This window comes from Cloeon dipterum, chromosome 2, assembly GCF_949628265.1.
Source record: "Cloeon dipterum chromosome 2, ieCloDipt1.1, whole genome shotgun sequence".
Taxonomy (NCBI): Eukaryota; Metazoa; Arthropoda; class Insecta; order Ephemeroptera; family Baetidae; genus Cloeon; species Cloeon dipterum.
The window spans coordinates 5656813-5718990 of NC_088787.1; the positions used below are offsets into that span (position 1 = coordinate 5656813).

The following is a 62178-nucleotide window of genomic DNA, read 5'->3' on the forward strand; positions in this document are numbered from 1 at the left end:
CACATACCCATCACACCTTAGTTCCTATACTTCATCCCCCACGAAAAGAGTAAAACATTTTAAAAATCTGGAATTTTGAATTGATTTGCATATAATTTTAAAACATTTTTATTTTTTAGTTTAAAAGAAGAGATGGGATGGTTATTTAGATTGATTTTTGGATAGTTTAAAATATTTTTAATCCCTGAGGTAACATGGTAAAATTGTTGATATCAAAATTGGAGCAATGGGGTTGAAAGGGGATGTGAATAAGCGCCCCCTTAACACTTTGGTTAGTTAGTGGAGGCCAAAACGAGTCTAACGGTGGATAGTTGTTGCAATTCTGATGATTAGAACCAAAGATTTGGAGGCGCAAAGAACCAAAAAATAGAAAAATTTCATGTTTATTTTAAAACTTTGAAGTGGTATTCCACGAAAATTAAAATTAACAACACTCTGAAAATGAAGAAATTTTAACCTTCGTTTTTGCTTCGGGCCATAATTATTTTTATTATTAAAAAATTAAAAACCGGAATTTGTTTTGATAAATAGAAATCTTGTCCGGTCCTGTTCCGGATAAAATATTTCCGGTTCCGTGTGAAAAACCGGAACAGGACAAGATTCCGGTTTCCGGTTACGGTTTCTTGTCTTGGAATACGCTCTAATCGCTATGCCGCAAAGAGCTACGCCAAATCCTGCGCCACCGGCGCGCGCTTTACAAATTCGTATGCCAAAAATTCTGAAAATCGGTGCACAGAAGCGCGTTGGTCGTCCGCCGCGTGTCGGGCGGTACCGGTGGCAAAAATAATATCGGTTCGTAAAAATCGCTAATTTTCGATTTCCCTAATAATTTTTAAGGGGAAAGTTTATAAATCTTCAAAGTGAAGCCGAAAAAATTGGCTGTATTTCGAAAAATGGTCCTTTTTTTAAAAACTGCGGACTAATTTCGAAATATATCGGACCCGTGCACCGTTTTATAATTACAAGGAAAGTAAGCAAAATAAAAGGGAATATTTCTGCAGTTTTCAACGCTTGGAAGCTGAGGAAAACTAGCCTATATCTTCTAAAGTTTTCGGATTTTGTCGTGGGCAAAGAAATGACGAGCAAAAAACAAATAGAACATGATAAGAAAACCTACCAGGTTGTTTTGAGTTGGAGTTTTTAGACAGTCACACAGAGGACAGGAGAGATAGATGTTTGCTGCTGCTGCTCTATCGATCGTGAGACTGAACGGACGCACATATTTCAGAGCGAGCATGAGAAAAAAAGCCTCACTCTCACTCCTCCACGCAGCCCCCTCCCTTCCTGTCCCTGGTCCCTGCAAACAAAATGCACTGGTCGAATTCAAAGCACAAAAGTGGAAAACCAATTTACTAAATTTTAGGAATGAATAACACAGTAAAAATAGCTTGTCATATATAGTTCAATTGCGTTTGTTTTGCTTCAAATCCCACAGTTAAAATCACTTTTATTTTCCTTAAAAATGAGTCAAAATAAATCCCCGAAAAAACGTCTGGGCGCGGTGATGGATAATTTTATTAAGTTTGTAGATATTGGCAAGAATAAACAACAATAATATTGAAAATCTTTTGCTGCCTTGTTTTCCACGAATTCCTTTACTGCGCGGTTGGAAAAAATACAATTCAGCGGCAGACAGAGGCAGCATCGCGACAAATAACAAAAAGATGCTTTTGTGCGGCGTGGGAGAGAGCGCGTCGCTGCATGCTTCCCTGCTACAAACTGTACAGGGGCAAATTGAGCAGCCTCTCTGTGTACTGTACGTACTCTCCTCTTTATTCTCCTCACATCTGCACAAAGTGCACGCAAGTGAAGTTGGCGATATCGCCAGCCCATTTTTCAAAAATTTTAAAAGTAGTGAACTTGAAAATAACTTAAAACGTTAAAAATATAAAATGAAATAAAATGTTTCAAATTCGAAGTGTATACGTTGATTAACACCGGAGTTACGAATTTTTAGATTTTGAAGGAAAAATCTGTGTCTGCTCTTGAGTGAGAGCACCGCGGCTTGCACGAGAGCGTTGATTTTATTCAAAATATCAATTTTGCCCAATTTCCTCGTTCTCTATCACATTGATTTAGGTGATATTTTCACACAAGATTTGTATCAAAATTCTCTATCAAAAAGTTCCCATCGATTTTATCGAAAAAAGTTCAAACCTTTTAATTATTTTGAATTTAATTTTTTGAAGTGAAGTTATTAGCTGTTTTGGTAGATTCCATAAAGCATAAAAAATTTTGCGAACAGCACGAATATGTGGGAAATAAATTCAAGGGTTGTTTTCCCAATCCTTAAGCTACTCAACTAAAAATTAATTAAAAACACAAAAATATCGGGACGAACATGAAAAGCTGTCGGACAATAAGCTATTGGATTAACACCATTTTAGTCAAATTGAGTTTCAATTCGAATTTGGAAACGACTAATAATAATTTTATCCACCTCCGAGGTCAAGGTCAGCCGCTGCCCTTTTGACAAATTCTATGCCCTTATTTTTTTAATATTTGGGCATTTTATATCGAAACAGTTCTACTAGTCATATTTAAATTGAATTTTAATTAACCACTCTGGAAATAGTTGATTTTGAGATAAAATTTAACTCGAATAGAGAAGGGAAGATGCACTTTGTCACTTCGTGCGGCTCTTGGCTCGCTCGCCTGCATCGCAGCGGGTGAAAGCCGAGAGCGGAACAAAAGGCTGTGTTTCGTTGCGCATCTGGCGCATTGTGATCGCAGGCAAATCGGCCTAAAAGCGGGCACTCGGGTGTTTGAGGCAATAATAATTTTGTCAGGGATGTACCGGCCGGCGGGATGCAACAACAACCATTCAAGTCAGTTGCTTTCGTCGAGTTGCACGAAGCAAGATGTGTGCATCGAAGCCGGCCTCCCCTGCCCAAAGAGAGCAGGCCCAACGGGATGTGATTATTGTCCGGCACTCACCCACGCTCTGCCCGCCTGCACGCGCGATTTAGCTGAAATATTTAATCGGCGCTAAAATCTCTGTCGGAAGGTTGCTGGCTATTGATATGCGCACAAAACCGATGTTTGATAAAAGGGGTTGTACCAGCAATCAGCCAAAGTTGCCCGATAAGCCGCCAAAGTCTGGCCAAAGTGAAAACTCAATTAAGCATTTGATGCAACTTTACTAGAAAATTCATAATTCAATCAGGTTTTTGTTTTATAAAATAATGATAAATAAAGGCACTACACCATTAGAATATTTTTTGTATAAAAATTATTTTTACGTATCTTGTAATTAATTTATAAAATTATTTTGATATTATTTGTGTCCATGATTTATATTCCTCTGTTACTTACAGGTTGCTATACTCATTGACGTAAAGGAGTACAGCCCTGAGAAAACGTTCCAACTTACTTTTTCAACAACCTGCCCAAACGACTCAAAAACTATAAAAGTAGGTGAGCTTTTTCCCTTGTGAAGAATTTCGCAAGAAAATAAATTAATGCACGTTTAATTTTTGTACTAATATTTTGACGATAAATTGTTAATTATATTGCGTTAACCTCTCTTGAAAGCAGAATAAGTTTTAATTTTTAATTTATGGAAATTTATCTCTAGCGGAACTTTATATTAAAATGCAATTTTTTTTTCAGCGTTTGCGATAGGCTGCAGCTGATTGAATTGCAAACCTGACAACATCAACGCAATAACCATCAATATGAAAAAGGAATCTCGCTACAAATGAGAGAAAATATTAGAACGACCCAAAATCAAAAGGAAATTTCTACAAGAAGGTAATTAAAAGAATTGCATTGATCGATAACATTGCTAATAATACTAAAATATTCATAGAGCGCCAGTGTTGTGACACTTCTTCGGCCTAATCATAGCCCCAACGTGCCTGTCTACAGACCCAAGAGCCGCAATTTATCGAAGAGCAAGCAAGACAACCGATAGTTCCCTAATCTAGTATTGTGGCAATAATTACTCTAGTTTGAGTGGGCCCCGCCCCGTCGAGTCTTCAGAATGTGCTGGATCTCTCGACGCTGTTCTTTTCTCATCTTCGTGGGCGACCGTTGACGGTGCAGGCTCGCCTGTGCGCCGCGCACGCAGGAGATGCGTGTCTGCTTTCTCATTGTCAGTAGCAGAGCAAAGGGCGAGCTGACACCGTCAACGAGCAAGCAGAGCAGCACGACGCAAAACCACTGATGGGCACCGAACCTGGCCAGGAGCAGAGCCCAGCGGCCTCTTCTCCATCTGAAAAAGACGCTGCGTACAGGCAACATGCGGTCGCCCACGAAGAAGAGAAAAGAACAGCGTCGAGAGATCTACTGAAGACTCAGCACTTGGGGTGGAGTCCACTCTGACTAGAGTAATTGTAACTTCAATAGTTAATTAGGGAAAAATGAATTGCAGAGAGCAGCAACAGCCTACACAAAATTTGAAGCAACTCAACGATCGCGTAAGCAATTCGCACGTCGTGAAAATTGAACAGTATATTTAAGTTAATTGAAATAAATAATAATCCAATCAATACGTCGGCTATCATTTTGATAAAGAACCTTTTCTAGTGAGCAATAAAAAATAAAAAGTATGCAACCCGCTATAAAATAAAAGGGCCATGCAACCGGCAGAACCGATCAAAGGAAGCTAAATCCAACTTGTTAAAAAATGCTGCATTTTTGCGCCGCATTGCAAACTTGGCAAACCCCGAGTTTATATTATAATACATACAAAACAGTCGCATATTAAAAATTGTTAATTTTGATTCTCAAGATTTGCGGTTTTTTGTGGTTTCACCGTAACCACAAAATTAAATTCTTTCCCGATACAAAATTAACTTTTGTGTTAAATTTCCAACTTTAAAACTTTGAATTGTACCGGCTGGTATATTTAGTATTCTTTAATGCAATAAAAGACAAATTATGTAAATGCCCGTCCTATTTCAAATAATTACATGCAAGCCAGTTCAATCAAAATTATATTAGACTCTAAAGGGAGATTGTTTTGATTTTTGACCAGATATCTGTTTTAAAATATTCTTATCTATATTTAATGTCAATATTTCTTCAACAACTTATATGCTAACCATTTATATGACATCAGATGTTTGACTGAAGCTTTTGGTATGGCGCACTTCAATGCATACAGTAAATCGATATGTTCTGAATATGGTGGAGCACTCAAATCGTAGAAATCAAATTTTTTCAGATTCTGCAGAATGTCTCGTTTCTCAATTCTATCCAACAAGTCGTCATTCTGGCCTATCTCAAGTTGGTAGTCTTCGATTTCCACTTCTTCCAACAGTGGCGCCGACAAAATGCTCGATATTTGAAATCCTCGCGTTTCACTGCAAAATAGAGTTAAATGATTAAATTTGTAGTTGTGAGGATAATTAAAATTTCGCACCTATTGCATGACCAAGTGAATTTTCGCAGTCTTGTCAAGGCAGTGGGTGGCACAACGAAGCTGGTCAATTTCAAACAACGCAACTCAACAATGCTCAAATTCCTACACCAGTTGAAAACCTGGTCCAGCGGCACGTTTAATGTGATTGTCGATGGATCCTCTCTGCCATTAAAACTTGGTTCAACCCTCAGCTTGTCTAAATTGTGTCCGTTTTCTTTCAAGAAGCTTATCAAAGTTGGCGATGAGTAAGGGTGACAAAGGAATTTCACGCATTTGATCTTGGACATATCCAGGTCAACTTTTCCTGGCACTTCATCTCTCATAACGTTAGTCTGAAAACGAAATATTTGTTGAAATTTTACAATCAAACCTGGAAAATTTAAACTTACATTTGAGTGACGAGTCAGGGCATCTTTCAGATAAATGACAGATTTATCATCGACCAGATGAGCCGACCAGCAAAAATAGGGGCCACTCAGATTTTGTGGCAATATTTTGGATAATGTGATCCTATTTATGTGGCCACAAACATATGTGTCAGAGATGGGATCAAAAAAACGATCGGTTACATCAATGGCTTGATACGGAAAATTTTGTTCGCTGATGAATGCAACGTCTTCTTCAAAGCAATAATATGCATTGATGGATTGTAGGTTTTTGCATTCTCGCACGATTGTCGTCAAATCATCTATTTTTATCTTTACAGCCATGAGTGGAATATCGAAAGAAAGATGGGTCAAGTGTTTCATTTTGCAAATCATTGAGACTTCACTTGGTCCAAGATGATAAAACCTCGACTTTGGACTGGAAATTTTCAGCTCTGTTAGGCCTGGAGCATAAATGGCAATCATTTCCAATGCCTAAAATGGACAAAATAGATGAATCAGAATTGAATGTATGATAATGTATTATTAGAAATGCTTTACCAGCGTCAAGTTTTGGTCGTTTGGGTTGCTATCAATGTTGGAGACAATGTTTGTCAGCGATATCGTGTCGATTGACTTCGTTGCTGAGCTGAACAAACGGTGCAGGTTGGGCCATACATGCGCAAATTTCTTGCCACCACAGGCTTCGGAGTGCGAAAGTATTTTATCCAGGACCATGTCGCGACCGGGTGGAGCTGAAACACGCAAAAAATTTATTGAAGTACACTGATCTGTGGAAGTAAATGGAATAGACAACAAAAAAGCTTCGATCAACATTCATAAAAATAAGCTGTATCCATTTATTCAAGTCGAAGTTGTGAATTATTATATGCAAGGCTCACATAATTGTTTGGATATCTCATCGCCGTATCTATTGAGGTTCATTATGATCGTCTCAGCCGAAAGGTCACTCAAACTCATTGGTCTCCTTGACATTTTAAGTCCTCAATTAATCTGAAACAAAGGAAAACATATGTTATTAAGAGCTCAAGGGACAACAAGAGTTTGGAAGTTGCAAAGGTTACGCTTATAGGGTATTATATATATAGGCGGACGCCCACGCGCCCACCCTAGGGTTACCACTCTCCCTTCAGACGCCTAACACTTAAGTTTTCCACGCCAGACACCATCGGGACGGTTGCGCACTCTAGGGTTGCAAGACACCACACGACCGGACCCAACTTAAGTCGGCCGCGCTCGCAAGGGTTGCCGCACGCCACGGGGACGGCCCGAACTCGAGGCGGCCGCGCAGTCTAGGGTGGCCGGACACCATCGGGACGGCCCAAACTAAAAGTGGCAGGGACTCTAGGGTCGCCGGACGTCATAGACGTTGCCAAATCTCAACGCCCACCCTAGGGTTGCCGCACGCCGTAGAGACCGCCCGAACTCTCGAGGCGGCCGACCGCTCTAGGGTTGCCGCGCGCCGCGGAGACGGCCGCGACTCCGCGCGGGAGGGCGACCCCGACCCGGGGGCGACGCCTCGGTCGAGCGAATAAGTCGAAGCGAGAAGGGGGGTGAAATTACCATATTCTAGTTATATATATATATATCATATTTTCAATATTATTTTCAATAAAAATACAATATAAATATACTGTATTTATTCAATAAAAATACGCAAAATCGAGAAAAAAAACAGTCTTTGCAATGTATTGAGTATTTCCAGTAAAATTTTGGCTTTTTGTTTTTGCGAACCCTAGGTGGAGGGGGGTGGGCCGCTACGGTCTCTTGGGCCGCAAAAATCAAGAATACCAGGGTGAGTTTTTCGATACCAGTCCGGTAGTGCTCTTGTTCTGCGAGCATGTAATTTTACGGGTCGGCGACTTGGCGGGCGCAGTGTCATTTCATTTTCCGTCGGAAATATAATTTCCAGCGTGAAATTAACACAAAAATATGAGTAAATAATTGACAGGCGCTCTGCAAACACTCACTCGGGAAACAACTCGAAGACAAGACAACAAAAACATGAGTCTATCTTTCGCGCTCAAATTTTGGTAATAAAAGCAAAAATAATTCCCCTGGTGTGATTCAGGAACTTTGGGAGGTTTAATTAATTATACAGTACTACTTACAAGCCAAAAAGAGTTGAAATAGATCCGAAATAGCGTTGATCCGTAATCAAATGCCGGTCTGGAGCCAACGAACACTTGAACAAGAAGGATGAGCGTTGCTTCGCAGCAAAAAGAGAGATCGGGGAGGGAAGCTGAAGGCCAAGCTCAGGGTGCAACCCTCATAGTTAGTCGCCGCTCATGTAAAATAAATAAAAACTGAATCATAGCACAGCTTTGATATTAAATTAAAAATAATAAACCTTTTGTGTGACTCGAGGGATTATTTTGGAATCGAATTGCCGTATGGGACGATTAATTCATCAATGAGTTAAATTTCTAGAGGGTTGGTATGACGGACGATCTTATTTCTTGATTTTAGGGGTGTGGGTAGTTTAAGCGAGGGAGCATCAGGTAAAAATTCCAACGCGAGCCCTATTCATTGTGTTGTTCAGCTGCACCTGCACAAGGGAAGAAAAGATTCTCCCCTCGCTTCTAGTACAATACATGGAGTTTGGGATTTTGAATTTATATTTAATGTTAAATATATTTTGTATTGATTATAACAACTGATGTATCACAATATACTGTAAATTCTGACAGTATATAAATAATGTGAACTGAATTGACCAGTTGGATGAACCCTTGGTGTCCGTAGCTGCCAACAGGTGGCGCAACCGTATACTTTCTTAAAAAATAGTTTTAGTTGGGCACTTCTGCTGTAGAGTCCTTGTATTAGAGAGTTGTGCAGAAGGGATATACTAACGCGCATACGCCTCGCGCATCTCGGCCGTCCTATCTTGCCCCATATTAAAATGAGTTTGCGCCGGAGGCTCTGTGGCAGGTTTATTGAATGCCGCCCACCGTGAAATTGGTATCAAACGGAAGAGCACGAGTTAAACTACGTTTAGAATCGGAACCAAGCTTGCAAACCCAATGGTGTTCGAGAAATCCGCTTCGCAAAAACGCTATTTTGGTTGCACGCTCGAGGTGCGAGAGCTGCCCGCCAGCGCCCAGCGCCACGACGGTGCCGCCGGCGAACGGAAGTAATGACGTCTCCACTGCCACCAGACACCAGCGCGACGATTTCGCGCGATCTCATTGGTTGGCTGCCTCCCACTTAAAGAGGAATGATAGTGGATTTCCCCGCAAAATCCTTTAACACACATACAGATTGGGCCCTAAAAATCATGTAAATTAAAAAAAAATACATATGGGCAGCACTGTAAATTTTCGAGAAAATCGGCCTCAAACTTAGCATTGTTTTAAATGGAGAATTTTCACGGAATTGTGTAATCACGATTTTTTCTGAAATTCCGCATTTCCCCAAAAATAGACTCTGGCTGTCCGATAGATCTCGATGAGAGGATTCCAAATCATGTTAGAAAACATAGTGTAGCACTGTAAATTTCGGAGAAAATTGGCAAAAACAATCTGATTGGTCAGCGCCCAGCGCTGCTGGCCAAGAGAAGGAAGCGTTTCACGCCGTCGCTTCTGGTTGCATTACAGAAGGTGGCCGGCGCGCAACTCAATTATCATTTTAATTACGTTTTCATTATCAGAAAAATTTGAAATTTTCGCACATGGGAACCAATGAATCTGTCCTTGAAAATCAATAAAAAATGTATTTATATTATACGCAGTCTCTGATAGCCATAAGGGTCCGAGTTTGCCTCTGAAAATCATTGAAATTATTAAATTGAAAAAAATATTTTTTTTAGATGATTCTTGAATAAATTAACTTAATTTTGGGTATTTTGATTTTTCCCAAAAAAATTTGTAACGTTCTTTAACGGCCAGCTGAAATTTTCAGACGATTTTTTTTTTCGAAAATGGTGAATTTGAGAAAATTTTGCTGAGTGGGGAAATGACGCGAAGATTTGGGAGATTTTCAGCGCAGTACGTGATGAGGGCATTCAAGGCACTCTCTTGTCCCGTTGTGTCAAACAGAAAAACTTTCAATTTTGGCATTGCGCTCTTCAGCTTTTCAGAAAATTCCAGCTCATTGAAGTCAATCTGGTCTATGTCTTTACCAATGTTAAAATGAAGGTATTCCAGGTCGGGAAGATTTTGGCAAAGCTTGATCAAGTCAGTCAAGCTGATTTGGCAAATTTCTTCAATTCTTAGCACTTTTAGGCGTTTTAATTTTCCCAACGCCCGCAAAAGTTCATCAAAATCTTCATCGTCAACGGTAACACATAATCTGTTGTTATACTTTTCAGTGCGGACCAGAGACAGTTCCTCAATGTCAGCAGCCATTTCAGACATTTTTTCCACCGACTATAACAGCAAATGAGAAAATTAAAAAATTGCTTGTTATTTTACCATATTTTATTACCATTTTGAAATATTGATATTTGAGTCGCTTTGGACAGAATGATAGAAGAGCCGTCAAATCGACCTTTCTGGGTCTCATGGCGAGATAGAGTTGAAGGGCAGGGAACATTAACACCTTCATGTCCTCCTCTTCTCGCCTTAGTGTAGTACACTTTGTTGCTATCAATTTAACCACAATCTTCTTGACCAATTCTAAGGCTGGAATATAATTAAAATTTAAAAAAATGTAAAATATTAAATTGTTGAGGAAATCGAGGAACCTTTGACAGTTAATAGTTCGTTTTTTATTTTTGAATTAATAGTTGAGCGATTTTGGGTTCATTGGCGCTAAGTCGTCACAGAAAGTGATTAAAAAATTCGTTCTATATTATGAAAAGGTTACATAAACTGTCAAAAATAAATAATGACTGTACAATACGTACACATTCAAAGAGATGATTAAGTTTGAAATCATCTGGAAGCTTCTCACCAAATTCAGCGGCAATGGCCCGGATTCGATTCACTGCATTTAAATTTGCTCTTTCCTGCGTAATTTTCGCCAAATTAATACCGGTTGTTTCTGCCATGGTAGCCCTAAAGCAGTAGCTTAGATATATCTGCTTAAAACGGCCTTTTCCACAACCACAAAGCACGCGGGATTTGGGCCAAATTTATGAAAAAGTTCGAAGGATATTGCACCGCACGAGTGATTTCGCGTTTTCTTCTGTCGTTGACGCAGCTGTGGAAGGAGAGTGAAAGATCTCTCCCTGCACCCTCAGGTGGTGGCAGTACTCGTCAGGGAGAAATTTAAGGGCTGCAGTGGCGGCAAACGTGCATGAAATGTATTTACATATTTTTAATTTAAGGAAATCCTCTTTGATTTAGACTTTGGCCTACCGTCACATAAAAATTCAAAATGAATGGATAAATTTTTCTTTGTTTTTTAAGAATTATTTTTTCTATTAATTTGGCTCTTGTTAATAGCCCAAACACATCGGAATTAGATTTCAATCAAAGGTTTTAAAAACAGCGAATTAGGAGTTAGTGCATAGCATATTAAAAATAAAGCGAGAACAAATAAGAGCCAATTATTTTCTAATCAATATTTTATTATCTTTTAGAACCGACACCGCTCTGATAAGTATTGCTGCCATTAGTTTCCTGCTCGAAAGGGAACCGAGCGCAGCGATTCATATTAAATATTTTAATTAATCCATAGCGCTTTTGTCTTGGAAATCTTCCCCAGACTGTAAATCTCGGCCGCTCATGCTAATGAAAGCAGTGTCGGAGCCGAGCGAGCGAGCGATGCGAGTGGCGATGGCCGTTTTGCCGGCACCGAGCTGCCCGCCTGCCCGGCCAGCAGATGGCCCGCCCTCGCAGATCATCTCCGCGACGACGCCGGCCGTCTTGCGCGCCTTCTGCTGGCCAACCATCCCCTCGGACACGTTCTTCCTGTCGCATTTGCCCAAACGGAGGATTTCTTTATTTAACGTCTAAATAAAGCATACAGAAAAACCGTAAATAAATAAAAAGGGTCAGCGGCGTCATTGAATTCTTTACTGTGACAACAAGAAGAGCAGTCACTCAATTTTTTCTCTCGTCTTTTTCCCCCATTCAATTCTTTTCTGAATACCTGGCGCGCGCACCCTCAGTGTGGAATTTTCTTTGTTCATTTCGGCTGCGCAGCTGCCGCAGGTGATCAGATCTTTAAAAAGTGAAACGTTTTGGCCGTGATAGTCCTCTCTTCTGTTCGCTGCTGTTGCAGCGCTGTTTTTCTCACAGCCTCAGCTCTGCCGCTCACTGCAATAATTATTCCTCGCCTGTATCAGCATCAGTTTACTCACAATTTTCTTACTTAATGCTGTATTTTTAATTTATATCTTTCACAATTTGGTCTGTAAAACTATTTTTAATAAATACATTTTTTAAATTAAAAATTTCCGATTGAATTTCTGTGCTGAGACGCATTTTTTCTAAAAGCATCGCCCTGTAATATCTGTGACACCTTTTACTGCAAGAATAATTATTCTCTGAGCTGAAGTTTGATATTATAGCACTTGAAAATTTTATTACTTCTAAAAGCAGTTATAATTTCGTCCCTCTTTCCATGCGATTTTATGCGCGTTGGTAATATTTCTGCTCAGATACCTCAAATTGCTTTGACACTCCTGAGAGTACCTTAACAATGCGAGCCAACGGACTGGTTGGAAAATATCGATTTTTCCAAATTCGACCCTTAAGAATCGAATGGTGTGCTTTGAAACTTGGTCAAAGACGGTCTTTAAATGTTCACTTATCAGATTTTCTTACAAAGGGCAGACAAAGTGTTGAACGGTTGTATTGGAAATGTTTGATTTATTTAAATTTGATTTTCTTGGAGCTTTGATCAAATGTAAAAATTGTTTTTTTTTATTCAAAAAATGTCCACACCTAATATCGCTCTATTTTTTTTATTTTGAAGGGCAGAAACAAAATTCTTGAGACAGTCCGATAATTTTGCAATCCGGAAATGCGAGCGGTGTGGAGAGTGGACAACAAAGTGTCCGCGACAATTCATATTAATTAGCGCAAACGCGATGCAGAGCAGCGAGAGAGAGCGAGAGAGAGCGAGAGAGTCGGCATCGCGGCGCTCCTGCTCCTCCGACCAATCCCTGATGTCCTTCGCCACACAATAGGTCGGGGCTTGCCAGATATTAACATGCTTTTAAATTATTGCCGTTGGGTGTCAGTTTAAATGTCTTGCGGCATGGCTTTTGGACAGGTGAGCAGAATATTTAGCGGAGGTAACCATGCGGGGTGTCCTTTTCTTCACAAGCTGGATGTTTGAATAGGCGGGTCGGGAAATAAATCAACGAACGCCTGAACACACTGGAATTAATTTAATTTTTTTTCTTAATAAATAATAAACTACGCTCCCCGCCACCACCAAGCTACCGCAAAGCCCTCGCCATTTTTCATGCGAAAATAAATAGTGCACAACTAGAACAAAGCTCCGGCACCACCGCTGTGAAAACACCAGAAGAAGAGTCAATCAGCAGCCGACAGAGATGTCAACCAGAATTCCCACTGAAGCGCGGCCCTCATTTTTAAGAAAACTTAAATAGACTGATCTGATGAATGAACAGAAAATAGCCGCGGCTGTGCATGAAAGGCATTTTTTAATATATTCCATTAATAAATCCGGCAAATGTATTACGAGGAAAACAAAGAGTCAACAGATTTTAATCTAATTTCTTTTTTTTTAATTGTACGAATAAAGTTGGCGATGCTGCCTTCTCCGATCCACTCCTGAAAAGTTTCACCCATGTCGACAATTTGGTATTATCTCATCAAAAGTACTCAACTCCATGTGATCTGTATTGAATTTAAAGTCAACCAAGGCGGGGAGAAATGCTGCAGCAATTGCGATTAGGTCTCTGACAGCCCGCAACAATGGATCTTCAAAAATATCTTCATTCTCGTGTGAGATTAGTAATTTAATTGTAGTGAAGCGTGTCTAAAATCATATTTTGAGCAATATTCGATGTCACTTTCTTAAGTTCGTTGACAACTATTGCGCGTGCGACAGCTTCTGCGGTGATTTCTTCAAGCGGGATGACTCGAACTGGCGGCCTTGGTCCGTAATGACGGCTCCCGTCGCGCGCCACAGCCAGCCGTTTTCATGGCTATATTTATATTGCATCAAATTTCTGGAAACGAAAAGAGTAGTTGAAAAAGCAATTTTAAAATCATTTTCGATTGAAATTTTCTTAATTAAATTAAAGACTGGATCTAGAATTGTCTTTGTGTCTTGAGACCTGCTGAAACCTATTTGTTTTCCAGAACAATAATTCAAACCTACTAAGGTTCCTACTCGAATTCTCTTACAATTCACCAGCTGCATAAACCCTAAGTGTTCGAAGCCGCCAACAGATGGCGCCACCGCAGACTTTCGATTTTAAGGCACTTTCCGCTGCGATTTCAGACTCAATCTAGCTACTGTGCATTCTTCAATTAATTTGCTTTTTTGACGTGCTGAAAACCAAAATCGGTTCAGCCAATCGCCGTAGAGTCGTGAAAAACTATTTTTTGAAATAATAAATATATTTTTGTCAGGGCTTTACCTGACGATATTACGATCGCATTAATAATTGTTCCGCACTGATATGTATTTACGTTAACTTTCGGGCGCCCGCAGGGGAGAGCGGAGGGAGAGACTCAGGTATCAATAAAAGCAACGCAAGCGCCTCCCCCTCGCGAGCACACGACCCGCTCGCACCCAGGCATTCGCTCTCCTGACGGCACACGAGCAAGAAGGTAACTCTCTCGCTCCCCCGCTCGTCCCTCTGGGTAGCCACGCTGTGTACTGTCGACGCCATCAACAATAAACTGGTATGGTATAGTAACTGGGCATTTTCCCTTCTTGTCCACCCTGCACCCTTTAAAGTTTACCATGGCCACAGAAGAAAAGACTCTGACCTCGTGATAGGGAGAAGGCGCGCCGGCAGGGCCGACGACTGCACCCATTCGGCGGCCCTGCCCTGCGTCACTGACAATTTTCCAACGTTTCTACGGCGAATGGCTGAACCAATTTTGGTTTTCAGCAAGTCAAAAAAACGCTAATTAATTAAAAAAGCAAAATAGCTAGATAGTCTTAAATCGCAGCGGAAATGCCTTAAAACCGCTTAAAACAAAATTTTTAAGAAAGTCTGGTTGCGCCATCTGTTGGCGGCTTCAATAACTAAGGGTTTATGCAACTGGTCAATTAGCGGTGCAAAAATATCTATTGGCTCCTTGTCGTCAGATATGTCAACGCCCCATAATTATTGCATCTGTGAATCTTTTATTTATTGTACCAATACAGGATTTCATTCGAAATTGCTTAACGCTCTCATTGTAAAAATTTTTCATTGCACATACGTAATGTTTTTGAGTAACAAAAGTAAAGCCCAAACATTTAAATCCTCGACCATCTGTATTTCATTTCGTAAGGATGTTTGATTAATTTACTCAATGTAAATTGTGGTGAAACTATTGCTCACTCACATACCCTCCGGCCATGTTTTCCTTCGGGCGGAGCACCAGCTTGTCTCTATATATAACCGTGGAAAAAATATCCCTCGGATCACTTGAGAGTTTTTTTTCCACACGTTACAACGGGCAAGTGTGGGAGACGTCCGCAGACATAAAATCACGAGTGGTGAGACTATTTTTCACTGAGCTTAATTTCAATTATTCTTTTCTTGTCAAGTAATTATAATTCCGAAGAAAAGTCCAATTCAATTTGCTTACTCTGTTCCTATTTGTATTTTAATTAATTCAACAGTGTTCGCAAAAGAGTCAATGAGAAAATTTTGAGGGAAACATTTCATTTTAATTATACACACAATAAAATTTCTGCTGTATCGTTTAAGTTCTTGTTTGCAATATAATTTAGTTTGTTAAATATACAAACCAGCCTCTTTAATTGCTTTTACCCTAGTAATTAAAGAAACTATACGATCTTAAGCCGCTCGTCTTAAATTTATATTTTATCTCAATTTAATTTTATTTTCTAAATTAATAAATTAAATATTAATAATAATTAAATTCATTTTCTGTTCTGAGAAGTAATTCTTTTGACGTAAATTTAAAATCTTCCATTTCAAACTTTGGGAACTAATTAAAGTTGGTGGTGTCAGAAATAATCCTGAAAGGGCACGGTACTACTTGGAAGTTCTGTCCTGCGGTACGCGAAGGTTGCAACGTAATTCTAGATAAAAGGCAAATTTTTGAATAATTAATCAGTTAGATTTAACTCTTGACTAAGTTGCAATTCACACATCTTTTGGAAATCTATTATTATTTTAAATTAATAAGAGGCGCTTGAAAATAAATTTAAAAAATAAACAAGATAATTATAACCATATAATAATTAAAAATTTTCGCCCTTCTGTGAAGGTTCATCAGTCCTATAATTCGTCTTTGCAACAATGCTGCTCACGAGGTTCCAAGTTCTGGTGACCCTGGCCTGCGTGGTCTCCTTCGTGGCCATCTGTGCGGAAAAATCTGCTATCTGCATGCCGGAAAATGCAGAATTGGCCGATTTATTGGATTTCCAGAAAATGAAGCTCCACGCTGATAATATGATGCATTGCTTCCTCCAGGTCGCGAGGAGAGCAAAGGTTATTTATAAATATTTTTATACTCTACTGTGATTTGTGACTTGCTATACATATTCTATATTTTTCCAGAACGAATTTATTTCATCATTTGAAGAGCACTGCAGAAGCCGCGATTTTTCATCAATTTTTAAATATTTCAAGCAACATATTAAATCGATCCTTGGACTCAAAAGCAGAAATTCCGAAAAGATTTTACGTTCAATTAAAATTATATTTAATGACATCTTGCCGGAGTTGTTCAAAGAAATTTATAATCTGTTACTCCTAATGGTAAAAACAATGTTGAATATCGAAACAAATTTAGAATAACCCTTGGCTTTAATTTTTCTCAAAATTCCAAAATCGAATGAGCCAATGAAAATAATATGTTTGTATGGCAAGTTGGATTTTAAATAAATTAAATCAGTAAAAAAACACTACAATTTTTTAGAAACATTTAAAATATAATGATTTATTTAAAATTCCCAATTTGAATTAATGAAAGTGCAAAATCCTTTAACACACATTCAGATTAGGTTCTAAGGATCACGTACAGTTAAAAAAATACATAGGTAGCGGTGTAAATTTTCGAGAAAATCAGGCACTAAGTTAACATTGTTTTAAATGGAGAATTCTCAAAGCAAATTTGCGATAGCGATTTTCAATGAATTTCTGCATTTTCCCACAGAAAGACTCACACTATCAGATATATCTCGATGAGACAAATCCTAATTATTTAAGAATATCTGGAAATTTCGGAGAAAACTGGCAAAAACATCTGATTAGTCAACAGAGGGGGGCGTGGCGCTCACGCACTTTCCCGCTGTCGCTTTCTCGCTTTGTTACACACAAAGCGGCCATTTTCAATAGGAAAAACACTGGAAATTTAATCAGCTTTCTGAATTTAGGCAGTTTTTGACGCTACTATCAACTGGTGAATTTTAATCAGGACAAACTGAGACCCCTTTAAAAATCTGCAATTTTTAAGAAATTAACAAAAAAACTTTCAAGGCTCAAAAGTGTTATTTTTTATATTCTCTCACTATAAAATTTTCATAATTTTTCTCAACCGAGACGCAATAAATTAATTTCCTTTGCTCAAAAAGAGGGCGTAACCGGTAAAATTCGAAAAATTGGATTTTGGTCAGAAGCATTATGGTCAGTAAGTTTTTAAAATAAAGAAGTTACTATAATTTCATTTTGAGCAAAAGAGCATTTTTTATTTTAACGATATTTTATCAAATTATTTCAGTTTTGAAAATATTACGTGACCACAGGACAAACCACTGATTTTATTTTTTCGGTATGAAATTAGCCTGTTGATTTATTTTTATCCAGATTTTTCCTTCATTTTTAGCTTCATCGCCATTGACACGCGCTGACGAGTATAAATAATAAAATTAACACTTTAATATCTAGCGAACTAATTCAAATAACGCTTGTACAATTTTCCAACCAAAATATTTCTGGCTCTTTCAAAATGTTTTTAATTTTTTCGCTTATTTTCGCGATTTATGCAACAGAGTGCGAATTATGAGATTAAAACGAGATTTTTAATAAGGGAATTAGAGATTAGAAATCAAACTTTCCTAATTTTTAGACATTTTTCAAATCCTCGTGGGGTTTTGGTTTGAATTGAAAGTCATTCGTGGTTTTGGTGTTTTAAGTCAAAAAACTTTATTCGTTTGTTTGTTCCATTGCCACTGGCAGAGTCGTTCTGCCGGAGAATTACATATCCGAGGGAATGGGAATGAGAGTGCAGCTGATTTCCATTCCTGATTTTTCGTCTGAGCGTGGTAGTTGTGTGTGAGTGCTTAATATTGTGTATTGGATTCTTTTTATTTTCATTTTGCATCGGTTGGCTGGCAGAGAGCGCGTGTGGGGGGCAGCAGGCCGGGGGGCGGCGGCGGCGGCACGGGAGGCGCGCCGAGCACGAGCCTCTCGCGTGCAGAGCAGAACGACTGCCGCGAGAGAACAACAAGAAGAAAGAAAGATAGATAGAAGGTCGCGAGGGGCTCGCGGGGCGCGTGTCCCAATGCCGACGATCCGCGAAAAAAAATGTTCGGCGCTGCGTGCGCGTGCGCATGCGCGCGGTGCTCCGTCGGTCGACACGGCAGCAGCAGCAGCAGCAGCATTCTTTGTTAGTACAGCATTGTTAAGTCACAACTATGTCCCTAGAAAATGTGTAGGAAAAGAAAAAAGAAAGCGCTAATTCTCAACAGATGGTCTCTGCACAAATAAATTATATTTACATACGAGATTAAAGTATAATAATTAATTATCGAGAGTGTCCGAATTCGGGTTTAGAACTTTCGTCTCTGATTTTTGCTACAGTGTGTATTTTTATTATTTTTTGGGAATAATTCGACGGCGGGGACGCTCGTCGGCCTGCTTAGTGGGCCATCTTGTCGACGACCTTGTCAGGAACTGAAATCCAAAGCGACAGAGCAGCGCATTAGCCACGTGTGGGTGTGTCCGCCGCGCACAGAAAGCAACACTGGGGGGTGAAAACGCATGCGACATTCATTTACAACTTAATCGTAACTTAGGGGGCTGACTTTTGTGTCTTTATTCGGCGTCTGTGTGTATTTAAATATAATAATTATTCTCTATTTTAATTTTAAGTAATGCAAAAAGCCTGCGTATATTTGTCTACACTTGCGGTGAGTGCCTTTTTACTCTTCCGAATCAGGTTCGATAAAAAATTGTCAGGGGGCGACGAGTCAGGGTCCAGGAGTCCAGCGGGGCACTGCGCGCGCGGCCTCTCGTGCGCTCTTGTCTCTCTAGTCGGACTTTTTTACCAGCTCGGGCACTGTTGGAAAACAAGAATGACGACCAATTAGCTCGTTTTTCGCAGCTCCACCTCCATCGGCACAGACAGCGAGCGAGCGAGCGAGCGGCAGTTGCAGCGGCGCGAAGAATTCAGGCGCCGCGCCGAAAGCAGCACAGAAAGCGAGCGCACAGACGAGGAAAGCTTCACGTTGGTTCATCGCGGCCTCGCGGCTCTTTCAGAGAGGCCCGATTGCGTGTACGTATATATGGACAGGCACGACACATTTCTGCTGTCGCTTCTACGACAGTTTTTTTACGTATTTTTTTTCTCTAAAGGCACATGAAAAGCGAAACCAATTGAAGCAAAGCGGTTCTGAACAAAGACGGGCTCGAAGACTAATTTTTGGAGCGAAAGGATAGTAAAATGAATTTATTTTCAATTAAATTCTATTTAATTTGATGTATTAGAGAGCAAAATCTGTCCAGCCAATCACGGTAGAAGCAACAGTAAATTTTTTCTTTTTTTAAAAAATTGTTTTTAAATTTCTACCGCGAATGGCAGAATTAAATTTAAATATTTTTACTCAAAAATGCCTAAAAATCGCAATGTTTCTCTTAATTCACGTTAATTCACCAGTTGCATAAACCCTAAGTGTTCGAAGCCGCCAACAGATGGCGCCACCGTAGACTTTCGATTTTAAGGCACTTCCGCTGCGATTTCAGACTCAATCTAGCTACTGTGCATTCTTCAATTAATTTGCTATTTTTTGACGTGCTGGAAACCAAAATCGGTTCAGCCATTCGCCGTAGAATCGTGAAAAACTATTTTTTGAAATAAAAAATCTTTTACAACGTTTCTACGGCGAATGGCTGAACCGATTTTGGTTTTCAGCACGTCAAAAAAAAGCAAATTAATTAAAAAAAAGCAAAATAGCTAGATTGAGTCTGAAATCGCAGCGGAAATGCCTTGAAATCGAAAGTCTACGGTGGCGCCATCTGTTGGCGGCTTCAATAACTAAGGGTTTATGCAACTGTTTCATTCGGCACTTACCCTGACTCCCCTCCCCTCCCCTTACAAACCAATCAAGCTTCCCTCCCTTTAAAAAAATCCTTTCCGCTCCAAAACATCACCTTAGAAAATCCAGATTAGGCAACCTGCTCGACTCAGGTGCTGCACAGGTTGCCTAACCTCGTCTCATTCAGGTAAATAAACAAATTTGTCAAGTATATTTTTTTTGCAGGTTTTTTGCATGTTGTATAATGTACTATATATATTTACAAAGTAGGGGAAAAAATGCAGCTTACCTTTCGAGATCAGCTCTGTCCGGCAAAATGCAAGCAACAAGCAGTCTCAAAACTCAACTCCAAACGGAAGATGCACACACTACTTTTGAGATCCAGTTCAAAACAAGAGAGGAGAAAATTCAAGGTGGAGAGAGGGAAATAAAAAGTCGAGTTAGTGGATTTGAGAGTAGTTTGATTACATGTTAGTATAATAGTAGGTGTAGGCCACATTATTTCTCCAATATGCGTAAGAATACATCATGATTTTTTGTTTCATTCTTTCTTGCTTGGTTGCGAAAACGGCCGGAGCGTCGTCACTCGACTCCTGTGTCTGTCTGTCTGTATAGTGATTAGTCCTTCAAATTGGCACGGCAGCACTGAACTGGTCTCCAATTCGTCTTGGTTCTCTCGACATGCGGTTAATTTTCATTTTTCATGTTTGTTTCTCAGGTAAAACAGGCCGTTCGCGGGGTTTTCGGATCTACTTTCGCTCGGCGGAGGATCGAGCTCGCTCTGATTGGCCGGCGGCGGTATACGCTTTTCTGCCGGCCAGTAAGAACGCGCTCATTCCTCCGCCGTGCGAAGTAGATCCACCACGCAAACGGCGGATTGGCGCTTAATTTTTAATGCTGAATCCACACTGGTGTACTTACATTGCTTGCACAAAATATCACCTGGCCTTAATATCCGTAAATCGAAAACTACAAACAATCAAATCTACGGCAGAGTAACAATTTTTTTCTGTTTTTTCAATTCGCCATCGCACAATTTGGTTTGTTTGCTGCACCAACGCCGAGAGTGAGTGTGAATGTGAGAGTACAGCAAAATCACAGACGCTTGCTTGCTCCGGATTTTGGGCGAGGAGGAAAAATAACGCACACTCGGTTACAACCAAACAGCAAAATTTTCCATTTTTTGTTTTTTTAATACAAATCAATCAATTTCTTTCGGAAAAATCAACAACAATAACAACAACCATGCTGTAAGTATCCAAAAAATTGTGTGTTTGTGTGTATTTGTCGGACACGGTAAAAAGAATGATGATTTCCGAGATAGAATTGCACCCGTTACCTCGTATTTTAATTTAATTTAATCTAAGAGGGGAGTGTGTGGCCCGGCGAAAAAGGCCGGGCGTCTCGTAAGGCAAACTAGCAACTCGTCACCCAGAGAAACGAGAAACGAACGCGCGCGCACTCACTAAAATTATAGATTTACGACCCATACACAACGCAGTTCACGCATCAGAAACAATTAATTAAAAAATAGTAAATTCTCAAACGTAATAGCGTACAGTTTGGCAGAGATGAGAGTAAAGAGGAGGATGAAAAAAGAAGGAGAGAAATAAATTCAAAAACAAAAATGGCGTCCAATCAAAATAAATTATTACCTCCAGGCGTGCCGTTAAAAAACCGGTCGCCATTTTCAAAAAAATGGCGCCGCCCTTCCCACCCGATCAGGCCCGACTAATTTCTTTCTTTCTCTCTCAAGCTACGAAATCAAAATGCAAGCAGCCGCAAAAGCCAATAAATTATGATACATCTCGAACACTAACAGAAAAAAAATTATAAATTGACCAGAGGCGGACAGCCGCGGCATCGAAGGAAGAGAGAGTGTGTGTGTTTGTGTGTGTGTTAGAAATAAATGAAAGAGGCGTTCGGATGCTTTTCGAGTAGAGTGTGTGTGTTTCTTTGGATGAAGTGTATTGATATATAATGCGAGAAGTAGAGGAGCAGCAGCTACATTCATTCATCTCGTTTGTTTGTTTGTTTGTTTGGTTTTGACACACGTGCCGGCTGAGGAAGCTGAAGTAAAATCGTCCTCGTGGTTGGTTTTAAAATAATTGCTTGTTACTTTTGGTCACAAGACACTCGTGTTAGATGGGTCCGTACACGATGAGCACGGCATACACGCCCCACATCACACCCATCCAATGCAAATCTCTCGGGTAATAACCACGCTCACCGTCAGTGATCTTGCGGGCGCAGAACTTGAGGGACTCGTCCAGCAGGATCACAGGGATGGAGAACTTCATCACGGTTAACCATTCTTCTCCGTTCAGTGGAGTGACCTGGAACACACCCTGCACACACGAACGGTCAGTAACTGGCAGTCAAAATTTATCCAAGTTAACAAAATTAAAATTAGACAGGAAATATTGTAAAAAATTCTGAAAATCATGTAAAAAAAAATGCCAAAAACAGGAATTTTGGCACCAAACCCGGCCCATCGACGCCTTTCGGTGCCAAATGAAGCGTTATAAAGTTTAAATCAGCCAAGGGCCCATACGTGAATTTAAAAAAAAAATCAGAAAAAACAGATTTTTGGGCCTTTTGGGCCGGAGGGGCGCACGGGGCCGCTTTTGGGTCCATTCGACGCAGAATATTACCAGGAGTCCAACAAACATTGGTTAGCTAATCTACGACCCATAGGAGCCGAAGTATTGAATTTTAAAGGCCGAAAAACGTGAATTGGACATTTCAAAATTCTGGTTTTTGGGGCCAAGCAGGGGCCTTTTGGGCCAGGGGGCGGTGATTCCGGCACCAATCGATGCCCCTAGGTTGGGCACGTCTCCTCATGTGCGGTTTTACAAAATCCGACCGTTTTTCAAAATACCGCGATTTTTTAAAGATCCAATAAAAAAACAAATGGAAAAACACAAATTGTACAAAAATTAAAAAAATTCTTCAAAGCCCGATTTTTATTCTTGTTCAAAACGGGGACCCAAAATGAGTTTCAAACCGTTCCATTGCATTTGTAAGTCTAACTCTGGTCTGAATACACATTTTAAGCTTTCTCGCGGCCATAAAAAAATAAGAAATAAATGAAATTGTTTTCAAAATCACGCGAAAATTGTTTTTCTGTTAAAATTTGACGGATAGATAAGACCTTAAAAGAAAGGTCTCGCCGGGCCCTACCACCTGATCCACCCTGACAACCTTTAGCAGGGTACCCTACCCTGATATCGCTAAAAAACAATGAAATTTGAACCAAAAATATTTCTGAGCTCCGGAATTCGCTCCGAGCAGAAAAAATTCTTACTGAGAGGATTTCGACGTAGAGGATGACGAAGTGAAGCGAGAAAGAGAGAGCCATGGCTCCGCACAGCCACAAGTTGCACCAGGGAGGCATCACAAGCAGAGACTGGTTCTCAGACAAGCTGTCGAACGAGAAGTAAAATTTAAGTTAAAAATATTTACAGCAATTAAAAAAAAGAAATAACCTGTTCATGGCGTTCAACATTTCAATGGTGACGAGCACAGACAAGGCCATGGTCATTGGGTGAGGGTCGTGGAAGATCTTGCAGTCAACACCCTTGAAGTCGGGGTTTTCGGCGAAGCAGGACAGGTGGTGAGTCTGTAAATTAATCAGTAGTAAGAAAATAAACTCCTTTGGATCATTTATAAACGGACCAGCTGCCAGTAAGTGAGCCCAGGTCCCTCAGGGCTGTACATGAACCACCAGGTGGCAGCACCAACAGTGGCGGCGCCGACGTAGCTGCCGACAGCCATGTAACGGAAGAAGAGCCAGCCGGAGATGAGAGACTCGTTGGCGCGGCGGGGAGGCTTGTCCATGATGTCCAGATCGGGGGGGTTGAAGCCGAGGGCGGTGGCGGGCAGACCGTCAGTCACAAGGTTGACCCACAGCAGCTGCACGGGGATCAAAGCCTCGGGCAGGCCGAGGGCGGCGGTCAGGAAGATGGACACGACCTCGCCGACGTTGGAGGAGATCAGGTAACGGATGAACTGCTTCATGTTGTTGTAAATAGCGCGGCCCTCCTCGACGGCGGCCACGATGGAAGAGAAGTTGTCGTCGGCCAACACCATCTCGGAGGCGGACTTGGCGACGGCGGTGCCGGAGCCCATGGCAATACCAATTTCAGCCTTCTTCAGGGCGGGGGCGTCATTCACACCATCACCAGTCTGGAATTAAATTCATTTTTTCATTTTAATTTTACTCTTTTAAAGCAGCTGTGCAGGTGAAGGTAGTGGGCCTCCATAAGTTATTACAAAAACGGCTCCCTCGACCCAAAAAATCACCAAATTTAGAATTTTGGCGCGAAATGCGATCAATAATCAACGCGTTTTAGTTAGATATTATGTATGAAGCAGTAAAAATCACCATCCGGTTCATAGGTGAATTTAAAAAAATTATAACCCAAAAACTTTAAAATTGCACAGATTTTGGGGGCATAAACGGAGGCGGGGGTGGAAGGGGGTCCAATACGACCAACAGGACGCAGAATTTTATGGCGAGTCTGGTAAACTTTAGTTTAAAACTGTGCGACCCATAGGAGCCGAGCTATTAATTTTTAAAGTCCACAAATCGCGTTATTACATTTCAAACTTTTGTTTATGGGGCCCAGGCGGGGCCCCAAGGGCCTGACGGCGCTTATTCTGGGACCAATCAATGCCCCTTGGAGGGGAATGTCCGCCAGTGTGCGATTTTCCGCGATTTGACCATTTTTTGAATTACTGCGAATTTTTTTCTGCTCAAATTTCGAAAAAATCAAAATTTTCAAAAACAAATTCACCGCGACCCGGATATGCCATCTAAGCTAGGCATCGAATAAAGGACATTTTGAGAGATTTTTATTAACTTTGATCGGGCGGTTGATTTTATATAGAAGTGGAAATTTTGAGTTTTTTTTAAAACTTTCAGTTTCCGGTAGAAAATATTTCGCGATTCGGGAATAAATTCGACAAACCCCAAGATCAATCGACTTTAATTTTTATCTGGGAATATTTTGAGACCAAATACGAGCCGATCCGATTAAAACCCCAAGACAAGATTAATTTTGAAGTTTGGAAAACGTGAATTTAGAACTTTTCGTAAAGATATCATCGGGAAATCAAAAATTCGCCAATTTTCCCAACACAGGAACCCAAAATGGATTCCCACCAGTTCCATAGCACGCGTAGTTCCGACGCCGGTCTGTAAACAGACTTAAAAAAAATTTCGCGCCCATAGAAAAATTAAAAATAAATTTTGTCGGGTTTTTCTCCGCTTGTCCGACTATTACTTGAGGAGGGCCTTCTTTAATGTTTAATATTCCTCTCTTTATCTTTCTCACCATGGCGGAGATCTCGTTCTGTCCCTGGAGGAACTCAACAATCTTGGACTTGTGGGCGGGCTCGACGCGGGAGAAGAGACGGGCACGTGCGACGGCGGCCTTCTGCTCGGAAAGGGGCAGGTCGTCGAATTCGCGGCCAGAGTAGGACTTGCCGGTGGTGTCCTCATCCTCGCCGAAGACGCCAATGCGGCGGCAGATAGCCTCAGCGGTGGCCTTGTTGTCGCCGGTGATCACGATGACGCGGATGCCGGCAGCGCGGCAACGCACAATAGAGTCGAAAACTTCCTTGCGGGGAGGGTCAAGCATGCCGCACACGCCGACGAAGCACAGGTTGTTCTGGAAATTAATTAAAAATTAGTAATTTCATTTAGTTCATTAATTAAATTATATAAAAAATTGGACTGATTAAAACATTTTTAATTATCAAATTTACGTTTTAAATTTTGATGCTCCGAACGTTTAAGGAAATAATACCCATTAATTAATTGACGTGGCATTGTTTATTGTTTGCCTTTCTAAAAATTTCGGGGCATCATTGAGCCGATTTGCATCAAAGCGAAGTCGTACAAAGCTCGAGGCTAATCCGCATTCACAGGCGAGAAAATAATTAAGCCCCGAAACCCGCCAGTGCCGCTTGCCAGACGGTTTTTTTTTCTCTATCAGAGGCGGAGTGCATCTCTTTAAAGCCGTTTTTAGGCCACTTCCGAGCATTGTTCCACCCGCATTACTCTCTCTCTCTCGAGATAGAGAGGGACGAATTGGGTTAATAAGGGAGAAATAATGAGGCGCCGGCCTGAATCACCAACCTCGTACTGGAAGAACTTGTTCGAGTCGCCGAGATCCATGTCCTCGGGCTTCATTGGGTTGTCGGCGGTGGCGAGGGCCAAGCAACGCAGGGTGTCGCGGCCGGTACCGTACTGGCGGGTCACGTCCAGGATGCGGTTCTTCATGGCAGTGGTCAGAGGCACCTTGGTAGTACCAATGCGAGCGTGAGTGCACCTGAGGACAAAAATTAATAAAATTAAAAAGTGTTCACTAAGGGAATAAAGAGGTTAATAATTAAAAATATTTAATAGCCATTAAATCTTGCGAGTTTTGGCACAAAACATGAGCAAACGACGCGTCTTGTCGCGGGGAGTCGTAATTTCAAGTAAGAAACTGAATCCAGTCTGTAGGGGAATTTAAATAAAATAAAACCAAACAATTTAAAATGGGGCGCGGGCGAAAATTGAGCTCAAAACACACAAGAGTTTCACGGCGAGTCTGATGAACTTTGGTTTTTTCATCTACGACCCATAGAAGCCGAGTTATTATTTTTAAAGTCGAAAAAACGCAAAATGTGACATTTCAGACTTTTGGTTTTTTGGGCCCAGGCGGGGCCCTATGGGCCGGACGGTGCCGATTCTGTCACCAATCGACGTCCCTTGATGAGGCGCGTTCGCCCGTGAGCGGTTTTCCAAAATCGGATCATTTTTCAAATTTTCACGAATTTTTTCTGGCCAATTTTCGAAAAAGTAAAAAAAATTGCTCTTCAGCTAAGGCGTAATATACCTGGGATAATTAGACTACAAAATTCAAGCTGATCCGATCAAGTTTCTAGGAGGGGATAGATTTTTAACTTTGAATTTTGCACTTTTTCCGCAAGGAAATCGAAAATTTGCAATTTTTTTTCCAAACGGAGGAAACTTAAAAGACTCCATCGCAAGCAGAAGACTGCCGCCAGTCTGGAAACCAATTTTCAGATTTTTCACGCCCATAGAAAAATTAAAATTATTATTTCGGTTTATTCTCTTTGTGCAACGCAGTAAGCGCAAAAGCGAGAATAGTTTTTTTTTATTTAAATTCTACCGCTCTTTAGATTAGCGACTACGACCCCTCATCAGACAGGTCTTTGATTGGACTTTAACCTGGGATACCCTAACGACCTTTTTCAGGGCATCCCGCCCTGAAATATGCTTTGGAGTCGATTTTAATGCGATTTTTAATAATAGCAACAAATCATTAAAAATTACCTGTCGAGCACGCCCTCAGGGGCGCCCTTGCAGAAGAGCTTGGGTCCAGAGCCGAGCTTGGAGGCCTTGAGGGGCACGCAGTAGGAAGACATGGATTTACGATCGCGGGAGAACTCAAGAGTGAACTCCTTCTTCCACTTGGTCTCGACGTCCTGGCGGACGACGATGGCGGAGGAGCGACGGTCAACGCCGCTCTTGGGAACTCCGAAGGGATTCAGTTTCTCGGCGAGCACGATCAGGGCGGTCTCGGTGGCCTCGCCGACCTTCTCGAAGGCCTGCTTGAACTCGTTGAAGTCAATGGCGGAGTCGTTGCACATGACGCAAATGGTGGACAGCTCGTGCAGGGTTTCGTAGTCGGCGGCCTTCACCTTGGAGCCCTTGAGGAAGACTTCACCGATGGGCTCGTAGGTCGAGCCGGTGATCTCGAACTCGTCAAAGGACGAGCCGGTCGTGTCGTTCTGGTTGAACACAAACATTCTGCTGACGGACATCTGGTTGGTAGTCAGAGTGCCGGTCTTGTCGGAGCAGATGACGGACGTGCAGCCGAGGGTCTCAACGGAAGGCAGAGAGCGCACGATGGCGTTCTTCTTGGCCATACGGCGGGTGCCCAGAGCCAAGCAAGTGGTGATGACGGCGGGCAGACCCTCAGGAATGGCGGCCACGGCCAGGGCGACGGCAATCTTGAAGTAGTACACGGCACCCTGGAGAAAGAGATTAGGTTATTCACTGAATAAAGACTAAAATATAAGCGCCAGCGGCGGCGAAAAAGCAACAAAAACAGTCTGGGCTCAATGTCAGGTCGCGTGACCTGATAAAGGTCGGTGACAGGGGACAGGGAAGGGAAAAAATCGTCACCAAGTTTGCTTGAAATTAGTAAAAAGGCATTAAAAACCGGATTCTGAGCAAATCTCAGGTCGGAATACCCTGAAAAAGGTCGTTAGGGTATCCCAAGTAAAAGTGGAATCAAAGACCTGTCCAATGAGGGATCGTAGTCGACGATCGGACAATCGGCTGAATTTAAAAAAAAAATAAACCCATTTTCGTCGCGCAAAACCGAAAAACCGTAAGAAATTTATTTGAATTTTTCTATGGGAGCGAAAAATCCAATAATCGGTTCCCAGACCGGCGGCGATCTTTTGCATGAGATGGTGTCCGTAAAACTCTTTAGATTTTCTCAATTAAGAATAAATCGCGATTTTAAGAATTTTCATGTTGCAGAGATATCGTAAATGTCACTTTTTTTAAATTTTAAAAATTATCAGCTCCCAGTCCCAGGATTTAAATCAGATCGGCTCTTTTTAGTCTTAAAATGATCCCAGGTAAATTTCGCGTCGACTGAGGAACAAATTTTTTCGAATTTTTGTCCTGAACTGGATATCATAGAAAATTTTGATTTTCCGAAAAATGGCCGGACAAAAATTCGTTAAAATTGTTAAAAATGATTTAATTTTGATAAACCGCACACGGACGAACGAGCCTCACCAAGGGGCGTCGATTGGCGACAGAATCGGCGCCGACTGACCCATAGGGCCCCACCTGGCTCCCAAAAACCACAGTTGGCAAATGTCACAAGTCACGTTTTTTCGACTTTAAAAATTAATAATTCGGCTTCTTTTGGTCGTACTATGGAAACCCAAAGATCATCACAATCCCCGTGAAATTCCGCGTGTTTGAGGCCTAATTGTCGCCCTCGGACCATTTTAAAATGGTTGGATTTAATTTTTTTATAAATTCCCCTTTGGACCAGATTTAGTTTTTGACTTGAAATTACGATTCCCACGACAAAAACCCGTCATTTGCTCAGGTTTTGCGCAAAGATTAGCAAATTTGCCGATTTTTTAAACGGGAAGGTAGGGAGAGGGTTTGGTCTTAACTCAAAAATTAATTTTTGGCCTCAAAATACCATAAAAATTAAAATTTTAATTTTTATACCTTGATCCAGGAGCCACCATGAGCGGGATCGTTGAAGTGTCCAATGTTGATGGCCCAGACGGCCACGCAGATGAGGGAGATGACCTTGGACAGCTGCTCGCCGAACTCGTCAAGCTTCTGCTGCAGGGGCGTCTTGATCTCCTCAGTCTCAGTCATCTCAGTACGAATCTTACCTACGAGCAGAGTGAAAAATTTATAATCCGGCCCATAAATTCATAAAACTAAAATTACCAATGGCAGTGTTGAGGCCAGTGCCAATGACGACGCCGCGGGCCTTGCCGGCGGCGACGTTGGTGCCGGAGAAGATGATGTTCTTCTTGTCCTGGTTGACGGCGCGCGGGTCGGGCACGGCATCGGTGTGCTTGATCACCGAGACGGACTCGCCGGTCAGGATGGACTGATCGATACGCAGCGTCGTCGACAAGATCTTGATGAGACGGATGTCGGCCGGAATCTTGTCTCCGACGGACACCTCAACGACGTCACCGGGCACGATTTCCTTGGCGCGCAGCTTCTGCACGCCAGCCTTGTCGCCGCGCACGACCTTGCCCATCTCGGGCTCGTACTCCTTCAGCGCCTCGATGGCCGATTCAGCGTTACGCTCCTGCCACACGCCCACAACGGCGTTTGCGATCAGGATCAACAGGATGACAAGAGGCTCGACGAACGCGGTCACCGACTCCTCTTCCTCAAACATAGCCAGGACCTGCGAGAAAGTAAAAAATAACAATTTAATTAACAAGATATATTTTGTGAATTTAAATAAATAAATTCAAAGTTGATTTTAAAAATAAAGGTTAAGCTCAATTTATAAAAAAAAACGTTTTTTTTCTCAATTTTAACCAGTTTTTTAATTGCAGGCAATGTTTGCGCCTCAGTTTTCAATAATTTTCTAATTGTTTGCTCATGACCTCGACTTGAAAAATTGTCAGAGGGAAATATTTTGAGAAATTGAGGCAGCAAATGGCAATTTAAAAGAAAATATCAGCACAGACAAGGAAATTTTGGCCATTCCGAACGCCAAATTTTAGATTTTAACGAGAAAAATTGACAAAATTAATTTCTACCATTTCTCGCGCAAAAAATTGGTAAAATTGAGTTGTAAAAAACCGGATGGTAAAAGCAACCCTGTCAATTTGGCTGAATTTTGGTCTTTTTAATGCGAAAAATCGATTGGTGGGTATTTTTTTTTTCTTAAAAACTTTATTTTAAAATTGTTTCTAGATGACAAAAATGACCTACATGCCCTGGTTTTGCGGCTCAGAAAGTTTGAAAGCATTATTTTGAGATACTTAAAAATTTATCGGCAACAATCACAAATTTAGGGACTTTTCCGGGAATTAAAAATTAGGATTTTTAACCTTTGGAGCTTCATAACTCATAACTCGCAAACAAAATCGTTTTACGGGACAAAATTTATTATTTTTCATCGAAACTTTAAACGGTTCACTTTCACCACGGCGTCTAATGGGGATTTTCATTAAAATTATACAAAAATGGGCAAATTATTAATTTAATGACTAGTAATTTTTGAAATTTTGACTCTTTCTTGATTTATTGCATTTTTATAAGGCTAAAAAATTCCTTCCCACTTAAAAAAATTATATGTAACAAAAAATGCCACAACTAATTTTTAACTTGGAAAATATATTAATTTAATTTTTTTTAAATATAGCAAAATTTAACTCTTCTAAACAGTGTCAAAAGTTCTTCCTGACATTCCTAATCTTAAATAACTTTTTCGGCCCATTAAAGGTAAATTAAAAACCACAAAACATTGATTTTGACTTATTTTCTTCCTAAAAAAATTACGAAATTTAAAGAAAAAATTTTCGAAAGGAAAAAACGGTTAAAAATCTCTATTAATTCCAGCATAAAATTAAGACTTATTAAGATTAAAATGTTAATTTTTATTGAAAAATTAAAAAAAGTTTCCAGTCGAAATTAGAGAGGATTAACAACGAAAATGGCTGAGGTGAAATACAATCAAAAAATTAATTAAAAGTACTCTAAATTTGATAGAAATAATAAAAAAACATTTATTTGACAATTTTTTCCAATGAGAAACTTAAATATCGTCATTCAGTTCGATATTTCGTAATTTTACGACGGTAAAAAGTAAATTTAAAAAACCCGCCCCACCATAAGTTATAAAATGCAACAAATTAAGCAACACCAATATTTCAAAATTTAAAATGCAACACGTTCCGAAATAAACCCCTGTTTAAGATTCCAGCTTGGCTTTAAGGCATGATTGCAATCATCGATTTGTAGATAAGGAAAAATGATGGGCGATCAACTTACGAAGGAAATGATGGCGGCCAAAAGCAGGATCTTGACAAGGAGGTCATCGAACTGCTCGAGAACAAGCTGCCAAATAGTTTTGCCTGAAAATCAAAGTGCATTTCGTTAGAAACTTTGGATCGGTTTTAACATTTAGAGAAAGGAAAGCAATCCTCGATTTGTTTATGAATTCAAGCGTTATCGGCATTTCAAGGAAAATAATTAAGTCTGAGCTGATTACAACTTCCGTAATAAAACATTACTCGGTTTCTGCGTTTTAAGAATAATGCTGTGCGAGCCGACCCAAATTAGAATCTATTTTTAGACCGTTTGAACGATTTGCACAGCCCGCGGGCAAACAATACGAGTCGAGATAAGGCATTTCGCTGCATTTTTGGTCGGTAATAGCTGGCTTGAACTTTGTTCCGCGCAATTATCTATGCACAGTTCGGCCGTCACACCGTTCGGCCGGCGAATTCAGGAATCTATCGCGCCAACTGATAAGATTACACGCGTGTGTGCATGTATATAAATTTCCGACGCGCACGACAATGCTCCTTATCTCGGCCAGGATGGCGCAAATCACTGCGTATTATTTTTCTAGGTAAATTAATTCTGGTGCTCGTTCCTCGGACTCACCCTCTTCTGCGGGTAGTTCTGCAACAGAAAAGAATGGGCAAATTAGTTCAGTTGTTGCGTAATGAGGCTGGCGAGGCGCTCACCGTTGAGACCATATTTCTCCTGGTTCCTCTTGACCTGGTCGGGTGTCAGGCCCTTGTCGAAGTCGAGGTTGAAGAACTCGACGACTTCTTCCGACGTCTTTGCGTGACCATCATCCATGATGAGTTCGTCTGTTGCTCGGATTCCTCGCGAGATTCAGCAACTCATCCACACAATCCTACTGGAACAGCGCAGAAAGAAAGAATTTAATATGCATATTTTTCTCTCTCTCACACGGAGGGAGTGAGTCACGCAGAAAGCCGCAAACGCACAGCTTGGCTTTCGTTCAACCGAGTCTCGGGGGCCTGCGGGGACCGTGGGGGCCACGTGTACTCACGCCGGGGGCCGCGGGCGGCCGAGGGTGCTTCTCCCTTTGACCGAAAAGTGTCCGTTTCTGTCCGTCTTTTCTCGCAAGGCGGCCGGACCGGAGACGGCGGAGGCGGCGGCGGAGGTGGCGGCGGCTGCTGGGGGGTGACGCTCGCTCGTGCACGGGGGGGCGCCGACGGAAAAGTGTGGGAAAATTCGGCCGGCCTACGCCAATCGCAGCTGAACAACACACGAGTGAAATTTCATGCTGCTCCACATACACACCAGCAGATGAGAGTGGCTGGTTGGCCGAGCGACGCGCGCGCCTCCTCTCGCCCAAGCACGCAACCGCGCGCCTACATACGTGGTGCTCCGTCGCTCAGCCGGACACGCCCCCTCGCCCGGTGGCGCCAAAATCGTACATAATACCGAATAATGAGCAGAATTCGCGTGGATTTCAACCGGGAATTCGTCGGATGTTTGATTTAAGAATTAAATTCTTTGAAAATGAGCTCTAGATGGGTTTTTCAAGCCAATCGGATTCGTTTTAATTGGAAAATGACGTTTTTAGAGGAAAATTCTTGACAAAACTTGGATTCTTGGTGTAATTTTCGCGCCTTTTCTAAAAAATTTCAGTTTGAACGTAATCCCAAGAGTTAAAATTCTTAAGAATTTTATTTTTTGTCTTAATTAAATAATTTTAAGAATTAAAATCCAGTTTTCCAAATTTTCTTTCGATAATTAACAAAAATTCCAGAAATTTCCGACCTCGTTTGGAACAAAGTGGAACGATTTCGGGCCGCTTTTGGCCGTGCAGGCGAATTTTGGCGCGCGCAGCCGCCGCGGACGGCATACAAAGCGAGCACCTGGCCGCTCGCTCGGCTTGAAATAAAACTGAGGCCTGGGAGCTAGTGGTGCGCGCCGCCGAAACACGACATAGAGATGCCCACGACAGATTTTTCACCTTGCCTCTATCCTCTCGCCGATCGTGTCCAGCCAGACAACATCTCCAGCAATTAATTTATTTCTCGGCTAAATCGGATTAGTGAAAGCAGCAGCAACAGCAGCTCCTCAAAAGTCAACAGCCGCGCGCGCGTGTGTGTGTGTGTTTTAAAGTTTATGGCGGAGCTAATATGCCGAGAGTAAAAAGCCATTGACGACGAGACGCCGCGCGAGAGCACACATGTGCAGTAATAATAGCCAAGCTAACTAAAATGAAATTGGAGCACACACTATACTGCTGAACAATGGAGCGTGTGCGCGCGGCGCTCGTAAAGCAATTGACATAAATAATTGGAGCCGCGCGTTCGAACAAAACGTTGCCAATCGCCGCACAGAGTTACACACCTTGTCAAGCAATCTAATTTGGATCGGCTGTTTGCGACACTGCTTCTATTTGAAAAACATCCAGAAAGAGCCAACAACGATTAACACGAATTCTTGCGAGGATTTATTCGTTACACAAACATGATTTTTTTTTTAATTGGACGTGTTTTTAGAGTTTATTCGACCACCAGCTCCATTCCTGATTTGATTGGGAATGTTTTTAGTGTTTAAAGCCACCATTTTGGCGCCACTGTGCATTCAAGAATTTTCCGAATTTTCGGTTACTGCAATAATTTCAAATTCAAATCCGTCAAAAGGAGTGATTTTGGTTTCCAGCACGTCAATTAAGATCTTTTAACGCCAAGAATCTACAGAAACAAGATTAAATCTGGAATAAACAGGAAATCTTAAAAGAACAGTGCCGCCATGTTGGCGAATTTCAACGCTAAAAAATTCCCAATCTGATTCAAATAATTCTTGATCATTTTTAACTACCCCAGGGATAAACAACGTTGAATCCACCAGGATTCCACCTAGATCCACCGGGATTGGCACTTAGCGTCCTACCAATTGCCAAGAAAACGTAAAAATTTAAAGAAAATGGCGTCCAACGGTCAAAATTCTAAAAATTCCGAATTTTCCTGCTTGTCATCGGCATGTATCCCTCCGTGCAGCCTCCACTCGATCGGCGCGGCGCTCTCTCTCTGCTATTTCGGATCCCATTTTTTCCGTCTCTATTTATTTGCAATATCGGATGCAGAAGCGTGCGTGTGTGTGTGTGCGTACGTACGCGCGCGCGTGTCTCAAAGGCGGCATTGATTGCTCTGGTCGTTTATTTGGCCGACTTGAATGGCTTGAACGCAGCGTGCGGAGCAGATTGAGCGGAGCAGCCAGTGAATCACCTGCGTTGAAAATAATTCGCAATCAACTTCATACCAGAAGTGCCAAGCGGGCAACAAGGAGGGATTTTTAATTTGTTGCGTCACTCGCGCTGCTGCTCCACTGCTGCTCGCGTTTTATTTTAAGTCGAGCGTTACTGTTACCGCCAGGGTTCGCGGGGCTCGAGAGAGGAAATTATTGAGGAAAAAAATCTGATTGAATTTTAACACAAAAAAAATCAAAATGGCTCTTTTCGGGGAGGAAATTGAAGGGTTGGACGGATAAAGAAATTTTCAGCTGTTGAATTAACGTCCAAATTCTTTAAATCATTTTGTTGACAAAAGGTAAATTTGAAAAATAATTGAATTTTCTCAGACATTATTTTATGATTAATATTAAACTGTTGAAAATTGAAAAAAGGATTTAATTTATTTTAGTTAAATTTGGAAACCTCTTGCTAGGGATGAAGAGGAAATTTTCGTGGCTGTATTTTTGAATAAGATTTAAATATTTTTAAAAATTGCTAAAAATCAAAGGAAATAAAGATTAAAATCCGTGGAAAAAATACAAATTAAGATAAAAATCCACAAGTTAACGGAATAATTTGCTAAATTTTGTGAAGAAAAAGTTCAAGTTGAGAATTAAATTAATTTTTAAACAATTGGTTGTTTTTCTGAGCATTTTCTCGTCACCAGGAGCGTCAAATAAGCACGTATAGTTAGAATTTTCTAATTTTTAAATTAAATTTTCAATCCAAAAATTCGGTTTTAATGCAATTTGTTTTAAAGCGAAATAAACTGTCCACAAATGCTTCAGAAACATTCCAGCCGTTTTTAAGGATCAAAATTTTCTGATTTCATCCCCTAAAAAATTTTAAATTTAAATTAGATGGTGAACTGTGTCTGCATTTTTTGTCTTTTCTCTAGGCGAGAATGTGGCGGCAGCGGCTCCAGTGTTCTATTTTGCGCCGGACTCGTAATTTCGGGCAGTCGGTATTTTTAAAACGCGGGGTGCGATTGTGTGCGGATATCACTCTCTCTGGCTGCCGTGTGTGAGTGTGTGTGTGTGTGTGGCGGTTGGTCAGGCAGAAATTATGTATACGCTGGTGGCTGGTGTGGCGGAGGGCGCATCGCGGTGGCTGGCGGCCGACGCAATTGTAAAAATAGCGCCGCGCCGCGCTAGGTGCGGAAAATGTGTTACGCTCGGTCGGGCCGGCGCGCTTGTTGTGGACGCATTTAGCACGACTGGGGGTCGCTTCTCTTTTTAAAATGATTTTGGCAAGCCGCGCTCGCTCGCTCTCGGCCCTGGCGTGTGAGAATTCGAGAGAATTGAACAGGATTTTTTTTATAAAAAAATAAAACTTGCACACTTTTTGCACTGATCACCCGCTGGACACGCACAATAGCACAGTTGTCGGGGCCGGCCGGCGCAGCAAAAGGGTGCGACGGGGGTGTGAGACTCACCTCGGTGTGGGGGGTGCGTCCTCTGTATCCCTGGAGCTTTGATGCTAGCGCATGCAAGGGATTAAAGAGCGACACAGGCCGCGTCGCTGGAGCAGGATGAAACGAATCGGGGCACCATTACCAGGCCACCCGTGCTTAAATAACCGCGCACCGCGCCGCCCCAGCCGCCGGACGGGGGTTGACGCGCGCCTCGCGGGCCCGCGGCCAACACCCGCCCCTCTCGCCCTCTTCGCCTGCTCCGCCACTATAGCCGTCGCGAGAGCGGAGACGAATAATAAAACGCATTCTCGTCGCTCTTTGCAACACACACCTGTTCGTTCGCCTATGCATTTAGGAAAAATTGCAATCGTTCAAATTCTCCATCAACCCCGGGAAAGCTGGAGGTGGGGCTCTTTAGGGGTGGTTGGCAGGAATTTTTATGAACGAGTTGGTTGGTCTTAACGTTGGGATTGAAATTATGCAACAGCTCGGGTAAATTCCTAAAAATTCTTCCCTTCAACTTTTTTTTACTAAAATTAACAAAAAATTTATTTTTAATAAATTGTGAAGACGTTCTCTTTTAGTATATTAAATTTAGAAACATTTTTAATCCAGCAAACACTTGAATTCACCAAAAAATAATGTTGATTTACTCCTTTCTTTATTGGATATTGAACCCTTATTATTTATTCGGGTATAAAATAAAATAGCATTAAGATAAAGAGAGAAAGATAATTTCTAATTATTTTAATATTTATTTTATATATTTTTAATAATGGAAAAGTCCTGATTACATTTTATAGTATTAAAAAATGTTAATATGTGAACAGGAATTTTATTCTTTTCGGTGGAGGTATTTCCCTAATTGACCTACGGCTCACCTGAAAATTTAAGGTCAAAATTCCAAAAATTGTATACTTTACAGGGGCTTGAAATCTTTCAATTTTTGAAAACAAAAATCTATTTAAAGGAATTTTTGCTGCGATTTTAGAACCAAAATCGGTTAAGCCAATCGCCGTAGAATCGTGGAAAATTATTTTTTTAAATATAAAATATTTTCCAAAGTTTCTACGGCGAATGGCTGGACTGATTTTGGTTTTCAGCACGTCAAAAGAAAGCATATTTAGTGAAGAATGCACAGTGGCAGGATTGAGTCTGAAATCGCAGCGGAATTGCCTGAAAATTAAATTTATTACGAAAGTATACAGTGGCGCCAGCTGTTGGCAGCTTCAAACACTAAAGGTTTACGCAACTGGGGGATTTAGCCGTTCTTGGTGTCGATACCAATGTTTTTGACCCCGCGGATTTCAAATATAATGTCAAATTTGCATAAAAACATCTCCCCATAAATTTAATTTACATTTTTGAGCCCATAAAGGCTTATTATTGTTTACTAAAAATAATTATTTTCCCTAAAGCTTTTGTCTAAATGATATTTATTTTATATACATGAATTCATCTAAATAAAAAATTACTAAATTTAACTATTAAAATTAGATCATAATTTTTACGGTAAAACGACTGATTTTGTTCTGGAAATCTGTGACAACAATAAATTTAAAAAGGTTGGAAATTTGCTTAACTGTTTAATCAAATTACTAATTAATATCTAAAACGAATAATTATAGTTAAATATTAATATATAACGTACTTTTCCTATTTTAATTCTTAGCAAGTACCAAAATTAATTAAAACTTGAGAAAAAATCATCAGGAAATTTGGATTTTTCGGAAGAAAATTTTCCTTATCGAAAAGTAAACGATTTGAAGAGATTTTTAGGTTTCTAGGCCAATTTAAAGACCTTAAAAACCTCTATTTAAAGGGCTCCATTATTTGTTGGGCAAAATTGTCATATATACTAAAATAAAATGTATAAGGATATATTTAACAACTACCTTTTGAACAGTCAGGATATTAATTGCTTGCGGACACGTGTATCAGTGGGAAACGTTGATGTAACTAACTGCGTGTACAGGCCCATATATTATCACGCTATTATTTTCCTAATTTCCTCTATTTTCAATGCCGCGCGCCGCAGCTGAGGCTCGTAAGCCATAAATATTGTTGTTGGGTCGCGTGTGACGTAACGAGTTTGGCACATTCAAAAGTGACGTCAAACTGATACCCAACAGCGATCGCGCTTTTCAGCCTCCGCAACTTTCGCTCTTCACTATACAAATTGCAAATTGTCTTTCAAACTGGGATAAATTTAATTTTAATTGTTTTGCATTTATTTCTATGATTTTCTGACAAACGTGAATTTTGTGGCATTTATTTAAATTAGCTCATCGTGATGAAAGTTGCATATGAAAATAGATTTTCAAAACACAATAACAAAATTGTTCTTGGAAATAAACAACAACCAAAATATTATTAGAGGAATAAGATAGGGAAACAGATGCAAAAGCCAATGACTGAATTTTTATCGATAAATATAGTCGATTATTTTTAGATAATTTTTTCGTGCAAAATAAACGGCTTTAGATTGATTTTTGACACATCATTAGAATCAAATTTCACATTTTTCAATTAATATTGTCAATTTTCCGAAACTAATCTAGAAAAATCTTAAAAAGCCGACGATATATTCAATCTCTTGTGGAAAACACCCATTAATTAATTTTATTTAACTTCTAAACTGCATAATTTTAACAGGAAACACTTCTCTTGTTTTTATGTATTGGTCGTAATTTAAATAATTTGCATTTTAAAAAAATATGCCATTGAAGTGTACATTTTTTATATTAAAATTGTTAGAGGAGCAATAATTCAATCAGTATATCAATTAACCTAAAAATAAAAATCAGCCTGTCAGATTGTAAGGCGTTAATTAAATTTATGGGTGTCCAAGCGGACAACTATACCACGTTCCCCCGGACATTTTCCGCACGAGTGACCACAGAAAGGTTAATTTGCTCGCTAATTTCTGCTTCCGGCCAGGAATTAAACGAGCTGAACGCGGCTAAACGAGATTTATTAAACACATCAATCAAATCAAAAGCGAGCAGAGCCAAAAAGCACATCCGCGCACATGCGGGGGCGAGTGCTCGAAAAAAAAACAGTAATAATAACAACTCGAGCTGATCGTTGCACGGCTCGTTCATAATTATCGTTCCCGCGAAATCGGTTTTTCTTCCTAGCAATTAAGACTTAATTTTTAGGCATGAATTGCTGAACAGTTTTTAGTTGAATTCTAGATTTTTCTGATTTACTTAAAGGACATATTCGAAACAATTCGATCGGAAATTTAGGAGAAAAAATTAATCAGACTGAGAATTTAAATTTAAAGACCGTCTTAGACGAAGTTTCTGAGCACACCAATCGATTCTTGAGGGTCGAATTAGGTAAAGGGGATATTTTTGCCGCCCAAAAAGTCCAACGCGACGTGCGAACTTTTTTTCCCGCCAAAACAATATGAATGCAAGAACTGCGCATGCATGAGGTTTGAGCACTTGCAGAGATACCACCTGTACGAGTGACTTCTTTATCAGGTCCAGCCAGCTCTGACGCATGCGCAGGTCTCGCATTCATATTGTTTTGGCGGGAAAAATAGTTCGCCCGTCGCACTGCACTTTTTGGGCGGCAAGAATATCCACTTTACCTAATTCGACCCTCAGGAATCGATCGGTGCGCTCAGAAACTTCGTCAAAGACGGTCTTTAAAGTGTATATAGTTGCCATAAAATATATTGACAGCAAGAAGAAATCTAGAGTTCAAAGCAGACTGGGAATTTTGAGCGTAATATAAGCAATTTTTAATCCTTAAGTTATTTGGTTAAGAATCTGCTGATTTATTTTATTTTTTTAGAAAAAAATAGAAATTTGCTCTCACCGTTCACATAGAGATTATTTAACATCCAATTTTAATACGAAATGATCTTTTAAAACATTAATTAATTTAGCATTTTAAATTTTAATATTCAATGCAATTTTCAGGTCACTAAAGATGGATAGAAAATGTTCAGATAGCTAATATTGGGTCATCAAGTTACATAACAAACAATACTTTATTTTTACTGCAGCGTGAAATTTGGCTTGACCGCATAAAATGAGAAAAAGAGCCGATTTTCTGTCCTCTCTGTCTGGTCTTGGGGAGCCGATACAAAAAGGCCATTAGCGATTCCGTGCGATTAATGAAGGAGAACGCTAATGGTGGCTGCGTGGTGGTGCGGTGCGTGTGCCCGAAATAGCAGTCCGTCACTCCTGTCCGACCGTCTCCACGTTTCGCTTGCACCAAGAGTGCAAGTTTTATTGTGAAATCAAGTCCACCGGCCAGCCAGCCTGCGAGCTAGCACTCAACGAAGAAGAGTGAATTTTTGCCGAGGAGACCCGCAAATCGACGAGCCTTTGATTTAGTGACCCACATTTCGCTGTTTGCTGAGCCGTAAAAGAACAAAGCAAAGAAAGTAGTCGATTGAAAACAGATTTTAACTGCGCTTTTCATGAACTTCCACAGTACTTTGGAAAATATACAGAAGTTCTCTTCCTTTGAGTTGGTTTTACGTTTTACAACTCCTCTAAAGCCGAGTTCCAATGGATTTAAAAATGCATTATTCAGGATTTTAGTCAGCACAAAATGTTTCTGATTTTTTATTGATGTAAAAATTTTCAAATGGAATTAAAGAGAAGTGACTGTTGTCGATTTTTCAACGGCCGATGATTCAGAATTCAGAGCCCTCTGCGGTCAATTCTGCGGTTTTGTATTTATTTTGTTCAGTTGGATTAAATTACTGCTCATCTTGACTTGAGGGTTCGAAGTTCGAAACAGTTAGTTGCTGTATCTGGTTATGAGAACGTGGGAGGGGGCAATTTTTCACTGAGAATTTGCATCAGGCCAAAATCCTGCTATTTAAAAGATTTCTACGAATTAAAATTTCTTCTAGAGGCAATACTTTTTGACAGCAAATACTCCCAGCAAGATTAATTAAATTCAAAAATTTCGAGCCAAAATATTATAAATAAACTTGTTCTTTTTTTAAATAAAAAATTTTTAAGTTTAAGAATAATTTCCCGTTCATGTGAAAGTTTTCATTCCTCAGCTATGCCAATTCTCCTGGCTTTATCTCCCGGAATTTTCCTCTTTCTTTTTTTAATATTTTTATGAGATTTAATTAAACAAATCATTGCAAGTAATTTTCATAATATATGATTCATGCTGTTAACTATAGCAGATAGATAGATTTTTTTTCTGAGCAAATTTTGTGACATTTTTGAATTAATTTTAAATACAATTATAAAACTGCAAAAAACGTCAAAATCGGCTATGAGCCCCAGAATAAAGGCCAATTTTAAGAATAAAAATCCAGTGGTGAATGATCGTAAATAATTTTCCAAATAGAAAATTGAAACAAGTGTTTAGTTAAAATTAATAAAAATGCACAAAATATGTAAAATATTTGCCGTTCAATTTGTTTCATATTTTTCCTCCGTGATCTTGCACATATTTAAGTATTTCAATAAACAAAAACCAAAAACTGATTTCATTTATTTTCTTGAAAAAAAATCTCTTGTAAAATTTTAAGTTTTTTCCTCTCAAAAAAGTGCAAAAAGGAATGAATAGGAAGGGTTGGAACCTTTATACCGATTCGGCTTCCTAGGGGAGGTAGAGACAAGTCTCCCAGTGTGCGTTTTTTTTTAAATCTGACCTTTAGAAGCTGAGATTTAGACGTGAAAACAATTATTTAGCAAACCCTAAAAAAAACATTTCGTAATTTTTAAATTTAAAAAAATCACTGTCCAGATTTTGAATCAATCTGACCTAATTTTTACGCTCTACAAGATTGGAAAATTAAAAAAAAATATTTCTATTTGCGCTTAATTTGTTAGTTTTTTTAAATTCAATTTTAGTGACCTTTGAGGTCAACAGAAAAATTATTCCACTTGACGAGACGAGTTCAACGTCGTCCGAATTGTGTATACTACGACTGATTAAGAGAAAACTGTAACTAACTGAGCACCGGGTATTAAAATAAAATAAAAAATAGATAACCTGACACTGAATTAAAAGGATCACTGACCCTTTTTTACCTTTACTACAACACATTCTTAAAGAATGATAAATAAATTGTAAAGAAAAGATTAATTGAGAGCCTCAAAAGGACATGTGATTTAATAAAATTTAATTTAAAAAAAATGTAATGTTATAACTGCAATCAATTCTAATTTCGTTGTTTGTTGTTCTTGACACGAAGTAAATTTCTACTTTTAAACAGAGCGAGTGTGCTGAAAGAGAGTTTGGAGCATTTAGCCGCATTTTGCTCTCTTAACTTAACTCTTTGCTTTGGCACGCGCTTCGGCGGGCGGCCTTACGTTTTCTCGTTTCTCGGCAAGTGAGAGATTTCTCGTTCTGTCACTTATTTCCGCGCTCGCTCGCTCGCTCGCTCGCGAGCCGCGTTCACACGTTCGCATAGCAGTTAATTTTTCACTGCGCCTGCCGTCGCGGTGCGATCATTTGTTTCAAATTAAAGGGGCGGCGTGCGTGCGGGTGGGCGGGCGGAGCATGAATGAAAGAAAGAGAAAAAAACAAAAAAGGGTTATAAGGGAAAGAGTTGTTTTGCCGCGGAAACAGAACAAAGCACTAAAGCAGATATAGAGAGCGACTTGATTTTTGGCCAAACGCCGCTGCCGCCGCCGCCGGCGTTAAATATATACGCGACGAACGACACACTGTGTACTCGCACTCGCGCGTTTATAAATGCAGCAGGTGGAATATCAGTTTGGCCGCCGCCAAAGTTGCGGAACAATTGCTGCCTGCCGCGCGTCCAAGCGCTTTTGCAACCAGCGGGCTAAAACGGGCTGCCGCACCGATTAAAATTTAATTTATTGTTCCAATGTGCAACAAGCACTTTTAATTGCGAATGACAACAGCTAGGACGACCAACTATTCTCGACTAATCGTTTCTTAACCGTGCGAAAATTCTCGTTTGAAAACCAAATGCCATTTATTTTAATTAATTAATTAAATTATAACTTTATATTTGATATTTGGTCTAGATTTGATGATATGTCATTAGTTAGAGGGAAAAACACGATGAAATTCACATCAGAAATCCGTTTTTACCAGGATTTTGCATTTTTTTTTTAATTTTAGAACATTTTGAAAATTCAGTTTTTCATCTTCCCGTGGTGCAATTTCAAAACTAAGCTGTGCACTGGATTCCTCTCATCGAATCCAATCGAACTGACACAAAATTTGATATTCTAGATCAAGGTCTAGGGTCACTACTGTTAATTTTGGTTTCTAATAATTATAAATTTACTATGTATAAATATTAAAAATATTATTATTCTGGAAATGAGCTCAGGATTTTGTAAATTTCAATATGTGCTTTTACATGAGTCAAAATTAAAGTGACTTAAACTTCAGATTTTTTTCTAAATTAAAAAAAATAATTTTTCGATTTATTTTTCGTGTTTTTGCGAATTTTGTAAACTCCAAATCTCGAGTTCTAACCATCACAATTGCAAAAACTACCCACCGTTAGACTCGTATCAACTTCCCCAGACCAGCTGAGGGGTTTAGGGGTGCTTACCCCCATCTCCTTTCATCCCCACATGGAAACTATTTCGATAAAAAAATTCTAGCACGCTCCCTCTGCGCTTAAAAATAATTAAAATTAACCAAAATTCCTTCTAAATCACCACCCCATCCCTTCTTTCAAACCAAAAATGACAAGTTTATTATAAAATTAAATGAAAATAAATTAATATAAAAATCCAGAGTTAATAAATGTTTAATTTTTTTGTAAATGGGTTGAAGTATAGCAACTTAGGGGTGGAGGTTAAGCACCCCTAAACCTTTTAGCTCGTCAGGGCTGATTGAGACGAGTCCAGCGGTGGGTAGTTTTTGCAGTTCTGATGGTTAGAACCCGAGATTTAGAGTTCGAAAAATTAAGAAAGTGAAAAATTCTTCATTTTTTTCGCGTTTTTTGGATTCTTTGCACCTTTAAATCTCGGGTTCTAACCATCAGAATTGAAAAAATTACCCACCGTTAGACTCGTCTCAACCTCCCCTAACCAGCTGACGCATTTAGGGGGTGCTCACCCTTTTCCCCTTTCAACCCCCTGCTGTAATATCAAGAGGAAAAATGTTTTCACTAAAGCATCTCGTCGTTAAATGTTTTGAATTAATTGCTCTAAATTTTCTAACTGTAACAGCACTATAAAAATTTACAGTTGCAGGAAATTTGAAGTTTACAAATTAAAATTAAATTAGCAGAATATTAATAAATAAATCGTTTGGGGAAAGATTTGAAATATTCTCATAATATGACCCATCGATCAAGACGTCTCATTAAAAATGATCTCCAAACAAAATTTCCAAAACGACAGGCTACATGACACAATGAAATTGATGCTCTTCTAGAAACGCAGGGAATCATAAATCATGTTCCGTTATTGGTTTTTATTTAAAAATCTGCAATCCGAGGGCAAACGTTTTTCTGGCGATTTTTATTTCTAACCATTTCACTTCCAGGAACGAGCCGTGTGGAATTAGCAAATAAACAGTCGAAGCTTCAGTCAGCGAGTCATCGAGTCGGCGGCTCCAAAAAATAACCATTAACGCAAATATCCGAATTGACAGTGGCATTTATTACGTAATTCTTATTTTTGTCCCCTGCTTTCAAGGTGAGACGCGACGGCTGCCAAGACATTTAGGAATTATTATAACCGCGGAGTGAGGACAATAATTTTTATTTTCAGGCATGATTGTGCAAGCCGTTCTCGTCGTCGGACTGGACCAATTTTTCCTCTCGGCTGTCCAGTCAGTGTCCATCACTTGGCATTATGGCTCTGTCTGCCGTGCAGGCACATTTCTATTTTGCTCTCGCGGACGCAGCCTTGACACACACGCGCGCGCGCGCTCGCGCACGCATCGCGCACACAAAGCTGCTGCTGCAGCTGCCGTAAATTAGCAATAAGCGGCGCGGTCTCTCGCAGCGCGCGCGGAGCAGCGAAAAAATTCTCGCCCAAAATAACAACAGGCAGGCTCAAAACGGCCCTTCTCTCGCAATTAATTAGCAAACCGGGGGCCCTTTTTTAAGTGGCCCCCATTTATAGCTCTTCGGTAATGTGTTTTCAGTTGCGGCCGAAAATAGACCAATTATACACACACACACACACACACACACACACACGCACGCACCCCAGCGAGAAGAGGAGCTGCTTTTCACCTGTGCGCCGCCCCCTTTTGTCTCTTGCATAATCGGAAATACACGGCTACAGCTGAGCAGCAAAAGGGCAGACAATCGGCCGAGCGTTTTAGCGTCAAAACGGCGGTTTAAAGGCAATCAAAAATAAATTAATCTCTTTTTACCAAAAATATGTTTGCATCTGTTAAAATCGCGTGTTTCTCTTTCTTTTCCAAATTAAAACGATTAATACATATAATCCATTATTTAAAACCGTTATTAAAATAGAAAAACATTTTTTAAATCGAAAAACGAGTCTACCAGTTCATTTGTGAGCATAGCAGTCGCTGGAAGAGGGCGTAACACGCGGGTCGCGGGAATTTTGAAAAAGGGGGCGTGGGATGTTCCTTCGACTTTTGGTACCGGGGTTTTTCGTATTAAAAAATACTATAATTTTAGGCCGATTTTTTATGGGCGTGGAACCGAAATGTTCTGCGTTGAAACAGCCAAAGAGGGGGGCGTAACCGAGGAAATGCAATATGGCGGTGCGGATATGGTAGGCAAGAAGCAAGAATGCACTGCTCGCCGCTCATAGGGGGCGTGGTGCACCACAATATTGCATTCCCTTGGTTACGCCCCCCTATTTGGCGGTTGTTTTGACGCTGAAAAAAAATCTTGTATTTTTAATACCAAAAATTCCGGTGTCAAACTTCCAAGGACAATTCCTACAATCAATTTTCAAAACGTTTAAAACCGATAATGTATTAAAATGGACAAAATAATTCTATAAATTGCAGAAAAAACCGTCTACCAGTTTCTCTGTGAGCAGCAGTCGCTGGAAGGGGGCGTAATTAGCGGGAATTTTAAAATGGGGGTGTGGTTCCCCAGAAATCGATAAAAGAAGGCGTGGCACGTATCGCAACGCGCGGAAGACCCTAAAATTTCAACGTTTTTCTAGATTTTTAGCTTTTTCCGGAATAAATCTGCGTTAAAATGTCTAAAAACTCAATAATTGCTCATCAAACGGCCACAGGAAAAATAGTTGTTGATTGATAATCGGTTTATTGCACATTTCCTTTTTCCTGTGTAGTGGCATTGGGAGATCCACATTGTCGGTTTGTGTCAAATTTTAATGTTTTTTGGTGGAGAACTTGAAATGACTACAGATTTGAAGTTTGGATGGGGGAAAAACTTTGAAAACGAAACCAAAGAACGCTAATATTTCGGTTTTTGTTTATTAACCCCCAAACACCACCCCCGCAAACCTCTAGAGTGGTGCAAAATCAATTACAACCGCGACAAAAAAATTAAAAGTCCGGAACAACTTAAAAAAATTGTTATTGGGCCCAATTTGCTCCAAATCGAGTCGAAATTTTTAATATTAAAAATTTCGCTATTTTTCAATGTCCCAAAAACACGTTTTTTAGCTCTCATGCCCTGAATATATTTTCTATAGATTTTACATTTAAAACATTTTTAATGTGCATCTTGCATCAACTAAATTTAGATTCTTTGGTATCTGGCTGCGATTTTAAGAATTGCATGAGCCAAATTTTAGTCACCTTGACTTTAGTTTCCGATTTGTAGCTTTCCAATGGTATATTGATTTTATTACTTTTGCACTTCTGGAAGCCGAAGAGAACCAAATTTAAAGCAAACAAGTGACAAGTTTCGAAAAAAGGGCAACTTTGTGCTCCTGTAAATTCGAATCACCTAATAAAAGACAGCTGCATTTATTCTCAACTTCATAAATCTAAAAGCAAATGTGATGAACCGAAGGGACAAAACACAAACGGTGTTGAGCGGCCGCGGCTCGCGTAGGTTTTATTGCTGCTTTCTATTTAAAAGCAATTGCTGCACTGCTGGGCGTATTATTTTCACGCCGAGCGGAGACAAAAGCGGACACACAGGTGTCTGCTCCCGACCGCGACCGAACATCGACTCTTCGACTCCTCGCGGACCCGCCAAACGAACGAAAGAACGAAAGAAAGAGAAAATCTCGGCGGCAGCCGCACTGGCCAGATGCTCGCGGCTTGTCAAATAAAACGTTTATCACGCGACACGTTCCAGAGGCACGACGCACCCTCGCCGCACGCGCGTCTGGCAACCCTAAATGGCCTCGATCTCGCGCTGCACCGCAATATTTGGATTGGACGGAATCAATGGACAACTTTATTTAAATTTTTGGTTGAAAAAAAATTTAAAAATGAAAAATAATGGAAGATGAGGAATTTGTTGATTTATTTAAGGTTTCATTTTTTAATGAATATTTTTTAATTTCTTTTGCAGATATAATTAATTTGTAAATAATAATTTTCATGATTTTTCTTTTAAAAATGAGCTCTTTTACGTCACATTCAAATTTTTCCAATACGAAAATTTTACCCGGCCCGAATTTCAGCGGTAAAATTGGTTCGTACTGCGCAGATCCAAGATGGAGTCTGAAGGTGAGAAGCAAAAAGCTCTCTTTGGAGTGCCGTACGAGTGTCAAGAGTTTGTTTTTACGATCCAAAAGACACAATTAGCACAAGTAATGCAAATTATGTCCCAATATTGACAAAAACTTGCTTCTTTTCGCGCATTTTCACGTGATTGTTTTTTCGCGCCATACTCCACCGGACGCCATATCTGCGCGTCACACAAATCTGGCCCCGCTGCCTAAATTTAAATATTTGCCCTCGGTACTTGTTAAAGAAACCCGGAAAACTCTTTAATTTGAGCTTGTCAAAATCCATAAATTGAAAATTGCGCCCTTTTCATATCAGAAAACATCTGTTTAGATCCCAAAAATCTCTTGTCAAGTTTTAAAATTCAATTTTCCCGTCTCTACCTCAATGTACATAAAGTAAAGCAGCAAAATGCCGAGCGAGTACACGCATCTAGAGAGATTAAAGCCGATTCGGACACTTTGCCAAAAAACCAACGATTGAGGTGAAATAAAAAAATAAATTAAATAAAAAAAAAGATAGGACGCTCGCCCAGACCTTCAACTTGGCACGCGAAATCTCGTGAAATCTATTTCTATATCTCTTAAATCCGCGCACTCGGTGACTGCGCTGTGTCTTCGATTTCATTTTTGAAACGTGCCGCTGCTCAGGGGTTCCGCGTGTTTTTTAACAATGTTGTGCGCCAGCGAGGAATAAAATTGAATGAGAGTGCGCCTTTAGACAAAAATAAACGGCCAGAACATTTAACTCAATCTCGCAAGCTATAGCAGTGCTCTTTGCGCGCAGACTTGCTCGAGCGGCGGCGAAAGAGAAAGACTATACAGCGCTAAAAGCGCTCTCGCAGTGTGTGTGTGTGTGTGTGTTACATAACATTTTTATTATCATACTTTTATACGCGGTTAACTTTATACTTATTAAAGTGCAATGATAGGGATTTTTTTTTAATTTTAAAAAATGGTATTGCATAAAATTCCCGCCCATTTTTTTACATACTGCTGACCAAAATTGCCCCTAAATCAAATTTGTTGAATTTTACCGGTTATACACTCCCTTATTTTGAACAAAAGAAATGAATTGCTTTCGGCGTGAGAATAATTATGAAAATTTATTAGTGAGAAGATAAAAAAATAGTACTTTTGAGTCTTGACAGTTTTTTTCATAAATTGCAGATTTTCGAAAGGGGTCTGTGTTTGTCCTGACTAAAATTCAGCAGTTGATAGTAGCGTCAAAAACTGACTAAATTCAGAAAGCTGATTAAATTTCCAGTTTTTTCCTATTGAGCAAATGTTTCTCAAATTTACCATTTTCGCACAAAATTCGTCTGAAAATTTCAACTGGCCGCTAAAGATTTTTTTTTAATAAAAATACCCAAAATTAAATTAATTTATTCTAGAATCACCTCCGATTTTTCATATTATAATTTTCTCTGTTTTTAAAGGAAAACTCGGACCCTCATGGCTATCAGAGAAATTTATTACTGATTTCCAAAGACAGATTCAATGCTTAAAACGCGCGAAAATTTTCAAATTTTTCTCGAGAGCTATTTAAAAAGTTCATTTCAGCCATTTTAGCTATATTTTTCTATTTGTAAAATAGTTTAGTATATTTTCTAGATGGGCACGATTGAAGAAAATTTGATCAATACAGATATTTATAGAGAATTAAGTAAGTTTTTTGTTCTAAAATTGAAAATATCTAAACCCAAGGAAATGTTTTCAAAAATTCCGGAAAATCTTTTTTTGCCAGTGCGTAAACCAACTCAAATAATTGAATGGAAATTAAAAAATAGCAATTATTCCAATTATTATAAAACTAGAAACAAAATTTAACAGAGGGCAGATATTTCACCTCCTTTATTTAAAACAAACAAAAAACCAATCCCCAGATTTCCCTCACTGCTGGTTATAGAAACAAATAACCATATTTGTAAACTAGCCGTTTTAAAGCTGTAGAACGACCCTTTCGAATAAACAAAACAAATTAAGGCGAAGGGTTAAAACAAACAGTCACAGAATTACAAAAAAAAAAAACTAAAACTGCTTCTGGGAGGAACGGGTGAAAATGGTGCGGTGGCGAGAGTGCAGCAGGCGCGGCAGGTCGAACAAACGAACGCTCGGGGCCCAATTCAAGTGCCCAACAGTGTACCACCTATTATAGGTGGCGGCTATTTCTGCGTGTTCAAAAACCCAAGCATGGCAAAAGTTTCGTGGACTCCGAGACACAAATAGCTTTTGAGAGTTTGGCCGTGCAGTGGCGGCCGGCCCGCCGGCCGGCCGACCGACCGACCGTCCGGCGGTCAGCGAGCAAGCGCCCCGTCGCTTCTTCTTCTTCTTCTTCTCTCCCTTTCTCACTGCGTTATTTGTACCTTGATAGTACAAATGAGTGTGCTCCACGAAAATAATCTCTGGAGCTCGCTCGCTCGCTCGCGCGCGCCAAGCGTTCCCACGCACCTCCATTTTTCTCACTCCATTTGTTTCCGAATCGGTTAAGGCAGAAATGCGAGAAGTGGGCTTTTTGGCCGCTAAAGGAGGGTTGTTTTTGGAATTTTTCTGATTCTTTTGGTAAAATGAAGGCGATGTTAATGATTTTAGGGAGGATTTTATTTTCTTGAGATCAAAAATTAAGCTACTAAAATTTAAAAATTATAAATTTTTTACAGGACAGCCTCTGGAATTAAATTTAACGAATTAATCAAAATTAATTATCTCAAAAGTGTGCAATAATCAATTTTTAGGACTGAAGAACAGTTAAAGTAGAGCCTTGCAGGCCAAAAATTCAAAACATTCTGCATTTTGGCTACAGTAAAGTTAGTTCATTTTGAGATTATTATTTGTTAAAGAGGACCTAAAAACTTGCAAAATGCTTGTTGCCAATGCATACACTCAACTATTAGGATTCATTGTCAGTTGAAGCCAAAATTGACCTAAATAGCAGTGTAAATTTTTTAAATAAGTGGTTATATAGCTAGCGTGCTGTTCAAATGGTGAGGACTGTCTCCTTACTTGAAATTTGATTTTATTTCCCAACAAAGAGTTTCCCTAAAAAGTTTTAAACACTGTTGGACAGATCCTGACAAGGGGAATCGAAATCTGCCAAGAAAATACGGTCAAGCGCTGGAAATTTTGGATAAAATAAGAATTTTTACCATAGCAAATGGTCATTTTTTGATTATTGCAAAAATTGTGGAGGAAATTGTGCAACAATTCAAATAATTTTTAATTTTGACCCTGAATCGACCCACTTTAAAATGTGCAATAATGAACTTAGGACCGAGGAACAGTTAAATTTCAGGTTTTTGATTCAAATTTCGCAAATTTGTCAATAAATTAAAAAATGGTTCCACTTGATTTCGGTCCCTCTCACGCCGATCTATCAAATGGAATGCGAATTATGAGCCAAAAAAAACCTTCTGGCGATATCAATCATGATTTACAATAAAAGAAAACAATTTATGCTTGCACTGCTTAATATGCATGAAAACTTTGCAGGCGATTTACTATAGAGAAATTAAAAAAATTATAGCTTTGTCCCAGTTCCAGGGAACCGAAACGGTTCTAAAAGTGCCAGAGGACCAGATTGGAACCGAAATATGGGGTTCGGAAGCGAATTCGGTACCCGACTTGGGATTATAATTGGGCGCCGCGAGGTTTGGAACAGTTTGGTTCCCCTCACGGACCGTTTGCCTCTGTCAGAAATTGTTTGGTCCTACACAGAAGCAATTTTGGTCCCTCAAAGAGTGATTTTGCTCGATTTTTCAATTTTAAATTAGAATTTCGAGTGCTTAAAGAATCAGACAAAAAATCGAAAGGAACCGAATTTCAGTTCCATCAAGGAACTGTTTGGTTCCACGAAAGCACCGTACGGTTCCTTCAAAAAGGGAACTGTTTCGGTCCCGATTAAAATCGACGTTAAAATTTTGGTTCCCTGGAAAAGAATTTTTTTTGTTCTTATAATTTCTGCTTTACAATATAACCCCATTTAATACTGTAAAACGATAGCTATTTTTGCAAATAAAACATTTAAGCCAAATTGAAGACTAGAGACAGGGTTGGAAAAAAAACTATTTTTGTTAAAAAATATATATATAAAATATATAGTAGAGTGGTAAAAAACAGGGGGTTTTCAATTTTTACATTTCTCGCAGGCCATGTTTGCACCTCAGTTTCCAGTAATTTTCGAATTATTTGCTCATGATCTCGACTTGCAAAAATTGTCAGTGAGAAATTTTTGGAGAAATTGAGGCAGAAAATGGCAATTTAAAAGAAAAAATCTGCTCAGTAGAGGAAATTTTTATCACTCCGACCGCAAATTTTAAGATTTTTCACAGGGGAAATATGGAATAAATTCCTTTCTTGCATAAAATTGGTAAAAACAGTGGTGTAAAAACCGGGTAGTAAGCAAATGCAACCCTGACTAAAGGTAAATTATGATCAGATTAATTAATTAAAATATAAATATTAACAAAAAAAAACAATACACCTTGATAATTATTACTATTTATGGCGGTGTATGGAACTCTTCATACAGTCATTTCCGAAAAACACATTTGACATTCTGATGATAGTCAGGGCCGGAGAGAGCATCTATCTCTTCTCATGCAATGATGCGAGTGCGCGAGCCAAAAGCTTTTAATACATTTTCGGGCAATAATTATTTCGAGAAGGCGAGCGTTTAGCGGGGCCTTCTCTCTCTCTCGCGGCTTCGGTGCCCGCGGGCGGCGGTTCAATCGCTCCATTCTGTCCGCATAGACGCACGCGTGAGACGCGCGGCTCTTTCTTTCTTTCTCTCGAGACGTTTCTGTAAAAATCGGGCGTTTATTCGAGCTTGGCGCCGAGTGGAGCAGAGCAGATCGCGCCCCTATTGTACAATCCGGCCGACGACAGCACAACGGCGGCTCCCCGACGCTCCATCAGCCGGCCTCTTATTACAATAACACATATATCTGGCACACTGTCCACCCTCTTCGAAGAATCTCTAATTTGTTATTTGTTTGGGATTGTTTGGTGTAAACTTTTTAATCTTTGCAATCCTTGGCTTGGAAAATATCAAAATCGAAATTTAAACTGAAATTCTTCCATCTGATCGTGGAAATTAATTAAAAGGATATTTAAAATTATGAGATTGACAGGCGACGCCTGTACTGCGTTTGGCGAAAGACTTTTTGCTTTGATGACATAATATATAGCACAGCACCTCCCAAAGGATGATTTATTTTATTGGGTAATGCTAAAAATTTCCAAGGTTGCGCCGTTTAAATTTCTGAGAAAATCAACTCAAAAATTTGCGTGCTTTAAAGAGCACTCTCACCAGAATTTAAAATCACGATTTATTTCACAATTCAGGACATTTTCCTCATAATTTGCTCACTACTGGATATGTAGATAAAGCGCAAAATTTGACGAAATCTGAATTTTAACTGTTCCTCCGTTCTGATTTCGCTATTGCACAATAGAAATATTTGCCAAAATTCACAAAACAAATTAACTAACTTGAAGACCATCTTAGACAAAGTTTCTGTGCTCACCAATCGATTCTTGAGGGTTGAATTAGGTAAATTGGATATTATTACCGACCAAAAAGTCCAGCGCGACGTGCGAAATATTTTTCTCGCCAAAACAATATGAATACGAGACGTGCGCATGCGTCAGAGCTGACTGGATCTGCCAAAGAAGTCATTCGTACAGGCGGTCTCTCTGCAAGTGCTCAAACCAGCTCTCACGCATGCGCAGGTTCATATTGTTTTGGCGGGAAAAAAAGTTCGCACGTCTTGCTGGACTTTTTGGTTGGAAAAAAGATCCACTTTACCTAATTCGACCCTTAAAGAATCGATTGGCGTACTCAGAAACTTCGACAAAGATGGTCTTTAATTGTTGGCCTTATTTAAAGCTCTAATTTAACAATAAAAATTCAAATCTTCCCCAAAATTTTCATCGCTTTTCGTAAATTCCAACTTATCATCTAGTCGAGATCATGACATTTTTTGGGGGAATCTCTTTGCAAGGATTGACGTTTCTAAAAATTAACCAGTTTAATTAATAAAGGGGATTTTCCTCTGGGTTGTCGCTGCGCCGAGTGGAGCAGAACAGATCGTGCATGCGGCTATTGTACAATCGAGCGAGAGTTGGCCGCCACGGCGGATGAGAGCACAGTACACGGGACGGTCGGTCGGTCGGTCGGTCCAACGGCCTGCGCTGGCCTCTATTACAATAATATCTCGCACACTGCCCTCCATTGCAGCAGAGCAGCTAGCCAGCCGGCGGCGGCGGCTCGCAGCCGCCGCGTCACCCCCCCCGTTAAAATAAGTTAGCTCATTCTTTGCGCGTCCCGTCTTAATTGCTGACATCGAGCAGCGGCTAAGCGAAACCATCCCAACACTATTTGCCCGCAATATCGACGCTCGCTGCGATTAATACGCGCGCGGTCGAGGGAGGAGCTAACTTCAAACCGCACGAAGAGATGCATTTTTAATATATATATATATGTGTTCTCCTGACGCAAGCAAGCACGCACGCATGCCGCCGGGTTCAAGGTTGACGGGGAGATTTTCTGCCTTGAAGCCGCATGAAATAATTACTGTGGTTGAGAGCTTTGTATTTTAAGACGGATTTTCGAGCTCAAAAAATACGATGGCTGTTTTTCAAATTCCTTTTAAAAAAATCACATTTTTACGAATGAGGGTTCCTGCTTTTTCCTGAATTTCGGCAGGACAAGACATGAATTTTGCTTCAAGACAATTATAATTTACAATTCTTGGTCGATATTAATCTCAGTTTTAAAATAAGAAGAAGGTATCTTGGACAGTTAAAATTATTTGTAAGCCAAAGATATGGATTGCTAAAAAATTTTCCATCAAAATTGTAGCAATGGGGTTGAAAGGGGATGGGGGTAAGCACCCCCTAAACCCATCAGCTGGTCAGGGGAGGTCGAGACGAGTCCAACGGTGGGTAGTTTTCGCAATTCTGATGGTTAGAACCCGAGATTTGGAAGTGCAAAGAACCCGAAAAACCGAAAAATGTCACTTTTTTAATTTTCTTTTTAACTAAAAATTGAAATTTTTGCCTTATTTTTTACTGTGGGGCATAATTATTATTTTAATTTTTTGAAAATGGAAAAATCAGAATTTTTGTTGGTATATTTAAAATCCTTTTTAGGTTAAAATATTTTCGGTTTCATGAAAAAACCGAAAAAAGATGGATTTTAGTTTCCAGTGTCGGTTTCCTGCTTTAACCCTTGCCAACTAAAAATCCGTTAGCTAAAAAAAGAATTTAAATGTGTTCGAAACAATACGCGGCAAGCTCCAGGCAATTAGTTCTGCCTTGAGAATGTCGTGTGTCGTGGTGAAATTTGTCACGGGCAATATTTTTCTAATGACGTAACGACGCAGCAGCTTTTATTTCGAGAGTGGCCAAAGTTCAAAATTAAAACAGAGAGGCCGCAAATAAAGCGAGCGGAACTATCACACAGCAGAGCCATATTTTAGTGTCGAACCGAGCAGAAAGAAAGAGAGAAAGAGAGAAACACAATACCGTCTGTGTGTCTGCCCCAAAGGGCAAAACGCACACACTGCACACCTCGAATTTAACTAGCAGAAGGCCGAGATGACGAGCAAAGATCCGCCGGCCAACGACGCGAAGGCGGCAGCCCTAAAAATATGAATTTGTGCATGCATCAAGTGGCCTTTCTTTTTATTATGCCGCACGCGGCGGCGCCTCTGCTCCACTTACCACATGGCAGACCTGCCCGCGTCCGTGTGTTTCAGCGGTGAGAAACGGGACGCTCGCAACCACGACTGCTGCGTCTTGCAAAACTTCAGCACTTCCTTCAGGCTGAAAAGCAGAATGAGAAAAATTTATGCATCGTATTCTAAAATTTGAATTTGTTGAAATTACATCATTAAAAATTTAGTGACCCTGCGATATCTCTATTTTTAACCAGTGAAAATCATCTTTTATCTTTTAAAAGGAAACAATTCAAGCTGATTGACGTCAAATGGTTATTGCTGACGTTTTATCTAAACTTTCAAAGATTTTATCACACAAATTAGTCACGGAAGACGACACGATTGACTCTTAAAGAGAAATGATAGTAAATTTCCCCATTCGTAAAAGCTTGTAACAAACAAATTTATGAGATGATTCTCGAACAAATTAGGGCAGTTTTAGGTTTTTAAATTTTTCCACAAAAAAATTTTAAAGGCTTTCTAATGGCCAGTTAAAATTTTTAGACGAATTTGAACGAAAATTCCAAATTTGAGAAAAATTTGGTCGGCAGGAAAAAAACTGGAAATTTAATAAGCTTTCTGAATTTAGACAATTTTTGACGCTACTAAGAACTGGTGAATTTAAACTAGGCCAACCAAAGACCCCTTTGGAAAATCTGCAATTTTTGAACAAAAAAAAAACAAAAAACTTTCAAATGTTCATGATTTTTCTCACCCCAGAAGCAATTAATTTCCTTTGCTGAAAAATGGGGTGTAACTGGTAAAATTCGAAAAATTTTATTTAGGGCCACCTTAAATATAGGCTTTACTTTTTGTAATAATAATATTTCCTAAATCAAAAAAATATCCCTATCATTATACGCTTTAATAATAGTTTCCTATAACATTAGTAAAAATAAACGACGAAATTCACCATTCTGGAGTTGGATTGGCAAGCAGGGCTCTTTTCGAGTCGACCATCTTGATATCCACACTGCCGAACTGCAGGAAAAGTTGCTCCAAATTCTCAAACCTCAAATCCTCCCTTCCCTTGGCCTGCAAAAAGACGATATTGTTCCAACTCGCATCCGGATCAGGTCCGTCTAGAACCTAAAAACCGCCAAAATATATTAAAAACTCGTCACTATTATTAGAGGACAACACTGACGATGTAGTTTGTCTTGGCCATGACGATGTGCACCTTGTTCCGCAGGGGCTGCACCGCACTCATCAAGTCGTCCCACGAGAGATCGAATTGCGCGATCTTGTCTTCGCTCTTGACAGCCTCGTCAAACACGGCGCTGATATGCGCGAGCTTGATGAAAACGTAGCCAGTGCAGAAGGAATCCCAGCCGGCGTCGTGAAAGTGAGCCTTGGAATAAATAAATAAATAAATGCACGCACATTCACCGCAGGACGTTGACTCAAATAGAACGCATGGCTCAGAATATGATTAAAAATAGCAAAAATGCACGCTCAAGAGTATTTTAATCTTGTTAAATTTTTTTCGAGCTTGAATTTAATTTCAAAACGTTTAAATTACTTGTAAAGTACACGCTCCATCTCCACTCCCAGGTCCTGGCTCCTGAATGGAGACTTCCGGAGATCCTGGAGCGAAATTAGCGCATCGGCTGTCGTGCAGGTAGTTGTACAGTCTCTGCAGGTCGCTGTTCCAGACATCTAAATAACAGATAATTCGAATCATCCTTGTAAATATATTTTTTTAATAATTATACCATTGATGTCGATTTTCTGCTTGATCTCCATGCTCATTAGTTTCGTGTCAAAGATCACAGGAAAATGCTTCAGCAATTTCTGCTTGTACGACCAATACGATTCTGGAAGAATTGAGACAATTTTTATTTTTTAACGCAGGATGAATTTTTAAAATAAACCTGGCAAAGGTTCGATTAACTGCTGGAACATGTGCATCATGTCCAGCATGACGTTGTGGCCCACAAGCGGAATTTTCTGTTCGATCAGAAGCGAGAAGAATTTAGTAAAGCCGATAAGCTTGTCGAAAGCCTCAGCTTCCTCCTTGGCCCGGTGGGCCTCTTCCAGTTCCTTCCTCATTTTTTCTCCAACTTTGCTGACAACCAGACTCTGCAAAATTAAATTATAAGGAAATTATTACGACAGTTTAGAAATGATTGATATTTTAAATTAAATACAATAAAAAATAAACAAGCGTTTTGTGGCGTCGGAAATTGGCGTCGGAAATTGGCCTCGGAACCGATCTCAGGGTGGGGATCCCTGACAAAGGTCATCAGGGTAGGTCAGTTGGTAGGGCTCGGCGAGACCTTTCATTCATGACATTGTGACTTTTAATCCATCAACCTGCCGAATTTTAACAAAAATAAAACCACTTTCCAAGTCGGAAGGCTGAAAACCAGAAATAAACGAAATTCTATTTTTCTATGGGAGCAAATAACCTAAAAATCGGTCTTCAGACCGGCGTCAAGTCTGCATGTGCGATGGAACAGGAGAGATCGCATTTTGAGTCTCTTTTTGCGGGGGAAAAATGTGAATTGTTACGGAGAAGTCCGAAAACTACATTTTTTGAACTCCAAAACCATATTTTTCCATCATTTTTCAAGATAAATTGATGAAATTGGTTTCAAACGACGCGTAGTTAAATTTTTAGAGGGTCTATGTGTTGCAAATTTTTGAATTTGTGTACAGGACCGGAGATTGCCGGCAGAAGCCAAAATCGGTGAAAAAAACTTTCTTCTGATTTTTTTAAAAATTTATCTATGGGCCAGCGAGTGGTTTTGACTGAGTTTTCCTTTATTTGGCACCAAAAGGCGTCAACTGGCCGGGTAAGGCGCCGAAATTTGCAATTTTGGAGTTTTTTATACATTGTAAGATAAGGGAGCGGTTTGGGTCTCAGGGCCCCCGGGGGCTCATCAGCAAAAACCACCGGGAAAAAAGGTTCAGAAACCGTTTTCGGAAGTAAACGTGCATCCAATGCGTTTTACTATGCTAGAAAAACCAAGAAAAATAATTAAAAATAAAAAATTATAATATTGTCTTTTGATGTTATTAATTTCATCCTGTTTTTTTTTTTTTAATTCATGTAGCCTTTCCGGACGTTGCATAAAACTGTGATTACATTGCCGTGGAGCCTGACCCAGATGTCGGGGATGCCGGCTCGGACGTCCCATTGCAGCAAGTAAGGACAAAGGCCGTCGGGAATTTGGAAAATGGTCTCCTCCCTGTCCTTGGCGTCGGCGGCCCAGGCCATCACGTCAGAGCAGACGCGTCGGTAGGACTCGAGTAGGTCGACGCTGAGCAGCTGTTTTTGCTGCTGCACGTACGGCTGCTGCTTCCGGATCGCCTGCTTCAGTTTCTCCGCTTGCTCCAGCGACACGAAATTCACTCCGTGGTGCATCATCTGCCCCCGCACGCCACAGAGAAAACAAACAAAGAGGCAAATTACGTGCTTTGATATTTATTGTGCGCGGTCTATTTTCGACGGCTTAATATTCCCTTGATGCGCGGCTATTAAACTTGCGATTTATTTACTCACTCTGGACGCTTGAGTGAGTGAAGGATCATACTGGAAACATTTAATTTTAAACTCTAAAAGGGACTTAATAATTCAGGTGAGCGGAAAGTCGCCTTTCTAACCCTTCAGTTAAATTTCGAAGGGCAATTTTCTGTAATTTTAAGGGCTAGAAAAATTAAAAATGTGTTTTTTTAATATTTTGGAAGTTGAATTTCTCAAAAACGACATCTAAATTTACTCTGAAATTTCCACCAAAGTTCAAACAGGCTTTGTTATCAATTTTTAGAGGCTTTCCTAATTTTAAAAAAATTTAGATCCTCCTTAAAGATACGAAAAACATAAAAATTGGCATAATATGACCTGCAATGACCTTTTATCTTGACCAACGACCTTAAATTTGGTGTTTATTCAATCGGGCTGGACACAAGGAATCCAATATTACAACCCAAAAAATTTAATTTTGGTCAAAAAATCACAAAATTTCAATTCTATCCGAAAACTGATGTAAATTTCCCCTAAAAAGATCCCACGTTCCACGACCTGAACCTCTCCCTCCCTTCTCATTGTCAGACCTTGTTGAAGTCGAAGTTGTAGCGGGTGAGAAACTCGATGGACGAGGCCTGGAAGCGGATTTGCACGTCGTTGCCGCCGTTGGTGCTCGGGAAGAGGTAGATGCTGAAGACCTGCGACGTGTAGCCGCCGCTCTCGGCGTCCTTCCTGAAGATGGACACGCCGACCTGCACGATGCAGAACTCGCGGATGTGCCCTCGCAGCTTCAGGTATCGCTGCTCAGAACTGTCAAATAGACTAAAAATATTAACAAAGTCAGAATTGAGTTCGAAAATAGAAAAAAGGGTATTTACCTGATGTCCTCGAGGCCGGTGTCGTTGAGTCCGGAAAATTCGTTGTCGATGGCGACGAAAATCGCGTCTTCCAGGGCGTTTTCCATCCGGCCCAGCATCGCTGGCCAGTTTTCCGCCACTACTTCGACTGCCATATTATTTTTAAATCTACGATTTGCGATAGTAAATAATTAAATTATCTACGTTATTTAATGCATGAATGTAAATTAATGAGGAAAATAAATTCGGAAATCGCTAAGAATTTGTGAAAAGCATAACAGATTTTTATCTTGCATGCAAATATCATATATAAAATGAGCATCCTTCATACATAATAATGCATTTTTATTATGTATGTAAATTTGCCATTTCCACTTGTTGCATCCCAATTTAATCAGAATTTTTTGCATAGAATATAAATAATCAGCAAGAATTCAAACACATATGCGTAATAAGAAAAGACAATCAGCACAAACCCAAATAATCCAGCCGCAAACGTGAAAGAATTTTCAGAATTCATTTCTTGTTTACGGTCTTCTGTCAATGCCAGCTGGTACCCTTTTGTTTTCTTTCTGTCTGGTTCTGGTTCCAGCTATCCGTTCCGTCATCTGTTATTATGTTTTCGCTCTGACAATGAGCCTATGGGATCCGGAATCAGAGACGAATCAGCCAATCAGGAGCGAGGATTTCACGCGGCAAATGCATTGCATAAGAGAGTGAAAATTCTTAGCGGGAAAATGCAGCGGGTGAGAGGCGAAAGAGCTGAGGAGGACGAATAAAAAATATGAGATTCTTGGAGATGAAATGCAACACTTTTTATGAACGCGATGCTGAACCTGCTGAGTGAGGAGAGTGAAATTTGATTCCGACTACTTGACCTGCAAGAACTTCGTCAGCGTTTTTTCAAACACGCAGTTCTTTCCTTTTTCGTTTCTCCCCGCGTGTACACGTCTTACGCTGCATGGCGCATTCTTGAGAATTTTATTTAGTCAAACGTCGGCCATTTTTCCTATGTAACTATGAATTCTGTGAAATTCTTAAGTTAAAATGGCGTCTCACAATCGATTTTAAGTGAATTGATGCAGGACAAAAATTGAAAATTACGAAAATTATTTGGATTGTTGACTAAATTGATTATTGATTCAATTTTCTCCAAATTTTACAGCTTTTTGAGCAAATTTATATCCCTCGAACTTTAGGAGTAAATTGAACTGCCCCAAATAAATTAAAATCTAACACTCAGAAATGACTACAATTAGTAAAACTGTTCAAAGTCGATCCAAAAATGTCTAAAAATTTAATTTTATTACATTTTTTCCTCTCGAGAACCTTCTAAGAATTTTCCTAAGAATTTAATCATGATTTAAGATCTCCCGCCACTTAATTACTGTCTTCCTTTCACTATTATTATCATTATATAACCATTTCCCTGACATAAATTTCGACTTCCGAGAGGCTGTTAAAATTCTAAAAAAATTCTCGCTGTTTTATTTACTTCCTCAGATTGTCGTGAACGAAACCAAAGGAGGCTTGTCTTGCGTCTTGCGGTCTATTCACCCCGATAATAATTACATGCACACACACACACTGTGCGACCGCACTCACTCGCTCACGCATTATTTTTCTCTCTCGTGTCGAGTGGAGTGAGTGCTCGCGAGTCGCGACCCGCGAGCGCTGCGCGTGATGAGATTCGGACGAGATTAAATTCAAGAGCCGCTGCTTATGCAACCGGGTTGCCGCGAGAGGCTCGCACGTTGCGTCTCTGGCGGCGACAGGCGTCAGGCGCGCCAGCTGTCGCCAGCGGACACAAGCTCTGCGTGTAAATTTTATTTATTTTAAATCGTGTCAGCAGCGCCTTGTGTAATATCCGACGCGACCGACGAAATGCACTGTCACGCTGCCCGCTCACAATACAAAAACACACAAGCTTAAGCCTTTCCTTCCACTGTACACACTCAGCGTTTTTTATTATTTTTTTTTTCTCAGTCAGCATATGCTTCATTTGCACTTTTAATTGGTTTTTAAACTGTAAGCAATTTTGTTTACCGTGTTTTTTTGATTAGACAACAATAAGGATTAGGAAGACTAAAAATTTAAAGGAAATAAAAGGGTTGTGAATTTTCTACGAATTTTGGCACCTAGGTTTTTGACATTAAAAAATACCACATATTTTGGCCGATTTTTTTATGTGCGTGAAACCGAAATGTTCGGCGTCGAAACAGCCGAAATCGGCCACTGAAGAGGGG

General features: G+C 40.0%; 2 protein-coding genes across 8 annotated transcripts; both read right to left on the reverse strand.

The window, feature by feature from the left end:
- Positions 1–17931: 17931 nt before the first annotated feature.
- Positions 17932–36482, reverse strand: SERCA (ATPase sarcoplasmic/endoplasmic reticulum Ca2+ transporting SERCA). 5 transcript variants are annotated; one of them, XM_065481133.1, is made up of 14 exons: positions 36328–36482; positions 32356–32534; positions 32273–32290; positions 31655–31737; positions 29582–30056; positions 29351–29523; positions 27419–28119; positions 26213–26405; positions 25407–25742; positions 23746–24255; positions 23556–23689; positions 23375–23492; positions 22298–22415; positions 17932–18706 (listed from the first exon to the last, which is right to left on the reverse strand). In XM_065481133.1, the coding sequence occupies exons 2-14, from the start codon at positions 32471–32473 to the stop codon at positions 18672–18674; spliced, it is 3012 nt and encodes a 1003-aa protein (XP_065337205.1). In that variant the 5' UTR covers positions 32474–32534; positions 36328–36482; the 3' UTR covers positions 17932–18671. The 5 variants fall into 5 exon arrangements, with proteins under 5 accessions (XP_065337205.1, XP_065337207.1, XP_065337202.1 ...); XM_065481135.1 differs by having other exon boundaries at positions 18620–19091; XM_065481130.1 differs by lacking the exon at positions 17932–18706 and having other exon boundaries at positions 20512–22415.
- Positions 36483–55242: 18760 nt separating this feature from the next.
- On the reverse strand, positions 55243–60712 carry LOC135937115 (pre-piRNA 3'-exonuclease trimmer-like). Of its 3 annotated transcripts, none has more exons than XM_065480201.1 (11): positions 60409–60712; positions 59954–60071; positions 59663–59897; positions 58695–58976; positions 57478–57685; positions 57319–57420; positions 57126–57262; positions 56751–56954; positions 56517–56692; positions 55608–55709; positions 55243–55526 (listed from the first exon to the last, which is right to left on the reverse strand). In XM_065480201.1, the coding sequence occupies exons 2-11, from the start codon at positions 60049–60051 to the stop codon at positions 55466–55468; spliced, it is 1605 nt and encodes a 534-aa protein (XP_065336273.1). In that variant the 5' UTR covers positions 60052–60071; positions 60409–60712; the 3' UTR covers positions 55243–55465. The 3 variants fall into 3 exon arrangements, with proteins under 3 accessions (XP_065336273.1, XP_065336272.1, XP_065336271.1); XM_065480200.1 differs by having other exon boundaries at positions 59663–59885; positions 59954–60100; XM_065480199.1 differs by having other exon boundaries at positions 59954–60100.
- Positions 60713–62178: the final 1466 nt, after the last annotated feature.

Bases quoted from the DNA above. Each gene is read 5' to 3' on its own strand.
- LOC135937115 (XM_065480199.1), bottom strand. From the start codon at position 60,452: ATGAATTCTGAAAATTCTTTCACGTTTGCGGCTGGATTATTTGG. The intron at 57,263-57,318 runs GTATAATTATTA...TCTGTTATTTAG, and splicing joins GCAGAAAATCGACATCAATG to ATGTCTGGAACAGCGACCTG. The intron at 55,710-56,516 runs GTGAATTTCGTC...TCTGCTTTTCAG, and splicing joins GCCAATCCAACTCCAGAATG to CCTGAAGGAAGTGCTGAAGT.
- SERCA (XM_065481130.1), bottom strand. From the start codon at position 32,473: ATGGATGATGGTCACGCAAAGACGTCGGAAGAAGTCGTCGAGTTCTTC. The intron at 23,690-23,745 runs GTCCGTTTATAA...ATTAATTTACAG, and splicing joins GGCTCACTTACTGGCAGCTG to ACTCACCACCTGTCCTGCTT. The intron at 23,493-23,555 runs GTTATTTCTTTT...CTCGTTCGACAG, and splicing joins ATGTTGAACGCCATGAACAG to CTTGTCTGAGAACCAGTCTC.